We start from the raw sequence: 65,965 nt of genomic DNA, 5'->3' as shown, positions 1-65,965 counted from the left end.
CTTTATACAAAACTTTGATCTTGAAGAAAGTATCCAGAATATGTCAGAATTAAAATTCTACTCAAATTGAGATTGAAATTATTTTTGAAATTGATCTCAAATTGAAAATTGTTCTGCCTTTTAACACATATTTTTGGGCTATGGACTGTTCTTCATTTTTATGTACAAGTATTTGTGAATAATTTCAGCTCATATCTCAACAGGCCTGGCCACCTATAACACGACAAGAGATGAATGTCTCTTGTTTGGTAGGCTTGCAATGCCACACATACTCACAGAAGGCAAGAAAATATTAATGTATGCTCTTTCCAAAAAGACTTTAAACCCATAATTTCAATGGAAAAATCTCAATCAACATGGCTGTTGAAACTTATGGAGCATCATATTATCATATCTGCCATTATGAAATGTTAGGAAAACATTATTCATACGAAGGCATTTGTTTTATTATGCCAATAAAAATAATACTATGTGAATATTCGAATTCATCAAAATATAATATAAAAAAAAGTTCAATTCAATTCTATATAGCAACAGATTTATTCAACTTTATTATTAATAAAAACATAAATCCACACGTGTTATTCATGGTTTGTTCCTCAGCATTTTTTCTATTCATTACTTTTTCATTGGAATTGTGAATGACTCAGATGACATTCATGATTATTTCTATTAGGAAAAATATGATTTTATAAACATGATACCATATAGAATTCTTAGTTTGGGGGGAATGACAATAAATTTTAATCAGATATCTTATGGAATTTAATTTCATATTTCTTTGTTGAAAATACAATCATACAAAAAATACACATGCATGAAGAGTCCTTTATGAAAGAATAAAGTGGAATTTAAGAAACATAATGTATTAAATTTAGCTAATGAAATCAAGTTCAAAATGTAATTACTATCAATTTGTGGGCCATCATCAACTTTGGGAACGATACTCTGATTGAACTCATGTATGAGAAGCCCTTTACTTTCATGTACTATATAACTACTAATATTTTAATTGACAGTCAAAATAACTAGATAAAGTTTTTAAACACATTCAAATTTAAAAGTATTCATGGAATGATCATGGTGTTTGAGGATATATGCTGAAATTAAATATTATTTAATTTACAGAAGGGTGCTTTCACTTATTTAGACATAATTCCTTTCATAAATACAAGTAAAAATTTTCATAACAATTAACAACTAACAAGGGGGCTCAATATATGAAGAAACATTCCGGATAGTCAAGAAAACATCGCAAACTAATCAAATGAAACAACCCTTTACACCTACCTTACCCTTCCCCCTTCCACCGAGTCATTCACAGCCACACAAGCTATAAAAGACTACAAACAATATTCTAATCTCCATAAATGGTAACATAAAATTACTTAAATAAATATACTCACACTATGTTAAATAATTCTAACATAAAACATTATATTTATAAGTATTTGTGTATTTTCATCTATATGATGCATAATCATGTTGAAAACAACTAACCATCTCATTATAAACACTATATTTTTTTTCAAGTCTAGGCCTAGTATAGTTTCAGATCTATGGCCTTGATTCTAATCCTATATGGGCCATCATTTCATTATTAAAGGGGAAAATGTCTAGTGTAAGACTGGACATAAAAGGTATGTTAACATCTGACTGCTTCTTGCTCAATTTTTTGCAGAACTCATACCAAAGGAGTAATCCTGATAGAATTTATATATAAAAAAACCCTTTGATAAAAGTATAATTAATGTCAAGCTAGAAAATATCATAAACACTGAAATAGTGAGAAAAGTTAGATAGCAGTTGTCATAAACACTGGTAACAAAGCCTCAAAAAATATTTTTTCTCTTGACAATAATATTCAAAATTTTTTATAAACTCTTATTGCATATAGACATTCATTGTAATCTTTTTACTTATTAATTTAATCATTACTAAATACTGACATTGTCATTTCTAGTTTCATCATAACGGATATTTACTTTATCATTGTCCAAGTTCTAGATCTGGGACCACATATTATTCTTGATATTGGATATTTTACATTCAAATAACGAGATTACATATCTTTAAAATATTAAATGCATTAGGGGGCATTTTATTCAAATTTATTTATGAATCATTAAAGCTAACCAACCTTTATGTATCAATTATTTATGAAACGATTATTAATGTGATATTAAATAACTTAACCCACTGGAGTTGTTATTTACATATTTTAATGGAGTTTTTTTGAGTGAGTTAACATAAATAAATTATAAAAGAACAGAACGACCATGCTTTTATGAGAATTTTTAGTTCTGTTCTTTTGGTGCGAATTTGTGCGAATTTTTAGTTCTGTTCGGTTTTCTTAATAGAACAAAAACGAATTCGAACAGAACATCCCATAGACTCGTGTGCGGTTCTTTTGTTCGCTTTGTGCGAATTTTAGTCTAATTTTTTACGAATGTGCGAATATGTGCGAAAAAGAAAAAGAACAGAGCAAAGAACAAGGCCTTGTCAGTTCTTTTATGCGAATTTTTTGTTCGTTTCAAACGAACAGAACAGAACGACCATGTCTAAATGGAGCCACTGTATTGAGAAGGATAAGTCTATATTTTGGACAATACCAGATGGGAAGACCCATTATCAAAGCTAGGGCAGGCGCTTATGGCAAAATCAAATGGCTCAGCCTTTTTAGATCTTGCCTAAATTCCATTAATTGGTGTCCATGCCTTGGTATAAAGACCATGTTTTGTAGTTCAGTCCTAAGTTTGAATGTTATGTATATTTGCCAAGTCTGGACCACTAAAAGACAATGACCAGTGGAGAAGATTGATGCTTCCTAAACGTCCACCATTAAGATAGATCATTATAAAATATACCTCTATTGTTTGTAAAAATTTATTTTCAATCATCACCACAGAATTGGCTAGCTGAGTGGAGGAGTGATTTGTAGGTCCCATTATTGTGAATGTTCCTGCAAAGAGTGAAATGGATAAAGTCTTCAATTTCACAAGAGGCTTACTTTTGAAACAACCCAGTCTACTATAGGCATTCATTGGTGACTTTGCACCTTGTTCTCTTGAGAAAAAATCCAGCTTTATCGATTAGTAGTTTGGAAGTGATGTATATTATCAGAAGCATATTACCACCATTTCTAGTCACTTTCTGCTGCTGTCCACCACATATTTTTTTCTATCTGCATCTAAAATTCTATATCTGATTTTCTCCCCCATTGTTGTCATGAAGACTCTTCAATTACTGCACACAACAGCCACATGCCCTATACTGCCTGACACAAACCAATTGCTTCTCAATGTGCACCCATTGTGCAACTGCAACTCACCAGCTACACGAATACCTTCACATCACTAGTGACACATCCCGCTGTAATATCTTCAATTAATTTATAATGTATTTAATTTTATTCAATCCATAATGTGTTAAATTAATTTATTTTATTCAATTAATACATTCATCAACCAAATTACAATATTATTAATCTACCTTATATTTCTGTACTTCATATATTAAAATGAAATGAACTAAAAATGAATGAATTATGTTTTCTATAAATCATCTGTATGCTATCTTATAATATGCCCCTCATCATTTTCTTTTCACTACGCACTATATTTCGTTAGCACTATTCCTTTTGGAGACTTCCCTTTCTCATTATGTGTAGCCCTTTCTTTTTACTCGAAGTCAATCATTATTTGTGATGACATTCAATAGTTATTCTCAGTTAATAGTCATCAATTACTTGAGTATATAAGAAAGTTAAAATAAAATTACAGCATATTTTCTTCATCTTAAGACAATGAACATTAATTTGGATAAAATGAAATTTTTTTATTTGGATACAACTGGGATCTTAGGGATCTTATCCCTGGTTTCTTCACAAAATGGTGTTGTACATATGAATAAAATCAACATTACATATGGTGTGAGGGGACGGTAGTATGTTGAAGCAGATGGCTAAAAAACGTGAGGTCACATGAGCTCTCAAGGTTGTGTGGAAAAATGAGGAAATAAGAGTATAGCCAAGAAAGAAAGATGCAAAGAAACAAACTAGGAATATGGTTGAAATGGTTATTGCCCCTGTTCTGGATATCACCACCTTATGACATGGCACTAGGAAGAACTGTTGATAGCTCACAGTATAAGAGAACTCAACATTTGGAGACCTGAATTTGGGAAAAGCTGGAATGAAGCCCAAGTTCAGAAATGGAACTAAATAACAATCTGGTTCAGGATGAAAGCCGATGAGAGGAGGAGGTCCATCCTCAATCACATCTAAGCAAAATGCCACCAAAGTCGGTATATGATGCCACCAAAGTGGGTATATGGAAGTAAACATGTTCTATAGAACCAACCTATTACCCATATGAGAGGTCAGACAAAAATTATACCAATAATAGAAGACATTTCCTATCCTGGTCATGTAATTCTCTATGCCAGTTCACAATGCATGAATCACCATCGGAAGAATGATGCAATGGTGAGGAGCACACGATGTCCAAAAATATCACCCCAAAACTGTTGGGGAAATGTTCTCCAAAATTGTACCAATAATAACCACAAGAGAAGTACTCACATTTGACAATATCTTGATTTTATATTGCTTAAAATTTTGTAATAGTATTCATAATTTTATTAACTTTTGATGATTTGTTAAATATTTCTCGGCACTATAGTTGAATGTAATCAGGTCCTTTTGCCTCACAATTTTCACTAAGGCAAGATGGCATCTAAATAAAAAACAATTATGTCTGGTGCATGACAGACATGTGTGTTCTGTTCTTTCTGTGCGATTGTGTGAATTGTGCGTTCTGTTCGGTTTTCCGAACATAACAAAATTGAATTCGCACAGAACATCACACAGACCGGTTCGGATTGTGCGACTTTTTTTTAATTTTTAAAAAAACCCCATTCAATTCTTCCCTCTCTCTCAATCTCTTGTCGGCCGTTGCTACCCAATTCGTCAGTTTTGCTTCGGTCTTCGATTTCTCTATGTAGAAGGCAGATCAAGCGTCCACAGGGAAGAACAGGGCGACCAAAGTCGCCTTTAATGCTGATTGCTGAGATCCGAACTATGGCGAGGAGAACACGGATGCCAGGGTTGTTTTCGGCTAAGTCCTTGGCCGTGAACGCCGCCGGAGCAGCCAGAAATGAAGAGGGCGATCCGGCGGGTCGCCGGTTCAGATCTAGAGCTTGTGCGAGGAAGACATCGCCGCCAGGGAAGCGGGCCTCGCCGGAGGAGACGTATACCAGGTGCGTGATTTGGGAGGCCGGGCGCGCCCATTGGGCTAGGCAGTCTTGCACCGCCGCGGTCGCCATCTGGGTCACCACAGCCTGGGCTAGCCCGAGCTGATGAGCCACCATTGGCTTGGTCTCGGTCAGTAGCGATGAGTTCTTGCTCAAGATCTCCTCATTCATCACAACGTACCTCATCTTCACCATTGTCAACTTGCATGGTATGTCGGTTGTGTATCTGTTGAGTGAAGAGATCTTCAGTTTTTGCTTGTTTTTTCAGAATTAGCAATCTTTGGTTTTTTGCTTGTAAATTGTTATAATTGTGCGAATTTTGTTCGGATTGTGCAAATTTGTGCAATTTTTACAACATGTGCAATTTTGTGCGAATTGTGCGAATTTTGTCCAGATTGAGCGAATTGTTCGAAAATCTGTTCTAATTTTCGCACAAAAAGAGAACAGAACAACGAACAGGGCCCTGTGCAATTCTTTTGTGCGAATTGCTTGTTTTAAATGAACAGAATAGAACACCCATGTCTAGTGCATGATCACAGGATCTGGATTACTGAAAAGTGTGGTGTTATTATGTTTATCGTCCCATCAAAGGAAACATTACAAAATCCTCTGATGATTTATTTAGTAAAAACCTTGCGCAATCCAACCATGACGTGATAAATGAAAATGTTGGCTGAAATATGTAAAAAAACAATGCAAAATGGCTAAAGTGGAATGAAGGAAAAAATGAGGATACGAGGGAAAACAGGAGATTGGATAAAACAGTTGAACTTAAGCCCATATGTTGCACCTGGGTTTACCATAGGTAGATTTAAATAATGCACGTGTCTACAACTTAAACTTTGTGTTTTGAATTGAAATCAAATTTTATTTTTGTGTTTCATCACTATACAGAGAAATGGTCGAGATTTATTCCACTTAAAATGATTCTCAGCAAGGAGTTATCTTTTGCTATAATACGAGCATTGGATGCACTCAGTACAAGGAAATTAAAGCCACCAGAGAAGTGAATAGTATCAAATCCTAGCTCAAAGGAAGGAAACTTTTGAGTAGATGCGACCTCCCTGTCATCCTAGTGGGGTAACCATTATATTTATTCTAGAAAGAGAGACAGAACCATCCAGTTAAGAGTTTAACTAGATAACTGTTTTCTCTTTTCATCCTTCCAGTAACCGATGAAGTCAAACTTCCCATCGTATCATATCTTTGTCCATTTCATATATTAAATTTGTAACTTTAACATTTCCATCAATATTCTTTCTAAGTCGTTTGATCTACAGGTACCACAGATTTCTAATCTCAACCAGAACAAGTTTGAGGAGATAAATCATAGTTTAATTCACATTTTTTATCCATTCAAGGTATTTAATTATTTACTATCTTACATAAAAAGATGAAACACAGAGTGATTTGAGCCTTACGAATTTCAGTGCATATAATTTGGGAACCCAATATCTCAAACCAATAAGACCCATCTAAGAACAAATGATCTTAAGAATGCAGCATCATCTCACAAAAGGGGCAAACAACCCAGTAATAACAAAAACCTCTCTATATCTCCCTCCTTGTCCGCACCTACACTGCCATGACCACTGATTCTTCTCATTCGTTTAGATTTGGTGAGGGCCCAAAGGGTCCAGAATACTCTAATCTTGATTCTGTCAATTAGAGTGAACATATCTCTAGACATGAATACATGCAGTTTCAGTACACAGATGCACAAATATGTATTAGCATTGCATTTATATGCACAAAATTTACTCAAACAAAACATATTACAATTTCTCCAACCTCTTATTGATTCTCAGAAATATAGGAATCAAGCATAAAATATTAGAAGCTTAAACAAAAATAATGCGTAAAAGTAAAGATACAGATTCAAGATTCAAGAATTAAGGAAGAAATTGGGTACCATGATATCTAGGAGGCCGTTTGGATTGTCCACGTGGACCCAGTGGCCAGACTTGGGTAGGACGTGAACTCTGGTCTTCCCTTTCACGATGCCATCACTTTGCCACCTATTGGCCAGGCTATCCAGCCTAGCAGCTACCTGGGGCGTCCACCTGTCACTATTCTCTGCACAAACTATCTCTACCCTGAGCCCTGCCGGCGGATGCTCTAGCAGGTCCCAGTAACACTTCTCCCTGCAAATTTTGGAAAATTTCAAGGGTGGATGATTCCATGATTCTACTCGTGAGAGGAACAGAAAACAATCTTGAAAGGATCAAATAATTAATAATTTCCATTCTAATAATAATAGATGTAGAGGAATGGTTTTGAAAATGAAAATGAAAGACAAATAGAGAGAGAGCAGAGGGAGCAAGACAGAGACAGAGAAAAAGAGAGAAATTAAGAGACTGACAGACAGCCACGAAATTAAATATAGAAAAAGAAACAAAGAGCAAGACAGACAGATAAAGAGAGAGACAGAGACGGAGAAATAGAAGACAACCACGTGGATGCCCAAACCCAATGGCTCCTCTCTAGAGAAACATATTGATTAACACTTGTAGATCAAATTCTTACTTGTAGGAATTGAACATGTCGATAGCAGCTGGTAGATCAAACGCCCAGGTTAAGTGCTCTCCTTCTTTCTTCAAATTGCTGGCAATCCACTCAGACAGAGACTTGGAAAACCCATGATGGACCATGTGATCCACAACCCACCTACAAAATCATTCTCTTCAAGTTCCATCAAATAAGATACTGCGCAAACTAAATCAAAGGACTCATCAGGCACAACCAAAGAGGCCTCCCTTTGCATACACCACTTCATGACGTAATTTCCTTTTCTAGGAAAGAAAGAGCATACTTTCTTGAAGGAAGCCATGGTGGGAGACTGCGCAGAATCTTCAGGACACCTTCAACTTCACCATCAATATTCTCGGTAACTACCTCTCCAGGAACAGAATCCAGGACCCACAACTGCTCTGCATCGATTGGAGAAATGAGAAAGATACTCTGAACCAAATATACAAGCTTCAACCAGTGATATGAGAAGATGATTGATCATGCGATAGGGTCCAAGGGAGCTGGCTGAAGATCCGGTTAGATAGCGAAGATCGCTGAGGACTGAAAGGAAGAGATAAAGAGACAAAGAGAGGAACCAATCCTACTTCATTTCACAATTCTTGGCTGCTCTTCTAAGTGGGAAAATACCCCGTGTAGGATGCAAAGACAGAAATAAAGTTTGCTTATCAACCATCTAGCCTCTGGAATCAGGCAACAGTTGAATGCTCGAATTTTGGAAAAAAAAACTTAAAGTCATTTGGAGTTGGTTATCCAAGAATGGTATGCCTGTTTGGTTCAAAAAGAAAGAATGGTATACCTGTTTGGGCAGCGCTACGGACACTCCATAATCACCACCAGCACAGCTCTTGGCAAATTCTAAGGCAACTTTTCCGCCCATGGAATGACCAATCACGACATCAGGCCAAGTCCATTTCTGAGATTTTACCAGATTGGCCAAGTCCATGGCGGTATTGACCATATCATGTGGAGGATCCAGGCCACTGGCACCGGCTGATCTTCCATGGTTGCGCAAGTCAACAAGAACCATCCGCCATCCTGTCGATTCAAAGGAAGGAAATCATCAAAACCGGAGATTTTGCTACAAATAACAGTAATATCGGTTGATTGTGTCAACCATTAAACACGTCGATTATCAAATTAATAATTAAAGTGGCATGAAATTTGCCTTTGTTACATACCATCTCGGCGTTTTCATCCCATAATCGTCCGTCCCCCTGGCCCAAAACAGAAGAAGAAAGAGACAAATAAACCCAATCTACGAGGACTTCCGACAACTTCACCGCGAAGGAGTGAAATAATCATCCACGAACATCAAAATCCAACCAAAACGTAATGCAATCAGCATTGAGCTGAAAAGGCGGGGCAGCATCGGATATTCTAAGGTCATTTCCACCAGCAGTTCCGAGAATCCTTCTCTTCAGTCTCGCTCATGAAAACCACGCGTTCTATTTCGTTGCAGACTTAAAAAAAAAAAAACACGCGGAAGCAGAAACAACAAATGAATCTTTAAATCGGTACCAAATCGAGAGGAGAAAGAAAGAGGACGGACCTGAAGGGGAGGCATCGGCGAGGCTGGAGGCGAGTTTACGGGCAAAAGACCGCCAATTACGAGCGGATCCCAGCAGACCGTGAAGGATGAAAGCAGTACCGACCGGCGAATTTCCTTCAACAACACTGATCTCTTCATAGGCCAGAGTTGCCACAGCTCTTGAGAAATCCCCCTTTCCTCCTCCACCGGGAAACCCCAACGCTGCAGATTCACCGATGCGAAACCCTAGAACTGGACGAAGAGCGATGGAGAAGGAGAACAGGCACCTGTGACCGAGCGCCGCTAGCCTCCGCTGCCCCGCCATCGCCGGCACTCTAACCGATCTCGCCAAACGACTCTTTATATATAATAATCATTCCCAGTATGTGATACTTGAAAACTGCTGACATATTTTCTCATCTTTAACCCCCTGTTTTTTTTTAATTATTTCTCATAAATAAAAATAGAGATCACTGCCAGCTATAGTTCAGGGACACGGACGGGACGGTTTTTTCATCCCAGAATGAAAAGATCGTACCGTCCACGAGGTTGGATGAAAACCGCGACCGAAATTCATCCCGAGATGAACGGACAGGATGGTTTTCGTCCACTCGGACGAAAAAACCGTCCCGTCCGCATCCCTGCACTGATTCCGGACGTCGGACGGGACGATCTTTGTCCCGTCCTGTCCATCGACCACGTCCCGGACGATCCGGAACTATACTGCCAGCAGCTATATGTTCTCTGTCCCCTATGACAATGACGAGAAGGTGTAGATGTCCCCGGGGTGGCGAGTACAAACAGGAATTATCTGAGGAGAGGTGAGGTAGACATGATCACGAAGGATGGGGATCCCAAATCGAGAGAGGGGACTAAGACACGTAGAATAGTTGACAAGTGACTTTACTTCATTCTTCTTGGCTGCCCCTTTAAAGGGAGGGCCGCCCATTTAAACGAAATACATGAATGTCAATTAACTTAAATGCCCTTGTGGGCTAATATGACGAGACTGTCCCTAGATTAGATGAGGATCATATCAGGTTGTCATGGTCTGTGTCATTTGTTCATGCCAAGATGACAATCTTGATGACAAAGTGACCTTGGAGCTAGGGTAGGGATGATCCGATCACAGGCAGAAGGCACTTGCATGGCCCTCACGTGCAGTGGTTTGAATTTTTGAACTGCCCTTCATACAGCCCATTGAGAATTTTTGAACCTCAATTTTGATCAGTTCTTTATAAAAAATCAAAAACAATATAAATGTCTCATGCAGGTGATTGGTAAACAGAATCAGCTTTTGTTGAGGTCAGGATTTCAGAGCTGTTCAAATTGTAATTTTTGGCATCAAATTTATTGATTTTTTTTGGTCTTATAGAGGCCTTCCACACAGGCTACAAGTTGTTCTGTTCTGTTCATTTTAAACGAACAAAAAATTTGCACAAAAGAACCGCACACGGCCTTGTTCTTTGTTCTGTTCTTTTTTTTTTCAAAAACAAACAAAATTCGCACAACTGCACAGAACTAGAACAAATTCCCACAAAGCGAACAAAATAACCACACACGGGTCTGTGCGATGTTCTGTTCGAATTTGTTTTCGTTCTGTTCGTAAAACCGAACAGGACTTACAATTCGCACAAAAAGGACCGAATGACCATGTCTAGCTACAAGCGAACGACTGAAGTACTGTGGTGTGGCAGTTTCGGGCAGTTAGCCACTGCGGATCGCCACCCGCTCACTGCCCAAGGGGTATCTGGCACCCCTGACTGCCGCTAAGCTCAGGATGGTCTCAAAGCTGCCATAGCAGTGAGATTGCCACCACTGAATCCACACTTACAAATACTACTTGCAGAAAAAAATAAAACATACATTTTATAAATGGTGTCTACAGTACTTCCACAGGGATGAATGTAGTCATGATCTGTTTGAATTCCTGTCACTTGGGAATAATTTTTGCCTTGAACTGCATATCATTTCCCTTCGTTTAGATGGGAGTGATGATGAAGTCGTCATCAACATTTGTCTGCAGGTCTATGGCAATGAGGTCTCTCGTCATCGTCTTCACTCAAATGGGAGAATGAGAAAACATCATTCGTCATCGGCATATAGCTTCTGCAGCTTGATTAGCTAATATGAATAGAAAATTTCCAATTAATGAGAGAATTCCAATATAAAAACACCCTGAAAGTTAACAATATCAACAAGTGGGGGCGAGCAGCATCAGTGCCATCAATCGAATGGTTCTATCCGGGGATCATGCTCGCTGGCCATGATCATTCCCGTACATAGGCATGTTGGGCACATGACCTGACCACAGGAAAAGAAGAAGATCACCAATATATACAGGGCACTGAAACAGGGTTCGGATATATTGATGTAAAGTTCATTGATCCACTCACGAAGGAGAAAAAGAGCGTATATTGGAACCTCGCATTTCATCTAAAAGTGATGGTTTTGGTGCAGATATAATGCACAGATACATATCACGCGGAATAATTACTGACTTAAGATTAAATTTGTGAATCATCAGTTCATCGAAATATTATCATTTTGTGGTGTTTCTATTAGAAATCCGTATATAACAGATACAATTTGATGATTTTACTTTCAGCCCCGATTCTTCAGTGCACTTTCAAGGTCTCAATTCAATTACAGTAACGACATTAAATTGATTTCATTAGTTTCTCTTTCTCTCCAATTCCTTCCATATATCAGTAAACTCGATTTTTTCTTATTCCCAATTCTCTTAATAAATGTTGACTCAGTTCTCTCAAACCAAACAGACCTCTATTCTTCTAATTAGCTCATATATCACTTTACTTCTCCGGTTAGGTTTCTTCATTAAGTTTTTCTTTAACGGAAGCTTTCTTCATCAAGTTTGTAATGGTATGGAGCAAAAAAGCCATACCTTTCCAGACCCAGAACAGTTGAGGCAGCGCCGAGTTGTGGGCACCCGAAGAGGGAGTTTAGCGGAATCACCATTGATAGCAATGGGCTCGATCGTGAGGCACGTTCCACCCCCAGAGCATCTGGCACAAGTCAGATAACCTAATTTTCATGCAGAAAAAACGTGATTAGGCTAAACTGCAGTAGATTAAGACCACATAGTTGCACCTGGGCGAAAATAAAAAGTATCTGTTAAGGGTAGGTTCCAACACATCTTGACGACGTTCTCATTGGTTGATGGTTTGCTGATGATGTCATCAGGCAATATTGTCGTCACCGTTGACCATCCATACTAGCCCGTCAACATCACAACGATGTTGATGATGGTGTTGACGGGCTTTAAACTAGAATTTTACTTCGTTGATGACTGATGTCAATGGATGCCGCCAACCGCCACTGATACACTGTTGTATTGAGCATCGACTGCCATCCAGTGACCTCATCAAGGTCATAGTCATCCTCAAGAAACTAAAATTAGTCAACATCATTCTGCCAGTCCTATCAGGGGAAGAAATGCACCGGTTCCATTGCAATATTTGCATCTCTTCTTTTCCTGTTGCTCGACATTGTTGACCTCGATCAGCATCAGTGCTGAGATCACACCCACTGCACCGCCGGAGAAAGAAGCCACAATCGGATCGACCTGACTGAATCAACAAGAAATAACAAGTGGGTTAAGCTAAGTCAGATGGGAATTTTATCAAGTTTTTTGGATAGACCTTAGTTGCAGCGGGAGATGCAAGCTCCTAATGAAATCTTCGTACGATGTGCCGCCAATGCCTAGCTTGAGTTCTAGCTGTAGTGGGGACCATAAAAAAGAGCACTAAGTCTCATAATTCAACTGGATGATTCGTTGTTCCAAACTGAAGATGAATTTAAATGGATAAACATTTTTTTAAATTTTCTCGGATAGAAGAAAAGGTCCCAGTTTTAGAGCCAAAGATTTGGTGGACTTATAGCAAAGAGAAAAAAAATCATTGAGTACGAACTCTGGATGAAGAGCAGATCTTCAGTCATTTCGTAGGCATTTTGTTTCTTTTTAATTTCTTTCAGGTGAGTTTTTTGTCAGAGAAAAAAGATCAGGGGTGATAAGAGATCCAGTGGGAGCGCAAAATTAATAATGCAAAAAATAGTCCTCGCTGGAATGAGAAAGAAAATTGAATAAGAGGAGCCGGGTGATTCCATAGGAAACCGATGGAAAATAAAAAGAAGATTGGAAAGACGAAATGGAAAGAAGAGAAAACAAGAACTCACTGTTGGTGCAAGTAGACCGCCGAAGACGATGATTCCAGAAATGGTGGAGAATGCTGTCAGATAGAGCTGTTTCAGGGTCTTCGTCGTCTGATTTCACAATAGTACAAAAAAGTTACGATCAGGGGAGAAAAGTTTGGATTTTTAGAGCTGAACTGACCAATCGAGGGACGAAAGGAATGGTTGAAGGGATGTCAGGCATCTCAATCTCTTCGTTGTCCATTTCATCCAAGTCTACACTCTTTATTCGCTGCTGTACCCGCAACCTCCTCACCTAAGATTGAAAATTACTGTCAGTGCAAGAGAAATAAGTAAAACGTCGCACTTCACCACTAAAATATATCCTACCTCTTCCATAAGAAGGAATATTTTGTTCCGCCGGCTCTTAATATTATCCCTAATTTCCTGAAGCTGCATCTGTACAAAATCCTGCACCGTTTCCGGCCCTTCTATGATGCAAAAACTGAAACGATTCACACCCATAAACCCCCAATCTTCAAAAAATCATTACAATATCTTAAACGCAAGTTTCTCTTCTATTATAAACGCCAACATGCCCAGAGTAAGATATCACAAAAATAAACCTACAATGATGAAATCGAAATTCGAGAAAAGCAGGTTGGAAACGAAAATTGAGCCGGACCTCGAAGGGATATCTGCATTAGGAGCCGAATCACCATCTTCACTCAGAGAACAGCATGCAGGCCGCCGGGGCCACTGTTCTACTTCACGGCGACGAATCCTCCAAATCGGTCTTCTACCGCGGGCAGCCAACTGAGGCTGCAGATCTCCACCAAAACAACAAGAAGGAATTCCCGATCTATTACCGCAGGTCGAAGAAGGAATTAACAACGATAATCTTGGCGATAATCCGGCCGCCGCCGCAGCAGCCACGACCATCGTCGTCTTGTTCTTCTTCTTCCTCGAGAACTCTGAACTGAAGATATACTTCTCATTTCATAAGCCGATTAATGCCTGAAATGACTAAAAGCCCCTGAAAAGATGGATCTATCCACTTTCACAAAATAGGTATTTCAGTCATTTATTAAACTACGAATAATATCTGGTTTATTAATCGAAAAGACTAAAGTCGCTGACCTGGCAGTGCTTTCCACGTGGGAGCTACACGGACGGACGACGGAAAAGTTCCCGTCCCAACTCTCATCCACGTGTCGTGATTTCTCTGAACACTCGTCTATTTCCGGATAATTTAAATTAAAGGAGGCAGGTTCAGAAAGTACGAAACTCTTCAGGGGTGTTTCGCGAAAAATGCCATCGTCCTTCGACCTGCCTTCGTCTCTATCCCACGTCTCCACTCCCCCCTTTTCCCCTTTCCCTCTCTTTCTCCCCTCCTCTCCTCTCATGGCGGTGGGAAGCGGCGACGGAGACGATCGTGGAGAAATCTAGGCAGCGGAGTTCGAGAAATCGCGGCAATGGAAGGGATTCATCATCAGAGATCTTCTCCCTCGGAGCGATTCATCGGATTCTTCTCCTCTCCGCCGGGAACCCTAACCGCTTCCAACTCCGGCGCCGGCGTCGAGCTCGACGAGGACGACGTTCTCTGGACAGGAGGAGATTCCTCCTCGGCTTCTCCCGATCGGCAGCCGAGCAAGGCAGGGATGATGATCCCGAACTCGCCGAGGACATTCCGTCGATTCGCCGAGAAGAATTTCGGCATTCTCGCCGCCCTGCCGGAGGAAGACCCGACGGTTCTGCGGCGCACCGGATCTTCTCTCTCCGCCGTTTCGTCCGCGTCGTCGTCTCCGTCGTCATTCGCGCGGATGATCCCCGTGGCGCCTCCTAGACCGTCGATGATGGACGCGATGGCGACGACCCAGCCGCAGTCGGCGCCGGTGAACGTGCCCGCGGCGCGAGCCAAGCAGAGGCGGGGGTTTTGGGGCCGGCCGGATGACGATGACGGCGGCAGCGGCGACGGCGGGACGCTTCCTCCCCACGAAATGGTCGCCAGGAAGGACTCCCCGATGACGACTTTCTCCGTGCTCGAGGGCGCCGGTAGGACGCTCAAGGGCAGAGATCTCCGACAAGTCCGTAACGCCGTCTGGCGCCAGACAGGTTTCATCGACTGACGTTTTTCGTCATCATCATCGATTGTCCGGTAGGAAGACGATGACGATGGATGCGTCATCTTCACCAGGACGACGGATGCCCTACATTACTTTTTTTACTTGTATCGCGCGATGTAGGTTAAGAACGGCATTCGGAAGAGAGGGGGGGTGGGGATTTTAATGTTATTACAAGAGGTTAGTGTGTTTGTGTGTGTGTGTTGGATGGTTTTTGTTACCAATCGTCTTCGAGGGTGACGTGGTGGAAGCAGAGGACGGTGCAGACGAGGATGAAGAAGGAGACAAACTCGATCCACATCGCGCCGGCCTCGATCAGGTTGGCGTGCCGCAGGATCGTCGGAATTGCGACGCTCCCCACTGCCGACGCGCCTGTCAGAAACTTGGCCGCGCTTATCCACCTGGTCAACTCCAATTCAACTCAAAGTCAACCCTTGATCCATGCTGGAAACAGTATGATGCAAATTCAGATGGTTAAATCCGCCAGAAGTATCAAGAACAAGGGGAAATCCGGCGATCAACCCTTGATCCATGCTGTAATAAAAAGCACGATGCGAACTCAGATGGTTAAATCCGCCAGAAGTATCAAGAACAAGGGGAAATCCGGCGGTCAACTCATGGTTAACAATTGATTCATACTATAAATAGTTTGATGCAAGCCCAGATGGTTAAATCTGCCAGAAGTATCAAGAACAAGGGGAAATCCGGCGGTCAAAGCATTGATTCATACTAGAAATAGTTTGATGCAAGCCCAGATGCTTAAATCCGCCAGAAAGGTCAAGAACAAGGGAAAATACGGCGGTCAACTCATGGTCAACACTTGATTCGTATATTAAATAGTTTTGATGCATGCCCAGATGCTTAAATCTGCCAGAAAGGTCAAGAACAAGGGAAAACGGGAGGTCAACTCATGGTCAACCCTTGATCCATACTAAAAATAGTTGGCTTAATATCACGGTACACAGCCCAAACCAGGTCAAAAGTTTGCGATCTAACCTTAGCTTTTTTTTGGTAGGGTATATCCCAAACTCACTAAGTCGTCTGCGATATATCCTGGTGATGACGTGGAGTCCATCGTGGCTGCCAGGTGCATCTCCGGCCAGATTTTGACTTGACGGAACCCACCTGGCAGCCACGCTGGATTCCACGTCATCACCGGGATATGTCGACCTGCCAAGGGTTTTCCGATAAGAGAGAGAGAGAGGCTTTCTAGAGAGAGAGAGAGAAGCGGCCTAGAGAGAGAGAGAAGGAGAGAGAGGTTCTAGAGAGAGGTGTTCTAGAGAGAGAGGCCTTTTGTAGAGAGAGAAAGGGAGAGAGAGGCGCTCTAGAGAGACCCGACCTCTCTCTCTAGAAAGAGAGGTGTTCTTGAGAGAAAGGCGTTTTGTAGAGAGAGAAAGGGAGAGAGAGGCGCTCTAGAGAGACCCGACCTCTCTCTCTCTAGAAAGAGAGGTGTTCTAGAGAGAGAGGCGTTCTGCCGGACTTCAGTCGGGTCTCTCTCCCTTTCTCTCTCTAAAAAATGCCTCTCTCTCTAGAACACCTCTCTTTCTCTCTCTAGAACCTCTCTCTCCTTCCCTCTCTCTCTAGGTCGCTTCTCTCTCTCTCTCTAGAAAGCCTCTCTCTCTCTTATCTGAAAACCCTTGGCAGGTCGACATATCCCGGTGATGACATGGAATCCAGCGTGGCTGCCAGGTGGGTTCCGCCAGGTCAAAATCTGGCCAGATCCACCTGGCAGTCACGATGGACTCCACGTCATCACCAGGATATATCGCAGACAACTTAGTGAGTTTGGGATATACCGTACCAAAAAAAAAAGCTAAGGTTAGATCGCAGACTTTCGACCTGGTTTGGGCTGTACCGTGATATTAACCCAAAATAGTTTGATGCAAGCCCAGATGGTTGAATCCGACAGAAGGGTCAAGAACAAGGGAAAATCCAGCGGTCAACCATCTATAAATAGTAAATAATAAATAGAATGACCCTAGTTCAGAAACCCATATGGTTTAATCCACCGGAAAAAGGTCCAGAATAAGGGGAAAACCCAAGGTCAACTCTCTATCACGAACATGATCATAAGGAGAAACCCATCAGGCAGTATCTAGAACATGGCAATTAAATGAGGACATCACTCCAGTGGTGGGATCTAAGCGCATAAAAACCCAGAAGGTTTGATTTAAAAGATGAGGTAAAAAACAGAAGAAAAACTAGAGGCAACTCAAGATCAACCTTCCATGATCACTATACTAAGATGACGGCAGACCAACAAGATTGAACCCACTAGCCATGACTAGGACCATGGAGAACGATCAGTTCTCCATTATTAGAACGATTTGAGTCTGACTTGAGGCGAATCGCTGGGTACATATTATAAGAAGCCTGGCAGAAAGTCAGTCCCATAAAGTTTAAGATAAGAGATCAATGCAATCAACGATGGAAATTTGAATGAACATACCAAAGTTCTATTACATGACTTACCCTCCCCCTTCACTGCTGGTCAGGAAATGTGTGGATCCTCCGCCAAAGAATAAGCACGGCATCGGCACAAGCACGTACATTAGAGCTGCAATGGAAGCAGTCTTCATTTATGCGTTTGAAAGAGATAGAAATCAGCCCCTGTGCAGCGACTTACCTGACAGCATTGGCCACCAGTTGTTGTACAGAGCGCAAGCCTGAAGGAGTCAAGAACAGAATTGAGACAATGAAGATTGAGACAATGAATTGAGACAAGAACAGAATTGATTCAATGCATAGCATGTTTTTTATTTAATAACCGTACCTTTTACGAAAATTTGAGAATGAAAGAATGAATCATCATCGTCTTCGAAGATAGAAGATGAAGGATCATATTAATGGAGACACCAAATAGAACAGACAGTGATAAAGGTAGTGATCACCACCCCGGATGATGAGGTCGAGAGGGCAAAGACAAGTCGTCATCGTCCTGCCATGCGTCCCCGTGAAGTTAACAATGGGTTTGATGACGCTTGGTCTCTTCACAGCCCTAGTCCACGTCCATTTATTTACTCGCTCAGATGACAAGAGATGATGACTAGATTGTTATTGTCATCGGTCTAGCAGGATGACAATGACGATGAAGAAATCATCATTGTCACTCAAGCTGCAGACAACGAAGATGAAAGGATTTTGGATGACAATTTTCATCATCGTCCACAAACTCTGACATGGCCAAGCAGACAGAAATAATGGGAAGTTGACAAAGCTCTACAACCTAGATCAGGGATCAAAAGCAAACAAGAAAAAAAACTTCCCAAAGGCCACATCTAACAATTATGTATGGGTATTACAGTGTTGATGCTATTTAGACTGATCATCGTAATTAACACACTTAATGTCCAAAATTGGTTCTTCTGATTTTACTTCCACGGAATTATTGTCGTCCCAAGTTTGATCAGGCACGCTCTGTTAGTTTTCCGGTATGAACCTTGATGTAGGCTCGTATCGGGGAGGGGGCTAGATGAGAATGGTAGATGTTCCCGGGGTTGGAGATTATTAGGGGAATCCGAGGAGAGATCGAACAGAGGAGGCAGGGATTGACTGGGGATGAGCCGGCTGAAGATGCAGTAAGGTACAGATGACCACGAGGGACCGGGATCACAGAGGGAGAGAAGGGTTGTAGACATCGAGAATAGAGACAAGTGACCTCACTTCATTAATGGCTGCTCTCCTAAAGGGAGGCTGCCCTCTTGAAAGGAAATACATGTCTAAAATGCCCTTGTGGGCTAACATGACAAGACTACTTCCAGATAGGATGAGGATCGAATCATTTTCTCACCTGTCATCAAGGTCCTGGTGGAATGCATGTTTCGTACACTAAATTCTTCTCACACTAAGCTCTTTTCTTTTACGTAATTTTAAAGAGGGACTCTTTATTTTCCAAAAGATATAATGGACATCTATCGGGCATAGATTCACTTCCTGTCACCTACCAAGATCTGCAACAAGATGCTAGCAGAAAACATGAAGGCAAGTCCGGCAAGCCTGAAGTCAGAAGAAAGTAGCTAACATGAAGTTCACCCTCGGAAGTCAATAATAAAGAATGCAAGGACAAGTACTCTCACAAGTAAACTTACACTGCAAAAGATGAAAGGCAAATCGTCATTTCCAATTCAACGCAAGTTGACCCATTAAAAATTGCATCAAATCAAGGGTTAGTGAACAAGGCCAAAAAAAGGGGAGTAAGCGAAAAAAAGATAAACACTTTTAGTGAACAAGTTTCCATTTAAGGGCATAGAAAAGGCAGATTTTTGGTTCTTGAGAGTGCATTAGAAGCGAAATTCATGCGAAGCAGGAAGAGAGAACAATATAAAATTGACACTGATATTGTAATCAATGGACCATTCTCTATCAGTTCCGAACAGGGCAAATGAAGAAACCTCCATAACTCCAAGTAACTTCAGTGACTTCTACGCCTTAAAGAAAATAAGATTTGACTTGAAAAGATCGAGGCCAGGACAGAGTGTCAAATCCAGTAACCTCAAGAAAAACAGACTTACACCCCCAAAAGACGACAAGAGAGAGACACTTAACGTTCCATGAAACGAATGCCAAAGCAAACAGCAGGAAAAAATTCTCTCAACAAAGGAAATAACGACCATCTATTGGTAATTTCAACGACGAAAATAGAAGTAACGAATGATCAGAATGGGCCGGCAGAATAAAACATGATAGAGGTGACAAACCTACAACCATATCACGTCGGTAATTAGATGAAAAGTTACTTCAATGTTCAAATAAACACCAGTAGAAACGGGTTAACTTCTTTGATTTTTTTTCTACCGGAAAGCTTCAATCCTTTTACTAAATAGCTCTAGAAAAGAAAAAGTGCGCCTTAAAACATCGATTGAGTAAAACCGAATTTCAAAACTCTGTCTATTACAAGGAAAACGAGTACACTTCCCTCGACAATTTGTTGCATTTCACACGCCAAATTTTTCAGGAGACCAAAAAAAAGCGATCACGATGAAGAGTCGCATAGAAAATGAACACGGGCACAAATCCGGAGATACCACGAAAAACAACCCCCAAAACGACAAAAAGAATATCGAGACTTTCTTCGAGCAGCACTTTCCACCCGCTCCCGGCACCCCGAAAAACACGGAATTTTCAAAAGAATTTGCAAACTCACAACATCAAACACAAAATAGATTCAATCAAACATCAGGGGCCAAAAGATCACTTTGAAATCCTAGTCAAATCGTAAAACTCATCGGAGCGTGAGAAATATGAGTCGCGGAAGAAATCGCAAGAAGAACCACAGCAAAAAATTGGCTATCAAATCAAATGCAGCGAGACAAAATCCATTCCTCATAGCAAAAAGCTTCCATCAAAACTCTTACCTTCCACCGTTACCGCCATTCTCTCACCGTTCCCTGTTCCTGAGAAGAGAGAGAGAGAGAGAGAGAGAGAGAGAGAGAGAGAGAGAAAGTCCACCAAAGCTAATAATTACAGAAGTTTTAAAAAGCTTACTCATATTTATAGTCGCATCGAAAAATAGATTTCATGGGCCAACGAACGAGATATGGGCTTATTTGAGGCCCAATAAGCATACGTGAATAAATTGTGCCAGTTAATGGATCGTTTTCGCACGTGCCGCGGCATGCCACGTGTCAGGCGCACAGTTCATCCTACCCGTCCATCGGTGGGTTCTCTTCCTCTATAAATACAAACGCCCTCTCTCCTCTCTCCGCTCGGTGATCGTCTCGAAAGCTCATCTTGGCTACGTTGCAGTGGAGAACTCTTGAAGGAAAAGAGAGAACAGATGGCAGCCCCCCTCAGAATACCGTAGGTTTATTCTCCAACGACGCGGAAATTTTTTCTTGAAATCTACTGGGGTTTATTTTCTGATTTTTTTGAGATTTTTTGAAATTTTTTTCGCGTTTTCTTGGGGATTTGCGGTGTAGGTTTTCCGGCGAGGAGATTTTTGAGAGTTCCTGAGAGATTCCATTGGTCTCTGGTCTGCGGCAACGTGAAGATCGATTCAATAATTTGCGAGATCAGGGTTTCTGGTCTCATGAGAATTTCCGCTGGGATGCGCGTATTTGTTCCAAGAGTACGGAGCGCGCTGGACTGGAAGGAATCGTTCAGCCAGGTGATCGGCGTGACGGCGCCAAAGGTCAGGACGCGCGACAAAGGCGTTCTTTGGTCCGTTCTACTGTGATTTCTTAGGTTAAAAGGGATCAATCGCCGATAAAAGATTGGCTTGATTCTTTCTCCAAAGATGACAAGGATACTGGTACAGCGTGGATCAGGAGGCTCGTCCTCGGGGTCTACCCGCAATTCCCAGCTCTCTTCAAATCAATCGACGTCCAGTTCGAGAGAGGAAGAACAGACGGCTGTCAGTTTGAACGATTCTCCGCCGGAGATTGATGATTCCTTTGCGGAAAGCGGCCCTGGCGTCATTGTTGATGAGATAGGAAGGGAAACGGCTCCTGGGGAAGAGAAATCTTCCATTGAAGAGCCAATTAATGAACTTGCAATTCAAGAACATGGTCCATTTCTTGTTGTTTCAGGCGCTTCTTGCCCTCCGCCTCCTCCTGTTCCCCCTCCAAAGCCCTCCAAGTCTGGGCTTACCCCAAGAAGAACTTCTCCTAGGTCATTCAATGAGGCAGAAGGATATAATAGCGCCGACGAGCAGAATCCTTGTTTTGGGCCTTCATTCGACGACGCTGTAAGATCTGCAACCGAGTTACTATTTTTAATTTCTCTTTTTATCTTCGTAGTTTCTACCTTCTCTGAGTAGTGGGTGTTCAAAAACAGGAGAGGGAGCGGCATTTTGAGCTTGATATTAGGCGATCCAAGGGGTATGAAGTGAAGAGAATGCTAGAAGATGGGAATTGCTTGTTTCGAGCTGTTGCTGACCAAGTTTATGGAGACCCTGAAGCGTTTGATATGGTTCGGCAGATGTGCATCGACTACATGGTATTCTTTTGTTTCTGTCCATGCAAAGTTTTGAAATGTCCTGTAATTTGGAATTTCTGTCTACGCAGACAAATATTTTCTAGTTAAGAAATGTAATTAATTCCTCCGTTTTTCTAACATCAGGAGAGAGAAAGAGACCATTTCTCACAGTTTGTTACCGAAAGTTTCATGTCCTACTGCAAGAGGAAGAGGAGAGACAAGGTAAAGGTTTCTTTTTATTATTTTTTGGTGATGTTCATATCCTTAAAAAGTCTAATAATTTTCAGGTTTATGGAAATAACTTGGAAATCCAAGCGCTATCCGAAATGTATAATCGGCCGATCCACATATACTCTTACAGCACAGGTAGCACGCCTTAAAAGAAATTCTTTCTTTTAAAATAATTTCTTTCTTTTTTTCTATAAATTCTCTCTCGACTCCGCTTATTTTGAAATAAATTATTTTGGATAGAGCCGATAAATATTTTTCATGGAGGATACGGCACCGATACGCCACCAATTAGACTCAGCTACCACCGCGGCAACCATTATAATTCCCTCATTGACCCTCGGATCTTGACTGTTGGTGCGGGTCTCGGATTCAGCAGTCTTCGAGGGGTATGTCCCTCAAATAAAAAACTTCTCTTAGTCTTCCTTTTTTGTAACTGGCGCCCTGTTAATTCTCATAGTTTTACATGTTTTCAAAATGAAGGATGAAAAGAACCGTTTGGTAATGTACACCTCTATGTTCTTGAATCTGGTTCTTGTACGAGTAATATTTTGAATGTTTCTAATACAAATCCCTGTTTTACCTAATTGGTAAAAAGATGAAAGCAACGGATTTATACTGCACACCTTTATGGCCTAGAAACTGGTTCAGATGCGGGTAGTATTTTTATTTCTTTTCAAAAAAAAAAAAAATCCCTGTTTTTCCTGACTGGTTGCATGAATCAGATGAACATCGACAAAGATAAAGTTAAGGCCGCCATCAAAGCACAGCAGGATCAGCAGATCGACAGCGTAAGTTTACAGAATTCACCCTGATAGATGCAAGTTTACAGAATTTACAAGATAAAGTTTAGGAATGAAAACTGAGGTCGAGCTCGGATTTGACATTTTTTATGAAAAAAACTCACAGGCGCTGCTGGCGGAGGGGCGGTTCTACTCAGATTTAGAGCTGACGGAGAAGGAGATCGAACGAACGGTAATGGAGGCTTCGCGAGCTGAGTACCTCTCCAAAGACACCAAACTCAAGAAGCAAATGGGTTTCTGTGGAACCACCCCAGGCGCCGAGCCATCCTCCTCTGCAACGACCAGTGAGTGATCTCGCCATTAATCCTAGAACCTTGCAATTGACCTCTTCATCAAAGGCCTTATTGTTTTTTAATTTGGGCATTTGGAAAGAAAAAGAAATAGCAGGGACCGATATTGTCAGCAACAACTGCGTGAGGACGCTGCTGTCGATGGGATTCGGGTATCTCCAGGTGATGGATGCTTATAGCATCTTTGGTGATGATGTGGATTCCATCCTGTGCTACCTCCTTGAGACGGATGGCGCCGGCGGGACGTCCATCGGCAAGGGAAAGGCTGCAGAGTGAAGAGGTATAAATGTTCTCTTCTTTTCTCTGATACGCAAAACCTTTTAAAGCTCATCAGTTGCATAATTCTCTACCCAGTGCTCAGCATCCATGGGTATTAGGTTATCCTAGTGTTAGGATTCATCATAGTTTAGTGATGTTATAGGCCTGAGCGGGATATGACAATATCCCACCGGAGGAAAATTCTCTTCCCAGTCCTAAATTTGGCGACGTTAAAAGGTTTGAGAGATAAGAAATAAGAAAGTTGGATAGATAAGAAAGACTATATCCTACTGGAGAAAATTCCCCCCCCAGTCCGAAATGAAGAAAAAGATGATGAATATAAATGTTTATGATTACTATGATAAATATTGATAAATATGTTGATTAAACCACAGACTGGGGCGTCATCATTGAGGGGTGGTGTCTCAATGGAGTTGTGTAGACACAAGCAAGATAATACAACACCTTACTCGAGGAAAATCTCTACTGTTAATAAGTCAAATCTAGGTTATACAGGCATGTGTAGTGTTCGCACTTTGATCGTCCATTTTATTCTTTTCTGTCCTTTTTCGTCATCCCTCCAGGCCTCTGGACGAAGGGTGGTCCAAATTCAACAAATGATCATGGATGATGACAGAAGACTCGGATGACTAGAGAAGGTCGGGCGGTCCGTTCCGATTTTTTCGGCCCGCGTGCGATTTTTTTGATCGCACAAAAGCACTGATCGATGTGGGGTCCGAATTTGTGCGACGAAATCGGACTGCACATCGCACAAAATCAGCGGGAGGGAAGAATGAGAGAACGAGAGAGGACCGAGCTGGAGAGAGAATCGATGGATGCTCTACATTCTTTTTTCAAACTGTTTATTTCTAGAGCCCATAATATCGAGAAAAAGACCATTGGATTAACTTTGACTGGTAGATGGATCAAACGGTGGAGCCCTTCCAGGATACTGCTGTAGCTGCGTACTCGAGAGGGAGGGAAGAATGAGAGAGAGAGAGAGAGAGATAAAGAGGGAGAGAGAGAGATAAAGAGGGAGAGAGAGAGAGAGAGAGGGAGAGAGAGAGAGAGAGAGGGAGAGAGAGAGAGAGAGGAGAGAGAGAGGAGAGAGAGAGAGGAGAGAGAGAGAGAGGAGAGAGAGAGAGAGGAGTCTTGCTTGGATGAGTATTTATTCATAAACAATAACTAATTACCGTAGAGGTTCCATAAGAGAGCTGACATACTCTTGTGTATCTTCGAAGGCACAAGGTTTAGCTTGGGACCCCATGACTTGGTGACGTAATCAATTGATTAGCTTAAAATGATACTTGACTAATAAATCAATATGTGATCTATTTCATTAATCAGGTCAGCCCAATACTTGACTAATAAATCAATGTAGAGAGAGAGAGGAGAACGACCCAGAGAGAGATGAGCACGAGAGAGAGGAGCGTGGTCCGACTGTCTCAAATGATGAAACAGAGAGGAACGAGAGAGAGAAGAGCTAGAGAGAGAATCAGAGAAAGAGGGAGAGAGAGGAACAAGAGAGTGAGAGAAGAATGCCAGAGTGCGATAGAAAGAGAAGAGTGATGGAGTGAGTAACGAGAAAGAGAAGTGTGTGTGAGAGAGAGAGAGGAACAGGAGAGCGAGAGAAGAGCGCCAGAGAGAAAGGGAAGAGTGATAGAGAGAGGAACGAGAGAGAGAGAGAAGAGCAACAGAGAGAAAGAGAAGAACGATAGAGTGAGTACCGAGAGAGAGAGAAGAGCGTGAGAGAGAAAGAGGGAGAGAGAAGAACGACAGAGAGAGAAAGAGTAACGACAAAGAAAGAAGAGCGCGCCAGAGAAAGAGGGAGAGAGAGGAACGAGAGCGAGAGAGAGGAGAGCAAGGAACAAGAGAAAAGATCACGAGGGAGAGGAAATACCGATGTGAGAGACAAGAGAACGAGGAACAACAGAAAAAATGGGACCAAAACCACACAATGGCACCGCACAGGACCTTGGCCAATGTGCGGTGCAATTTAATATTACACTGTCTGATGTGCGGTCCAAAAATTCGAACCGGATCGCACATCGGCCTAAAATCGCGCCGGTTGCACCAGAGGACCATCCCTACGGATGACTGAGGATTGATGACTAGTGGCTGTCACCATGAACCTCAGTGTAATCTTGGAATGTGGACAAGTTTTTTTTATAATGTTGTGTTGGATAAGGTACGCCCTTGTTAGAGCGTAAGTAGTTTTTGTTCAACAAAAATCTTGAGTTTGGTTTATAAATTCATTTGATGCTCAGGAATTATATTATCATTGAATTTATAGTGACATTGGACGTCAGCAACAAAAAAATTATTTCTTGTGTGAGGTGATTGATAGCGTGATTCTGTTTTTTTTAGACACAACTTAGTGAGACATGAATAAAAGAAATTCCTGGATATAACAATCTTCATGGGACTAAATATTTTCATGATCGAATTAGTTTTAAGTTAATGGTGTATTTCTAATTTATTATCTGTGTGATTGAATTATGAGCTAAATAGTAAAAATAATTTCATGATCAAGTTCCCATTAGGGTTTATTAATCAATGGTATAAAATACATGCCTCGCTAAGAAGGAAAAAAAGTATGCCGAAATCTCATCCTCTAAGAGAATCACCCTCATCAATCACCAAGGGTATAAAATACTTTTGAGGAAGATACGCCAAACTTCATCAACACCCTCGTTCTGACAACCATAATACAGCGATAAACTCATCTGCTCCATCGTGAAATCATGAAACCTGGGAGATTAATTTGTAATTTCAAATTAAAGAATAATTCAACTATTCTATTTTGAGAAAACTTCTCTAAGAATGAGTGCATTCATAAAATAGATCATTATTTGAATTTTAAAGAATAATTCAACCATTTTACATTGAGAAATACTTTCTTAATTTGTTAACGAGACGAAGATCTTACAAATTAAATAGTTGCAGATTCATTCTCCCTGAAAGAGTTATATCCATATTTTTTTGACATAAAAACTTCTCTTAGATGGATGCATTCGTAACTATAGGTCATTACTGAATTTTAAAGAATAACTCAACTATTTTATATTTGGAAATACTTTCTTAATTTGTTAAAGAGACAAAGATCTTACAAATTTAACAGTTGTAGATTCATTCTCCCTGCAAGAGTTATATCATGATTTTTTGACATGAAATTCTGATTTTTTTGTAAGGGGGATCTTATTGCATCTTGAAAGATATTCTAAGCATTCGTGTTCTGTATAAGTTGGTATTAAATTATAGGAAATATAAATTCAAACTATGAATTTCTTCCTGCTAATTCAAAAAGATATTTTGTTTTTGCTTCTTGATGCATCATCATTTGGCAGTAAGCATACCTACAATGGAAATCATGTAAAATTTTTTACCTTCAAGTGGTTTTCCGTTGTGGAGAAACACAATATTAACCTTTGACCCCAGGCCAAGTTCCTCTGTTATGTCAATGAGGATTCTAGCCATAAAGTTCCATTAATACTTCCCATGAACTCATGAATGATGAGGGCACATGAGATATTTTAACAACCATCTATCTAGTGAACAGATACGCCTAATAGGCCACAACCATTCCCTACCATCCACCCACCAGTTGTGACTGATACAAGATCAAGGTGTATATCATTCGCTTATGAATGATATCCACCTTGATTATGTCAAACAACTTCACTGCCCACCCCCTAGATGACTTGCGCGCTAGGAAGGTCCACCCCAATTTGCATCACATATCACCAAATATCTTTCCCTGAATCGGTTTCAATTGAACAAAATGACAAGTTAGTGCAGTAATAAGTAGGCTGATGACATCCTTTGTCTCCTCTGGTGTTTGAACCTTTAAGGGGCATTTTCCGCCCAAGAAACTTGGTGTTCATCATCCATAAGCTCCTCTATGCAGCGTTATGTACTGGCATTCTCCCTCCATGCCTCTTTATGATGAACCAATCTGAAGTAGTACCATAAGATGCTTGTAGTGCCATCGTCTGGTCACTTCACTTGGACAACCTTTGTCGCCTTCTAGTCACAACAATTTCACATGCATATGTGAAATCTCCAACCAGTATTAGGGACATTTTGACTCCTTTGCACTGCTCTGACATGTTCCATGAATCATCTCATGCTAATTTCTGTTATGCCAATTCCTCCACCATTTGGGGTAATGTGCTCTCCACCATTGACATGGAAACTGCTACGGTGAAGAATAAACCCTATGCAATAGAGTGAAGAATAATTATATACAGAAAGCATGTAAATCATGAAAAATGATATTATTTTCTGGATAAATGTACAATCCAAGTGGCTAATTCTTCTACCTCTTGCAGATTAACAAATCTTGTCAATATTTTAGAGGATATTGCAAAATAAAAAGGTCACTTATTATTCTTAAACATCAACACTTTCCCAAAAAATAATCCACTAATGCTAAGTAATCTCAAATATTTCAACTAAACTAAATTGAAGTAAAAATATTGATTTTTTCTGAAATTTCATCTATGTTGTCGTATATGGACCATAAATTTGCTCAAGTGTATGTATTATAGTATGTCACTGATGATAATGACCAAGTCATCTTTTAGGATGACAATCTTCTCAGCAATCGTAATTTTGTTTCATGATTGTCATTTGTTTATCTACTTATGTGAACCATACCCAAATTCCCTGACAATATTTATCATTATCCAATACAAGTTTCTGTTATTGGATACTAAAACATGAAATTCTACAACATTGTTGAACGTCAATGGATAACATACACAAAATTTTCCAACATTTTGTACATATCTATAATGAATATCATATATTGATAACTAATTTCCAGATTGCGAACCAAATTGGAAAAAATCCCTTAATGATGTCATTATTGAATAGTTTAGTATCCCTGATCTGAACGGTACCACTCTATTGCTAAGCCTTTCACTTATCTCAAGGGTGAAAATAAGTAATAATTTTAAATTACTAAATCTCAGCTCAATAATAATAATCCTCAAGACTGTAAGTCAAACTTCAGTACTTCAGTCATGTCTGCTGGGAAATATCCCTCCCTATTTTTGTTTTTCTACATTATCATATATCATTTTACTGTTATTTCCATTTGTGTATTTCCTTTTCTAGACTAATGTGCCCAACTATGAGCCCATCACATGCAAACCACAACCTGGTATCTAAACCAGACTTGCTTAGTTAAATGTATAAGTCTCTATTCAATATGAGTGCTTCTCTCAGATTTCCCTAAGGGAGAAGAAGTCTACAATAGGGAGCTGAAGGTGCATATCCATTAGAAGATATTGTATTATAGCTATCACATGTGTCATAGTGAAAATGTGTGTTCCAATGATATTACTGTAGTCAACCATACATTGATTCATGAAGTTATTTGGTTTGGTTGCAGTGTCTAGCAAGTACCCATTCCCAACACAAATAACGTGAGACTGAAATATGAGTATATGGTCCATCTTTGTGAATCTGAAATAGTGGCTTTGCTGGTTCTCGATGTCTGGAATCCATCAGCAGAAGTCTGTCAGTAGTTATCTCAAATTTATAGGTAAAAGTATGCTGCTTATCATCGTGAAACTGTCATATCACTGATTGCTACCCTCAACTGCCATAGTTTTCTTGTAGAAGTTTCTTTCCAACTGCTAATGTCATCCACACTTAGGGGGAAGATGACTAGGCATCATTTGATTCAGGATCGGGGATATGCATTGTGGAAGGCTATGGATGCCACAGTGAAAACCTGGATCCTTGGTAGTGTGTGATGAGATCTGATTCCTAAGTATCTTCTGCTTCCCATTACAAAACAGGTATAGGATAAGATACACCAAATTTGTTTTTCAACAAATCAGGATTGGCATATTTATGAGCTTGTCACTAATGCGGCACTAATAGAGGCAAAGTAAGACGTTAATTTTAGTGTCGTTGTACTTTTAGTTTGCCTAAATCAAATAAATTTGTTAAAATAGAAACTCACTCAAATGTATAGTAGGAGAGAGGTCGTCTCCACAGGGACTGGCCTTTAGAGGTGAATTTAATTTCTGAGTTATAATTAAAGAGATTTAAAATTATATCTAGTAATAACTACAAGTAAGTAGTGATAGAGAGAAGTTGTTAACAGAGGAGTTGAGATAGTGATAAGTTAAGATCACTATATGACCTCTTATTAGTTTGTTTCCATTATTTATTATCAAGTTAGAAAAAAAGTAAGAATATGAATTATATTAATATTTTTAGAATAAAGGATGATACTAAGATAGGTAGAGGTACATACGATGGGGATGATAGATAGAATAATAATATACTATTCTTATAGAATCTAAGAAGATTATTTATTTAATTAATAGTAAGTTGTATATAAGGTAGGAGATAGATATAGTAATGAGGGATATTAGGATTTAGTTAGATAGTGAACAAGATTTTACTTTAATAAGAGTTAAGATGAAGACGAAAGAAGAAGAGGGGAGTTATACTTATGTTATGGGAAATAAGACATTATATGTTAAGATGTAGATTAATGGATAACAGAAATGTATGTATATATAGATATGCTTAGAATTTAAGAGTAAGAGAAATATATAAGAGAATAGGGAATAGGGAATAGGGAATAGGGATTACAAGAATGTATTTATTTAGATATATAGGGGTAGGCTTAGAGAACTTAGATAGGATTAAGAAAATAGAGATATTAATTTTTATATTGTACAATAGTTAGTATTAGTCTATATTGCTGTATAAGTAATTTTTTAGGATTTTTAATTTGGTAGAATCGAGTAGGAAATTGGATAAATCGGGGAAATCCTTGAACACACTAGGTGCTTGATAAAATGCCACAACGAAACTGGGATGATTGATATCCAATGAAATCAATCTTGATAAGTGATTTGATCAAACAGAATCTAATATATCTTGTTTTGATATTGGTTCTCATCCAAATTGAGCAGGGGGAGGTACCAGATCTGCCCTGATTCACTGCCAATCACTGCCCCTAAATATCAATGTACGTCTATGCTCGTACTCCTCCATGCTGGTGCAGCTCCTCCTCTCCATGAACCTTCTCTGGTGCCTTTGCAATCCTGTTGAGCCATTGGGAAGTTGTAACAACCCCCAAATGGCTCAACACATTCGATCTCCAAAAGAATTGGTTGCAATTAAATTGCAGTCATGGACCCATTCATAAAAGGTGTATCCCCCCTTCCCACGTTAATGACCCCTTCAACATCCTCATCATCAACTAGTGCTCTGTTGAAATGCGTGGTATGTGTCAAGACTACAATATGAAAGGTCAACTGTGTAAGTTCCTTATGAGACTTAGCCATAGAGCTTGTTATTGAAGAAGAATTACATACACTACATCCATCCAATGTCTCTGCTAGTGAGATCTGATCCACACTTGTTTACACCACTAAGAATCATTCCATCAATCTTTATTCATATGAAGTTAATATCTAGAAACAGAAAAGGAGAAAGTGTATGTGGCAAGCTAGGGAGCTGTTTTTATGTTCACACTTCAAGCGGAAGGGCACAAGAGGGAGAACTATGGAGATCTCAATGTCAGACCACTCATACAAGCATGCACTCATGCGGCAAACACTCAAAACATACAATATTTCCAGGTAATCATTTAATAATGGGATGATGTCCCTGATCTAGCACTTCTTGACATATATGATCTTAAGGAGGAGCAAGAGAAATTGAAAAGGCATGCATGTCTGGAAAACACTTTAATGACCTGCACTAGTGAGTGCTCTACATTCCAAGGTATCAACAATTCATATCAGAGCACATACTGGATTATTGACTCTGGGAAATGGATCACATGGCACCTTTTGTTTCCAAATTTATGGAGTATTCTACATGTGATGGCGTCACCATGATTTGAATGCAGTTTTTGGTTTTGGAGTCATTAAAATAAAAAAATTGGCACTATCTAGATAGATAGAATAACACTATCTAACCTCACTCATATGATGAGTATGGCCGGTCCTGTAGCCATTAGTGTGGAGACACTAATGATAGATAGTGGGTGCTCTTTAGTGAAAAGAGTTCACTGAATTGATCCGAACGAATCCCTGAATGGTAGTATACCAAACTGTCAATCAGGTTGATTCACGTCACGGTTGTGTAAGTGGTTCTTAGACCTGAGACACCAAAGACGTCTTGTGGATGGAATTTGACTATGGCCAACAAGTCTCTAGTCATGGGATTCTAAATGGTCTTCGTTCGGGTACATCAAGAAGTTCACGAAAATGATTGAGTGGTCAAGATGGGATCCTCCACCCTAGGTATAAGAGGTGAAAGCTCAAGGAAGATAATGCGATGAACTCCTTGGCCAAGGCAGTGAAATATTGAAGATGAGTTCTCCAATGATTTCTTAATGCATCAGTACTAAGTCGGATGACCGATTAAGGTTTGAAAGTTGACCATACCCTAAGTCATCCAAGGAGTGTCAAGTGGATGAGGGATTATACGTACATGGTTATCGATGATGAACAGATTTCATGAGTGAGTTGATACACACTCTTTTGTATCTTCTAGAGCACGAGATGTAGCTTGGCACCCCACGTGTTGGAGACTCGACCTATCAATAGGGTTAAATCAATTCGACATTAGTTAATCTACATGTTGATATAATTAATTAATTTGGAAGGCCAATAAAGGTTATTGGGCCGCTCGAGTCTTAACTAAACTGATACATGGGCCTAGAGGGTCACATGAAAATGGTATTTTAAACTTCAAAAGATATTCTTAAGTTTTGGGGGTTTTTATGAAAAATACCAACTTAGTATAAATAGGGGAAGGCCCTGAATAAAATTCACCCAGGCCAAAATTGTTCAGAGCATTTCCTCTTCTTCTCCCTTCTCCCCACACCCCCTCTCCATTCCCGATGTGATTGGGATGATGTAACGATGAAGACAGAGATTGAACAGGGCTCGTCAACGAGAAAGAGGAGATTCGATGTGCCAAGGATCGTGTGGATACATCTAGAGGCTGCATATTTGAGTAGCTCTACTCGACTATCTCCAGGATCCAAAAAATCACGGATGCAATCTGTGTAAAGGTACTTCGTTTCATGGTTCTATCAATCCCCTATGATTTCACAAATGTCTTCCACTATGTATAATTTTGATTTGTTCATCCAGATCTAGGACTCTAAACCCAACAAAAATTACACATTCTGATTTTTCAGAAGACTTTCTTGTTTTCTCTGCCATCGGATCACATGCCGCTACCTGCCCTACACACTAAAGACAAGGCAATCAAAGCTTGTTAAATGAAAAGGAGAATATACATGTTGGACAGATGAAAGCATGCCACGTCGCCCGATCTGCGTCAGCACTGCCTTGTAATAAAAAAAGTACTTCGCATTTCTTTAATGTATACACACAGATCGATTCGTCGAGTGCATTTATTGCACAACAAAGACAACGATTTCTCTCGGGCCACATATTGTTATCATTGTGTTTATTTATTTATTTATGAAAAAATCAAAGTCAATCTCGACCTCTGCGCCACGAGTGTAAAAGAAAAGAGCTAATTGGATAATTATGGCAAAGCGAATCGCGATACCATAGTTATCCTATGGCGAATGATTGGTTGTACCGATCATTGGCCGAGCAATTAACAAACTTTTATATGTACATGGCGTACATTTAAAATCCCTAAAAAAATATGAAAATTTCCAGAAAAATTAGTGAATGCCTTAACAACTTGTAACCAAGTATTTTATGCCCTGTAAAAATTAATTCTTCAACGCATTAAGGTCAAGATGTCATAAAATACTTTAAAATAATTAAAAAATCATGAAACCATAGTAAAGGCTTTTTAGGTCCATTATGGACATTAGAATGCATACATTTATGTGATATGCATGAAGTTTGAAAGTTAATTTGCAAGTTATCACTCTTCTGGGTATTTTTTATATCACAAGAAGCTGAACCAAAATAGTGGACAAATTGAAGAAGGTGAATGCTTGCTTAGTTGAGAAGATGGTGCAACTATAGTGATGATGGTGAAAGGGGGATGCCCTATTGAAGAGGACACTCTCCCTCTAATAGAAAGGTTAAACTGTTTCATTCTCATTAGAGACATCCACCATTCAGTTTTTTAGGGAAATGTCCCTGATTTTTCTCATAACAAGGACTTATTTATGTTCTTATATCATTATCATCACTCCCTTATCATTCTCTCTTGTTCGTGTTATATCATCATTATCACGATCTACTATAATCATTTTAATTTTATTAATCAATATCACCTACTCACATTACATTTTCCTCTACTGATCCCATATTTTACATGTACATCCCCTCATAACTTTCATTGTTATTTAAATAATACTAAATCCTTAATTACCGCTTCTTGTAGAGATGATACGTACTCATCAAAAGGTAGATTGATTTAATTGAGTGCAAGGTTATGTTTTTATTAATTGAACTAAAAATTACCAAAGACAAATTAAAAACCTAATTTTGAGTTTATCAATTAACCACATTATATTTTACATTCCTTGTGATAGCCTAATAACCTGGAGAAATCTTATGGATCAAAGGTATCCTACCAGACCCCATAGTAACATAATATTGTATTTTGACTACTAGTCGGATATTGGCATTGCTCATAGCCCAGTCCAACCTGAAAGAACAAAGCATGTAGAGATTGACCAGCACTTTATTTGGGAGAAGATCGGCACCAAAATGATTCAGATGTAGTAAATTGTCGAGGTGGTAAATCTACTTACCATGTGAGTTTGAGAAGTATTTCACTGGCTATAATTAAAGATGGGAATGTAGAACATCTACTTACCATCTTGATGAGGGTTTAAGATAAGATACATCCTTCATATTTCTGTTTATCTTTATTTTCATATTTTCTATTCATTTTATTTCATTTTTTTTCTATTTACTTTTCTACACTAATGGGCCTAACTATTAGCCCCTTGAATAAATCACAAATTGGTATTCATAGCAGACTTCATTAGTGGAATTTGTATTTTATGTTCAAGAAAAGTGTGTCTTCAGGATTTTCCTAAGGGAGAAGAAGTATGTGGTGAGGAACTAAAGACCTCATAGAAGACAAACCTCACCCTTCAATAAAATATCACTTATCAAATGAATCAAATTCTGAACTCAATAAAAAAATTCAATTCATTTAGATATGCCTATTAAAATCTCTAGTCAACGTAGATTCAGATTATGAAAAAAAATTCATTTAAATATTTGGATAAGCATCTCTAAAGTAATTAATTATCCCCAATTACCCTTTATCAAATTGTATCTTAATATGATGGTGGCTTGCATGCCGAATAGTATTAATATGGGCAAACAATGAATTGAATAAAATCATCCGAGACATTTGTGCCCAAGGGGTTACTCAGCCAGCACAAAATTAGCATGTCAGTTTTTTTATCCTCATCAAGAAGAAAGATAAGGTCTAATACTTGTATGTTAATTCACATGCCATGATTAAGATGATATCATCTAATCACTTCCACATTCCACTAGTTCATGAGCTATTTGATGGGATTAATGACATGTAGATCTTCTCAAAGCTCAAACTTGATATCTGGGTACCACCAGATTCATATGGAGGAAGATGTCGAACACAACATATGGGTTTAATAACACTCTCGATGTGTTTCAAGTACTAATGAAACACATTATCCAGTCATGCCTGCACTTGAATTTTGTGTTCTCCTATTTGGGCGAGTAACTCCTACACATCATCCCAAGAAGTTCTATTTCATTCAGCCCAACCCTAAGAAGGCTGCACCTGTTTTTGTGTGGCCAGTTCACAGGGCAATCAAGAACATTCCACAAGTCGACGACATCCATTGACACAATGTCAGAAGAAGGACACTTTCACTTGATTTGTAGGGGCACAACTGGCATTTATACTGCTAATAAGGTAATGACGACCACAAGGATATTGACCATTCCAAACCTTGAACATCCATTTATGGAGGATACTGAAGCATCAAGGATAAGTCTGGGTCCATGTGATAATCATAAATATGATGCTATTTTTAGGAATTCTTTCATGAAGTTATGTGCCTATTCTCATTTAAATGATCATAAATACATGTTTCTAATGCCTAAAATAATTTATTGCACTTTTAGAATGAATTTCCAATATTTCATTATTTTATGGTATTTTAACATAATTTTCTGACATTAATTTCATGAATAATATAATTTTCACAGTCATTAATACTTTTACAATTTTATTTAAATATTTTAAGGGTTTACAGTATTTTTAAAATAATAATATTATTTTATGTATTTTCTAGTATTTCAATGGAATTTTATGACATTAAATTAGAAAGAAAATAATATGACAAGTCAGGTAATATAAACTAAATTTATTTAAATATTTTTTTACTTTTTTGCTCCTAGAAGTGTGTGCCACACTGGCAATCCGCCACACATGGAGGGGAGACAAAATTGAATGGCTCAGATCGCTCCAAATTGAAGCAACGATATCTCAAAATTGAGGAGTTTTGGGCTGAAAACTTGAGGGTAGTTCCATCTTGCTCTCCTCCATCCATCCACCATCTTGGATAAATAAAAATATACCCCTATCATTGTAAAAAATACCCTTCTATCTTATTCCTTATTAGGATTAGTGGAGTTATTTGCTCATCCAAAATCTGATTTGGGTCCTTTCTTGTACTCCAAGTATTGCAGGAATGAGGTTTAGATCAAGACACAAGAAGATAAATCACCATTGGACCCGTTGGGTACATGATGAGAAGGTTAGTGCGATCTTTGTCTTTTTCCTACTCACATCTTTGTTCTTTTTCCTAGGCAATCATCACTGATAGAGTAGGATTTCACTATCACACATACCACTTGTGACTCTACTTGTTGGTGTATATCTGCCTCCTTTTCAATCTCCACCAGCAACATAAAATTTGTCATCGCTGGCATCGTTCTGCCACTCGTCAGTGTGTATCCGCCACCCTCCCCAGTCACAATCAACGGTGGTATCCTGTTCATCCATTACAACCCCCTCATTCCATTGTCATTAACCAGATAAGATATCTTAATTATAATTAACTAGTACTCTCAACTATAAATTTCTAAAATTATTTTATAAATTATGAAGAAATTAGGATAATTAGGACATTTATTTTATAATTATTTACAATTAATTTTCACTAGTTTGATTTTATTAACTTATTTTAAAATACTAAGATAAATATATAAAAACCAAAAAGATAAATTAAAGCTAAAATTCACTTATTCAATACTTGCACTCTATGGATTTGACCCTATCTCAACATATGCTCAGAAAGAAACTTATAAATATGGTTGTATAAATCATAAGCCATAAATAAAAATTTTAACCCTAATTTTTTTTTCATTAACTATTTTCTTCTTTAACACTTAATTGCATTGGGGAGTGTTTGTGGATGAGGATTCATACACAATACCTTATTATTTAAAACATTTGGATAGAGTATCATTTAATAATTGTGGGGCATTTTCCTTTCATAATCACAAGGAAAAATTGAATGAATTGTGCCACCTCTTACTCCAATTAGTTTGATCAATTGTGTATGAATCCAATATCCATTCGTTTTCAACACAAGTATATAAGTGACTCCCCATATTTCTTCATGAACATGGAGCTGATACACATCCACAATTTTTGGGCCTCCTTTAAAATGTGAAATATTCCTCTCTAGCCCCGTGTTAAAATTGCATTTAATCCATTGCCTCAATTTCTAGCTCTCCTTCTCTAGCCCCTTTATTATTTTATTTTTTTGAATTGGCAAAATCATGGTGCCGGGTATGTCCAACTATGTGGTTGTGCCTGTAGACCGATCTAGTCATGCCCTAGATGCCACCCATGGGGTATTCTATAGATGAAATAGAGTGTTCACAAGAGTTTGTAGGCATGGAGTGAGCATAAATATCCCAATTACGGTCGGATCCCACTCATCCACGACCATGTGCGGGAAAGGGAAAAGATACATAAGTGAGACATGGTAGGTGCTCAGAGAAGGTCGCTCGTGCCTGCGTCTTTTCGGATCTCCCCGTAGCGGTGCTGGTGAATGGAGTGTGGGGGACCCTCCCTGTCGTCAACAAGTGGCGTCGATGAGGTGTGTGGTGGGGACATTAATCAGGCGAGAGAGCGAGTGCATCCTCCTCCCGCACTACATGCACGACGCCAATCATGGGGCCAATCTCAGGGAGATGTGCACGCAGGCCAGCAGGAGAATGGGGAACAGACGTAGCAGATGCAATGCATGGAGTGCAGACTAATCTGCCGGCTGCAAATGTCAGCGTTGAGGTGCACAACAAATGGGACAATTAGGCGAGAGGGTGAGCTCGCCTGTCACCAACACTCCATGCAACCCACCACTCTCACGGCCTCTCCTTCGATAGTGTGCGACGCATGCGAAGAGCTGACAAGCCAAGGCGTTCAACGCGATAGCATCCACGAGCGACCGGAGGGAGATCCTGCCAAGAAAAGAAAAGGGAGGTAGGGGTTAGTATGTATACCACGTGGTTGGCAAGTGCATCTGTTGTCTGATTTCCCTCGCGTAGCTGGTGACGAACACTAGTTGTGCAAGGACGGCACCGCATGATGTCCTGCCATACGCCCTCAAGCTGCCATTGGGAGCATTTACTTGCACAAAGCAACTCAACTAATAGTTGTGAGTCCAATTCTACGACGATATTGTGAAGGTTTTGTTCCTCGCAGAGGAGTAAACCATCACGTATCACCATAGCCTCGGCTACTGTATTAAGCTGAATGCCATAAAAAGATGAAAATGCAAAGATAATACTCCCTACATGGTCACGGAGGATATCGCCTCCCCCGGCTAGTCCCGAGTTCCCTTTGGCCATACCATCCACATTTAGTTTGAGGGTACCGATTGGCACTGGATGCCAACAAACAACCTATAGCCGAATGCGAATGGAGGCGAGGGTCATTGAAATGCTCCAAAAGCAAAGGAGGTCGCATGCAAGGGCTGAGCTGTGGGCGTGAAGTGATAGAAGATGGGTGCGCCGTATCCATTGCTTGACTCATTGCATGATATCCAAGGCGCGCATGGGAGATCCTATAAAATAAGAAGAAATTTTCCCTTTCCATATCTCCCATAGTAAGTAAGCTATGATAACGTCGAGGAAGGGGTTCTGTTTAGAGTGTGTTGGCGAGAGATACATCTTGCCAAAACACTCTAACGGTGTCAGAGTAGAGGAGGTACCAAGGAGTGGACGCCAATGGTGTGTGATTTGGTGCCAACAGTCTAGGGCTGTCTCACAATGGAAGAAAAGGTTCTCCATAGTCTCAACTTGAGGAGATGCGGGGCAACAGTGGCAACACATTAGCTAGGAGCCTCCAAAGAAAGAAGGAGATGCGAGTAATGATTGTCGGATGCCAGATGCGGTGCCCCAGGGTTGGATGGGGGATTTGTCATGGAAATGCTCCCAAGAAGATCTACAAGAGTAAGACCCATCGAGGGTAAGCGTCTAAATAGCAAAGTCATGAGTGGTCCCAATGGGAGTACATTGAGCCTGGGATAACATATCTAATGGGAGGCTATGCTGCTCCCAAAGGTGGCGCTTGTTGCCAGTGAGCAACTGTGCCACGGTCAGTCGTAGGTGATGTGGTACAAAGTAGGGCTGATGGGCTAAAGGCTTGTTTGCGAGCCATGTGTCATACCAGGCGCTAACCGCACCTTGGCCGAGATTCCAACGTGTGACCTTAGTTATCTCTAGCCAATGTGGCTGCCAAGTCCACCTTATGCAAGGGCCCCGGATATCCATCTCTCTACGAGCCCACTCGCCATACTTGGTTGAGATGAAACTCCCCAATGGGAAGTGCGTGGTATGCATAGGCCACACGAGCTTCTTCTAAAGCATGTCTTGGACGTCCTAAAGGTGTTTGATCCCTAGACCCTCCTCTTCCGTCGGCCGACAAGCTTTCTCCCAAGAAACCCAATGGTGGTGACTCTCTCCCTCAAGGTGACCTGACCATAAGAAATGTGCACAAAGTCTCTCCACATAGCGGAGGACTATGAGCGATAGTGAATGGACCACTAGGGTGTGCAGCAGGATATTCCTAAGGACATGTCGAATAAGTTGGATGTGTCCTCTAGGGGATAGAAAACGAAGTTTCCATCCCTCCAGTTTCCTTCTCCTTTTGGCCAACAAGGCATCAAAATAATGGTGCCTAGCCTGTCCGAGAAAGATAGGACATCCAAGATAATCGAAAGGGAGGTATCCTCATGTGTATTAGGTATAGTGTTGGATAATCTGAGAGCGCTTTACACTGGTGGACGGGCTGACCATAAAGCTACTCTTTGAGGCATTGAGGAGATGGCCAGAAGCCCGCTCGTACGTAGTGAGAACACGCATGAGCTCCTTAATTGATTTTTTAGATCCATCAAGGAAAAGAATGACATCATCTGCAAATAAGGAGTGCGAGAGTATCGGGCATCCTCTTTTCATAAAATATGTTTGGATGAGACCGTGGGCGATCACTCGTGTGAGTGATCGGCTGAAGCCCTCCATCAATATGAAAAGGGTGGGTGAGATGGGATCACCTTACCGTAGACCCCTCGTGGCCATGAAGAAGCCAGTGGAGTTTTCGTTCACCAGGAGAGAGAAGTGATTCTCTCTAATGCAGGCATCGACGAGAGCAATGAATGCATCGGTGAATCCAAAGCGACATAAGACTTCAGAAAGAAAACTCCACTCGGCTCGATCAAAAGCCTTTTCCATAGCCAATTTGATGATGACATTCTTTAGCCCCTTACCAGCCCTAGGCACATAATACATTTTTCTTGTCTTTTTGTCTTCCTCGACATTTCTGGTCATTTTTTCACCCTGATGCTTCAAAAATATTGGACCTTCCCATCACCAGATTTATGTCCCTCAAGCTGAGTCTTTGTGTTTTTTTACTAGACCATAAGTCATAAGACTTTCTCTTCTGAAGAAGCTGAAGTCAATTATCTTCCTCAACCATAAGATGAATGGGTTCCTCAAGGCTACGTATTGTTCCATGATTCAAAACCTTGTTCCTCAGCACTTCATATTCTTTATGCGGTTCCATCATAAACTTGTACATCTAATATGTTAAATAATACTTCCACGCCATATAATCATGGTCAGGAACTGGTCGATAGTGATTGTTCCTACCATATGGCTTGATGTTTATTTTCATATTCCATTACAATCATATCACCCTGCACTTTCCTGTTAAACTCATACACTTCCTAGTTGTGATTTTGTTCATTTAATATTCTGATGTCAGTGATCCCAAATCCGCGTAGTCAACTTCAAAAGAAAAAAATCCAAAACTGTTACTTTGCCATTCTATCAGGCATTCAAGCATAAAGACTTGGATCCTGATGCTTCCCATCCTTATGTTGTTGGAGTCAACCACTTAGTAAGACTCTCACTCAACCCTTTGTTTTAAGGCTTAGCTGGACGGATTTTAACTCCAAATTAGGAGATTAACCCCAAAAAATTGACTTCATCTCTAAATGTTGGCAACAAAATCTGGATGGTAGTAGCCTGCTCTCTGCTCTAAGTCACATTAGTGCACAAATAGACTATACCTTACGAACATACATAGTGTGCCATATTGATGAAGGTAAATTGAGGTAGTTAATTTTTTGTCTTTGAATCAAATAAAAGTTTACAATTATTTAAACTAGCTCAGGATGTCTAGTGGTGACTGATTTCATCTCTGTGTGGACTGTACATATAGATAGATTTAATGTATGAACTACATTGAGGGACTATAAGAAGATGGTAAGATAATTGGGAATATAAGAGGTATTAATTATATAACAGTATAATCTGAGTTACATATTGTAAATTAAGATAGTAAGGATGTAAGGAGAATTTGCTAAAATAACTATGCTTTCTATTTAAGAGATGAGTGAGAATGGTTTAATGATGAATAATAGATTTAGATATTCAAGAGAGAAAGGATAATATTTGGCATAATATTTTAGGTGGGGTCGTGAAATATGTTTATTATTTATGTCATAAAAAGTGAAGATGTGTGAAGAGAGGGTGTATTTATAGTATTGTAAAAAGAATAGAGGTTTGTTGAGATAGTCAAAAGGTATAGTGTATTTTAATAAGATATAAGACAAAATGAATAGGGAAGAAAAGTGATAAGGGTGAGAGAGGTAATAAGAAGGGTTTGATGTATAATTATGTAAATAAAGTAAGACAAGGCATATTGTTTTATTAGAATGAGGTACAGATAAAATTATATGGTCAAGAATTTATAGTATTTATAATATAAATTGAAAAGAAAGTAAGAAAAAATCAATGGAACTTCAGAGTGATGCAAAGTGTTTGATAAAATACCTCAAAGAAACTATTCTAACAACTTTTATGTAAATTAATATTCAAAATTTTTTATCTAAATTTATGCAATGGTATAAGATTCAATGCAAAAATCTACGAGAAGAAGTGTAGAAGATAAACCACAATGCCTGATTGTAGCAATCTCAAGATGGGGACACTGATTGGTTCTCCATGATTCCAACATGTGTCCTTGGCATCTGTCCTCCATGTTGGCAGAATATGGTCTTTCTGGAGCTTCTTCAACATCTCCCCGAGTTGGCTGAGCTGTCAAGGAGCTGTTATGACTCTTGATCAAGCAGAACAAACCACAAGGGGGTTCCCACCACATTGGGAATTCACAATCAAAGATGATGGAATAAGGTGAGAAAACCCTTTTGAAAGTTGAGGAGAGGCCTCTCTAGACCGTGAATGTCATAAATCACCTTAGAGTGACCTTCTGAGCATTTTAGGATTATCCAGTGGCCTTCCATCACTGGAATAAAGCGTGTGGCCAATGAGAACGATGATCAGGCTTAAGAAGGCAAACTTTATCCTAGCCATCCAATCTATCTGATGAGATAGGTTCAATGGCTTTGATTAAATCAAATTTATGGACTCTCTCCTACATGGTGTCCTCTGCTCTTTTAGCTATGTTATCCATGTCACCAAATCAACTCCCAATCAGCTCATCACTTGTGTGGGCCTCAGCATCCTTCTTAGCAGTGGTTGACCAATTGCGAGCCTGTAAGAAGAAAATAAATAATTAAGCAATATCATTATCTATTGTCGTCCAACATTCTTTTAAAATGGGATGGTTGAGATTATATCATTGTTTAAAAAATGACATGTTATGATGCAATCTTTGGACTGAGTCAGTTTGAAGCGTGATCTTTGTCCATATTTGATTTTATTAAGCTTCAAACCAACCTTCTCATCTTCCTCGGCATGGCCCAAGCCAAAACTTAAAAAAACTGAGTTCATACAGGTAAGAAATTTTAGAATCTGCAGCGCCTATATGGATTCCAAACAAAGAGCATTTCATATCAAAAAAAAATTATCCATGCAGAATCAAGCACCACATTCTGATATGAGGCTCTCTGTAGGGCTGTTGGGCTCAATGGGCGTACTTGGTCACGTGTGTGCTGTGATTAAGTCATGGTGTGTCGAGCCGGCTTGAGTCACCAGCACTCACTGGCCATGGTTATTTAAGTGTGTTCACAACTGGCTTGAGTGCCACAGTCTTTGGATGTGGCTGCGGGCTCTCACTTCCCACTGTAGAGCCCTCCTTATGCTTCTTTTTCCTTCTTCTTTTCAATTAACCCCTGAAACATGATGAAAATCAAAGACGGACATGGCCACATTCATTCCCGCTGTTAAAATAATAATATCAAAGTACAAGTAAAACATGATATTATGTGTATCATATATCTGGAAAATAAAGCATGTAGAATTCATACTAAAAGTGTCAAAACAATGTAAAGTGTCAATCTATGCATGAAACATTTGCAATAACATAAATAAATATGAAGCATAATTATGTCAAAATGATCTTAAAGAGTGTATTATTGAATCTAATACTGAATTGGTCACATATCTACAGATTCCAATAATCATTTTACATTGGTCATCAATGGTGAAGATGTTGCCGTGCTGGGTGGTGAAATCATGACCAATGAAGTCTTGAGTATGGATTGACTTGAAGCTACCCTTGTGCTTATATGTTTCTTGATCAGGCACACAAGTCTCATATTCACCATGATTGACGAGAAATCTTTTCTATGGAGTAAACATCAAAAGATGGTACCTTCTCTAACGATACAGTGCTCTTCATATGCAATATCTATGTTTTGATGACACCGAACTCAGAACTCTACTCTGATGACTTCCGAACCATATATTCTCGTTACCCTCTTGAAACATTCTTGGTCATCCTACCTCAAAAAAAATATTTTTTACTATTCCTGGAACTGGTCCCAATGATATGTAAGATTATGATCTGATCTACAACCATTGACTGGACCTTATTGGGATTATTACAAGACCTCTATCATATGACCCTTATAATGACATTCACAGAAATTCATAAAACTCATGGAATATGAGTAAATAAATAAAAATATTCTTCAATGATTGACACCTAATAGTCTTTACAACGTACTTATAGAAAAACATCTCAAATTAGGGAGAGATTCGTGGATCATTAGGATGGACTGGTCCTAATAGTTATCAAGGACCATTCTGGTGGCGATGGGAATTCTCCATCGTTTTTTTTCTGATAACTCCTCCAAAGGATATTATTAATATCCCTATGTTATTTATTTTTCTCTTGCATTTATTCAAACTTTATTTGAATTCCATAAGATCCAAGAGAGACAAAAAGAAATATGTACAAGCTCAACAAGAAATTTTAAAAATTTATCAAGGATTATGATATTAAAAAATTACTTAAAATAAAATAATCTCATGAAACCTGAATTATGTCACTATCATAAATTCTGAATCTTCAGTCTCCCTAAATCAAATATGATCTAAATCTTGTGGATATGGAATAAATTTTCTTAAATTCTTTATTTTCAAAATAATATGGATACCAAATATTTATTTCTCTTGGTTGTCTACAGTATATATTTCAAAATGTGGCCTACCGAGACAGATTTGGCTTTAGTGCAGATTATAATGAACTAATTGTGTTAAGTCATAATGAACTAATTGTGTTCCCTGATTCATAAGGTTTCTTTTTTTGCAATGTAAAGGATTTCATCTCACAAAGTTTGATGGAACTACACATGTCATGCAAGCCACTTACACATTTCACATCTCCTTGACTATTTAATGATGTAACATGTCATTATAATTTATTTGTAATGCTTATAAATTAAGTTCATGAATACATGCAATGAATAAGTGAATTATGACAAGGTCATAATATGATTATTACTTGATGTTAAAAATGGATTATAAATTTTTCTATTCAAGGATACTCGAGAAGGACATTGAAATATCCAGAAATATTACAATCCAATTTCCACTTATATGATGAAATGTGGAGGCACTAAGAACATATAGTGGGTATTTATTGTAGAAAGAGATCATTGAATTTATTAATTACTTAGGTTGTTTTATGTCACAGTTTTGTAAGGGGTCCTTAGATCTGAGACATCAAAGACTCCTAGTGGATATGCAGTTTTGTTTACGAGTCTCTACACCTAGGATTCCAGACCATGTTTGCTCAAATGTGGTAAGAAGTCTACGATGGTGATTATGTTATCAAGATTGAGACTGTTGGCCCTCGGTATAAGAGGATATTGATTTAAAGAATAAGCTGTAGTAAAATCCATTACCTGGTTGGAAGAAATATAAAAGATGGCATTACTGATGATTTCCTCCATGAATTAGCACTAAATCAAATATCTGGTTTATGGTTAACATACCCTGAGTTATTAGAAGTCGTGTGCGAATGAAGGGCTATATGTACATGGTAACTGATGATGGTAAGAGTTCCATGAGATAGTTTGCATACTGCTTTGTATATTCTAGAGCATGAGGTGTAGCTTAACACCCCGCATGGTGGAAATTCAACCTTAACTGCTTATGCCTTTAGGGATTGAAATTTATAGTTTGACATGAAAACTGAAAACTTTTCAACCTTAAATAAAATGAGATAGAATCCCTATTTCAGAAAAGTTATACTGAAAGAAAAAAAATTATTTTAAAACTGCTTCGTGTTAATATTATGCTTGAAAAAATTTAAATTTTCACTAGATTTGAGTATAGTTAATTTGTTGCTAATATTTTTAACAGAAATATTTTTATGAATTAATTATGGAAGGAAAAGAAGTGATGAAATTCACATAAACACCCAAGAGACTAATTGGTGACTAAATGAGGTTAACTCAGCTCTCAGTTCCATATTATTAAGAAATAGAGGCAAATGAGATGAATCACCACGAAACTAGGGAAAAATATTTTTATTTTTGAGATTTTTTACACAGGTTTTGGAACAATAGGAAGTTTGGTATTTATTTAATGATAGATGAGATTAGAGGAATGTAATGAAACACTTGGGAGATTGAAAAAAAATCAAATTTATATTTATCTTTTTGGGAGAACCAGTATAGTGGAAAACTATGGTGTGTATAGCGATAAGATAAGAGAAAAAAATAAAAAAAGAATCAATGATATAAATTCTTACAATAAAAATAATAACTTCAAGAAACACAATGGAAGGGTTAGAGAAATAGACTTGAATAAAAAAAAGTTTTATGAAGAAAGAAACCCCATTCATATGTCAGAGGAAGAAAATGTAAAAGTTTCGAGATTTGAGAAGCTAGCGTTGGTAATGTGTACTTCTAGAAAACTAAGACATTTTTCTCCAATACGTTCAATCTTCAACTATCTGTATTGATCTGGGCTTTGGGATAGCTGTCTTGAAGCCATGGTCTTCTAGGGAAAAACCTAAAATTAAGGAAAGAGAGGAACAAGAATATGTATACATGGGGATTTTATCCAACTTATACCCCTCTATATTACCATACCTACCCTTCATATTGTTTCCATAATGTATTTAAATAATTGGATACCCCTCTTCTTCAATTTCGTGCTCTTTTCCCTTTACCTTACCCCTGTATGGTTCCCATGTGAATTTGCCTCTTTTCTGCCCAAACAGTTCCAACGTGAGTTTTTCTTGGCCCAAAAAAATCTCCAAATCTAGATTATTTTTGTAAGATATTTTTATGAATTCCTCACACATGAAACTTTGAAATTTTAGATCATAAATTTTTTTTCATGTTTTACATCAAGTCATGCTGGGATAGTCATGAAGTAAGTAAAAATATGGTTGTGTATGCAAAACATTGGGGTAAGATGCATTATTCATGATAAATAATGGTTTGTTTCCTTTAAAAAGGCATTATTTGTCATAAATTTATGCATAAAAAATTCATTCCAATAAAATATTATATTAAGACATTATATGATATTTATAATTTAGTGTTGATAACAAGATAATATAATAACTATATTGAATCAGTAACTATCATACTATCAGACAACACCAATAGAATGGAAATGTTATATATATGGAAAAATAAAATAAAGGGTATCATTAAAATAGTAAATGCCACAACCTTTCTTGGCCATTCTTACTTCCCTTAAATGTATTAAGTTGAGGTATGAAATGGAGGAAGTGGAAGGGGCGTTGTAGCATTTGAAGAAAGTAAGGTCATTGCATGAAAAATTGATTGCATATGATAAAGGAATATTTTGGAATAGAATCTCCAAACGGAAGACCTTATTTTACCTTGATTTCCTCTCTTTTGGATGCTTCCCCACCCGTGCCTGGCCGCATGAAGGAGCTTATAAGTTGCAACATATTGATATATGTAGTTGAAGATGGAGCATACGAAAATTGCTTCTCAATTTCAAAGAACTTCCTAGCTACATAACAACTTTTTGAACTGGTAAAAGTATGCAAACAAAAGGCTGATTTCTCAAATCATGAAATTTTTAGATTTTATTCCACAAACATCCTTATTAGATTGTTTTCATTCCTCAAAGACAATTCATTTCATTCAAATCCACTTCCTAGACTATTATCTTGTGGATCTCTAAGTTCTTGAGTTTCCTTGGAAGCTTTCGATATCCTTCGTTCCATTTTTGTTGTATTATCTGACTTCATAGTAATCCATACACCTTAGTTTTCAACCATCCACCTTCTCCCAAGTATATAAAAGCACTTTCTGTTTTTCTATATATACGTCCTTTCTTCTAAGTCCCTAATCTTGTATCTACCTTTATATCCTAAAAAGGTCATTAAATCATTAACTCCCTCCCATTTTTTAGAGATAAAATAAAAGTATTAAGTTCAAGTTTTCATAAATTCAAGTTAGATGGACTATAATAATCCACCATTTTAGTTTATTATTGTCTCAGATCACTTGTCTTAAGATTTATGATGTACCCATATCAGTTCAGTTTACTTCATCTCTTACTTTAATTTTGTATTAAAGTCAAATTATCCCTCTCAACCTATTTCATACCAACTTCCTAGGATACTATCTTTTATATCTGTAAATCTCTTACCCTCTCTTTTCTGCTTCATTTTTCTTCTTTCTTCTATGATAAATAAATAAAATTTAAATCCAAGAATATGCATAAAGGAAACAAAAGACACATTGGAAAACAAGTCATCTATGACTTGCGTCTTAACCTACTGTTCAGTTTTTTTCTCAAAAAATAATCGAATATTAAGTTAATTTGAAGAAGGTTTCCAGTGTGTCTACGTGATTATATCACCGGAGAATAAATATACATTTTGAGTGATTTGGGTTTTTTACATCTATCATCCCGTTCAAGATAAGAACGGATGATCTAGACATTCAATCAGCTCTCCAAATGTCAGGCAAAGCTTCCATAAAGGCAGACGAATGGAAGACAGAAAGGGAAAGAGATATCCAACTGGAAAGATCATGGTCCCTTGGATTTTTTCCCCTTTCCCTGCTCCCGTTTTACCGTTCCCTCGTATTGACTGATATATCTATTTGTCTGCCTACCTTTGCCTCTAGACACAGAGATAGATAGAGAGAGATAGAGAGAGAGAGAGAGAGAGAGAGAGAGAGAGAGAGAGAGAGAAGAGAGCCAGAGAGATCGATAGATGGATACATCATACATGGACACGTAGAAAGAGAGAGAGAGAGAGAGAGAGAGAGAGAGAGAGAGAGAGAGAGAGAGGGAGCGAGAAAGAGAGCGAGTAGTAAATGAGGGAGAGAGAAAAATAAAAAAGAAAGATATAAAGAGACAGAAAAAAAAAAGATAGGAAGAGAGAGAGAGAGAAATATTGATAGAGCGTGGGAGAGTGAAATAAGAAAGATTAAGAGAGCGATAGAAAAAAGAAAGATAGAAAGAGAGAAAACAAAAGAGAGGGAGAAAGAAAGAAAGATAGAAGGATAGAAAGAGAGAATGACAGAAAGAGAGAAAACAAAAGAGAGGGAGAAAGAAACAAAGATAGAAGGATAGAAGGATAGAAAGAGAGAGAGAATGACAGAAAGAGAGAAAAAGAGCGAGAGAGAGAGAGGGAGAAAGAAAGAAAGAAAGAGAGAGAGAGAGAGAGAGAGGAGAGAGAGAAACAAAGAAAGAAAGAGAGAGAGAGTTTGAGAGAGAGACAGAAAGAAAGAAAGACAGAGAGAGAGAGAGAGAAAGAAAAGAGAGAGAGAGAGCGAGAGAAAGAAAGAAAGAGGGAGAGCGAGACAGAGAGAGAAAGAAAGAGAGAGAGAGAAAGAAAGAAAGAAAGAGAGAGAGAGAGAGAGAGAGAGAGAGAGAGAGAGAAAGAAAGAAAGAAAGAGAGAGAGAAAGAAACAAAGAAAGAGAGACAGAGCGAGAAAGAAAGAAAGAAAAAAAGAAAGAGATAGAGAGAAAGAAAAAAAGAAAGAGAGAGAGAGAAAACAAATAAAAAGCGAGAAACAGAAAGAAAGAGAAAACAAAGAAAAGAGAGACAGACAGAACGAGAGACAGAAAACAAAGAAAAGAGAGAGAGACAGAAAGAGAGAGAAAACAAAGAGAAGAGAGAAAGACAGAACGAGAGAGAGAAAACAAAGAAAAGAGAGAGAGACAGAAAGAGAGAGAGAAAACAAAGAAAAGAGAGACAGGAAGAAAGAGAGAGAAAACAAAGAAAAGAGAGACCAGAAAGAGAGAGAAAACAAAGAAAAGAGAGACCAGAAAGAGAGAGAAAACAAAGAAAAGAGAGAGAGAGACAGAAAGAGAGAAAAGACAGAAAAGAGGGAGAGATAGAAAGAAGAAAGATAGAAAGAGAGAGAGCTATATAAAAAGTGAGAGAAAAAGAAAGAAGAAAGCGACAGACATAAAGAGAGAGAGAGAGAAAAAGAAAGAAGAAAGCGAGAGACATAAAGAGAGAGAGAGAGAGAGAGAAAAAGAAAGAAGAAAGCGAGAGAGAAAAAGAAAGAAGAAATATAGAGAGAGAGATTGAAAGTGAGAGAAAAAGATAGAAGAAAGCGAGAGACATAAAGATAGAGAAAAAGAAAGAAGAAAGCGAGAGACATAAAGAGAGAGAAAAAGAAGGAAGAAAGCGATAGACATAAAAAGAGAGAAAAAGAAAGGAGACATAGAGAGAGAGATAGAAAAAAGAAAGATAGTAATTTAGTAAGAGAGAGAGAGAGAAAGACAGAAAGAAAGAGCGAAAGAAAGAAGAAAGATAAAAAATTCAGAGAGAGAGAGACAGACAGACAGACAGAAAGAGAGGAAGATGAAAAAAAAAAGATAGGTAGACAGAGGGGGAGAGAGAGAGAAAACGACTGAGACAGAAGTAGGATAGTAAGAGAGAGAGAGAGTGAGATAGAAAGAAAGAAATGGAAAACGAAAGAAGAAAGATAGAAACAGAGAGAGAGAGAGAGAGTGAGAGAGGAAGACAGAAAGAGTCAAAGAGAGGAAAAGAGAAATAGTAAAATAGAAAGAAAGAGAGAAGGCGACTGCGACAGGCTGACATACAGAGAGAGACCGGGAGAGGAGTGAGGCTCAGATAAACACAGACAAACAGAGGGAAAAATCAAACGATCCACGAACAGACAGAGAAACGAACGAAAGAGACATCCCATCCCATCCCATCCCATCCCACGGAAATCTCACTGCCCGGTGACCCGATGCCACGTACAGTTACACCCTCTCCTTCCCCCCCCCCCCCCCACAAACTCTCTTCCTGCCGACCCACTTAACTCTCTCTCTTCTCCTTTCCGAGCCCGGGCGGCCCGCATTCAAAGCCGGACCCGCCCGCGGCGACCGGCGATGGCGACCGTCGGGGACGGATACCCGTCCCCTTTAACGCCATTACCCAACCAACCCCACCCCCTTATCTTACTCTCGCCACCGTCATCCGGATCCGTCATCCGTCCGCCAACCCCGTTATATCAGCTAGCCCCCTCCCAGCCCCCGTTCTCCTCTGCCGCCACATGGAAGACCTCCACCCCGACCTGCTCTCGCAGCTTCTCCGCCGCCTCGACGGACACAGCCTGGCCGCCGCCGCCTGCTCCGCCGCCTTCCTCCGCCGCCCCGCCGCCGAGCCGCAGCTCTGGGAAGCCGTCTGCGACCGCGCCTGGCCCTCCCTCCGCCGCCACCGCCGCCTGCTCCCCGCCTGCTTCCGCGCCTTCTTCTGCGACGCCAACGCCTACCCCTTCCTGCTCGCCCCCCCCGCGGCGGCGCCGCCGCCGCCCGGCCGCCTCCTCTGGGCCGTCGATCTCTTCCACGGCGTCGCCCCCGTCCTCTCCCTCGTCCTCGACCTGGGCACCGCCAAGCCCGGCTTCCTCGGTTCCCCCCTCCGCCTCAACCTCCCCGGCGGCGCCGCCGCCGCCGCCCCGCCGGAATCCGCCGAGCTCAGCTGGCTCGCCCTCGACCCGCACGGCCACCGCGCCGTCAACCTCTCGAGCCGCCGCCCCGTCTCCGTCAAGCAGGACTGGCACACCGGCGAGCTGCGCCTCCGCTTCGCCGTCGTGGTCGGCGGCGCCGCCGCCACGGCCACCGCGGCCTACGACGGCGGGCTGCTCAAGGAGGTCAGCTTGACGGTCGAGGACGAGGACGGCAAGTGCATGACCGGGCGCCAGAGCCTGGCGCTGCTCCACGCCGCCTTGCACGGCGGCCGGCGCGGCGGCGGCTCCGCCGAGGCGCGGCGGCGTTACGCCGAGTACCAGGCGAGGAAGAAGGAGAGGAAGGAGCGAAGGGCGAGGGCGGAGGCCAGGACGAATGTCTGCTGCGCTGCCTCCGGCTTTCTCCTCTTCCTCGCCGTTGTTCTCCTCCCCCTTCAGCTTAACCTGTTCCGCAGCCTCAGCTGACCGCACCCGGGTCAAAATATTAGATTTAAATGAAAGAAAAAGAGGGAAAATGTTTGTTTGTGTTAGAGGTCCCAGGTGGACGGCCCCCCGACGCCGACCGCCGGCTGGACTGGCGGCGCCGCCGTGATCGCTCCGCCATTGGAATTCCCCTTTCCCTTCTTCTTCTTCTTATTCTTGTTCTTCTTCTTGTTCTTCGGCTTCTTCGCGTGGTCGATGACGACGCCGCCGAGGAGTTTTTCGTCCGATCGAGCGCGGTCGTCGGCTGCAGCTTGTGGAGGGGCATCGGCAAGAACAAGATCCATGAAAGAGGATTCTCCGTCGTCGAAGGCCTGAGATTTTCCGTCTTTCTTCTTTTTCTTCTTCTTCTTCTTCGTCTTTTTGTTTCCTTCTGAGGGATCGCCGGCCGGTTTATCGGTTCTCAAGGAATTCTTTCTTTTTTTAGCGTCTGGCCCCTCCGGATGGATCTCCTCGCCGGGGTTCTTCCTCTTCTTCTGCCCCTCGGGTTCAGTTTCCGCGATGTCTTCACTCTTACCGTGTTTCTCCACTGGCTTGGCATTGAAAGTATGCAATTTCGGAACCAGCTTCCTAATCTGCGACAGGGAAAGAGTTTTTAATTTTTAATTTTTAATCTTTCCGTTTTTAATGTCTAATGGTCATTTGATTTTAGAGAAAGAGAGGGGACCTTTTTAACCGACTCGGGATTATCCGCAAGTGGGTTACCCAGTAGGTTGAGATTGTTCAGGTTGCGTAATTCAGAAATCACCTGAAATTATTGATGCAACAACAATTAAGTCAGATATGAGGTGTTTTATATCTGAAGAAATGAAAATTAATGCGGTGTATGCAAACCTTCAGGTCGGAGAGTCTTGTGATCAGGTTTTTTCCAAGATCAAGATTTTGGAGTCTGACGTTTTTTGATAGCTCGTTGGGAAGACTCTGCGACCAAATGGTGAAATAAAGTGGAAAATTATAATTTTAATCTGAAATGTAGCACAGAATCTTCGAGTGCCAAGAGAACATAAACCACTTCTTACAGTGATCTCGTTGTCAGCAAGCCTCAACTCCTTCAAATTAATCATGGACGTCAGCGACGATCGAAGCGTTTGGATCTTACAACTCGACAGCGACAACTGTGATAATAGCTCGAGCTTAGTCATCATAGAGCGAAATGATCAAAACTCGGACAAAGACGAAAGGTCGGAATTCACCTTGGTGACAGAATTCGACTTCTTCAAGCATGAACCAATGTCAAAAATCGGATTTCGAGATAAAACTGGCACGAGAAAAAAAAACCATCAAGTAAAATGGAAATATAACTTTCAAGAAATGACTATTCAAATAAAAAAATCAGCGGCTGTTTCACAGCCTAATCATAGGTCCTATTATTAGGATAACAGAAGAAGAATCACGCCAAACCCACCGATCGTGTTCAAGAACTTCAGCTGGCCAAGGTCGCAAATAGAGCTGATTTGATTGTCTACAACAGAAGCCAAGACAATCCTGATGAGAGACTGTACAACAAAATATAGATGTGTAAAGAAGAAAAACACTTAAATCATAAAAATCCTAGTTTTTTTAATCAAAAGAATCCTTCACCATTCAAAATCAGTGCGCGAATGTCTTTGAGGGCCTGCACTTCATCCATTGACCGTAGCATGTTCTTGCTGGCAATGAGGACCTACATCAAACACGAGAAATTCTTAATTGCGATGATGGTTAAAAAAAAACACTTAAGGTCCCTTTTAAGGGCTTATCATGAGACTAAGAGGAGGCAACTCTTACCACACGTGTCAAATTGAATAAGGCTGGCCAAGAGCTATCACTATAAATAGAGGAGGAGCTGTCTAGGGACATCACTTTCAAGATAGCTCCACAGGGCAGAAGTTGAACATTCTCCATCATCGCCACTAGACATGGTTGTTCTGTTCTGTTTGTTTAAAACGCACAAAAAATTTGCACAAAAGAACCGCACAGGTCCTTGTTCTTTGTTCTGTTCTTTTCTATTTTCAAAAACAAACAAAATTGGCACATTCGCACAAAATTCGCACAAAGTGAACTAAAGAACCGCACACGGGTCTGTGCAATGTTCTGTTCGAATTCGTTTATGTTCTCTTTGGAAAACTGAACAGAACGAACAATTCGCACAAAAAGAACCAAACGACCATGTCTAGTCGTCAGGAGGGAGTTCCAATTTGGTTCTCCTTCAATAACACAGAGGAGACCTCCATCATCTTCATTTATTGCATTCTCCTAGACCTATCCATCATGGTATTGTTCATGGGAGGATTTCTATTCTTGGAAACATGCTCAGATTTAGCTCTAATGAACGATTCTTAAAGTCTGAATCTAGTTCTGTTAAATATTGGGATGCACTCAAATTGAGAAAGGAGCCAAGAGGAACGAGAGCGTGGGTGAGTTAGAGATTCTCCTCTAGGCATTCTGTTCAATCAAATTACGACAATCTTTCCAATAACTGAACCATGGTAGGTTTATCACAGGACCCATGCTGAACCACAGGTCTAACGCCGTTTGGGCCACAGGCTTGACTGCACCTGGTCTATATCAGGTCTGAGTAGACCGGCACTTTGGCCCGCTGCTGAACATGGGGCATGGGGGTTTGTAAAAGAAGAAGAGAAGAAGAAAAGAAGACGATGGAGACGATAATGCCACTTCAGTGAAGGAGCATCCAGCGCATGAATAGTGGATGATCCTTTGCTGATAGCACCTCCATCACAGTAATACCATGGGAGAGCAGGCCCGCACCACAGTATGTGTGTGTGCAACTCAACAAAAACCAGAGGCGACCAATGCCTAGACTGCAGGTACACAACCAATGGCTACCTAGAAACTATGGTAACCTTCTGAATCAGGTAGTTTGCAGAACGGTTGCATGATGCCTGGTGCCTGTCAGCTTTGTGATGCTGCAGTGGCGAATGGGGGTGACAGGAGGGGAGCAACAAAGAATAAATTAAATGTGAAATCGGATCCCCTAGAATTCTTGTTAGCATAGTCTATTACAACAATACCCCCAATCAAAGTCTAGTACGCTGTTGTGCCTACCCAAGGTGAAGTCCATCCAACTGATATTCTGATACATTCCCAACTGGGCTACGTCATAATAACAAAGATCCAAGAACTGAAAATTGATTACTCCCCACCCCCCACTTCAGTACATCTGGTCTTGATGAATAACAGATAGCTTCCCTGCTTATTTTGGCATCAGCAGTAAGCTTTTCCATTGACGCAGCTCTTGACGGCATAATCCATCCCCCACTAATGCGGTTTCTTCAATCATGGAACTCTTCTGCTGACGCAGTTTCTCTGTTGACACAGCTTCACCAGATGAAATAGATGATCAGAAACCTGACAGGCCTGATCAGATACATTCTGCAGACGTTTGGACCTGTAGAACCTGTGTGAAGATTATGTGTAGCTCAAGAAAATTTTAACGGGACAACAGAAGATCTCCGTCTCTAAAAATGTGTGCCAGAGATATTCTGCAGATTCTGGTAGAAGAAGAATATATCATACTGACTTTTTGGTCTGTAGGCAATTTTTTTGCATAACTGGTCAGCTTCTGGAAGATTCTCCAGTTTGGCCCATCACCTGATAATGGGCCTCGCGAAATAGGCTTCTGGGCTACATCAAACAAGTACAAGCCAGTTTTCAAAAGGGGAATATTGATAAGAACCCTAGCATATAAGGGTATTTCTGTCATTTCAGCCAACTAGGGACATTCTGGGCATTTTTCCCTTAGGTTAGTTTTCCCCTTAAAATACATGCAATCCTCCCTTGGAGGGAAAGGGGAAAAAAATTGGAAGTGAAATATGGTTCACTAAATTGAAGGCGAAGCACATTACACTACTATCCCACTTCTTGGGTAGTCCATTCTGCTATTATCCCTTCCCTTATCGAATTTTATCCAACCAATTTCCAATCACCTCAGCGATGACCATATCGCCGGAATCTCCATGTCTTAATGTTCCCTCTTGTTAAGAACACCATGTTCTATTGTTCTCATCCTTGCAGAAAAGGTAGATGAAAACATGAAGAACCCTATAATATAACTTGTGCGATCTAGCCTGCATATGTGACCATGGATTTAAATGAGGCAGGAGAAACAGTTAGCCAAAAGAGAGGAGTTCGTCCACTCTGGTTAGTCCAACGAAGATGATCTCTCTTCTTTCCCTTGGCTATACCGATCAGGCTTAATCAAATATTCTTTACTGTTCTTGATTAAAGTTATGACGGATTTCTCTCGATCTGCTCCAGTGGATGCGGATATCACGCTCAAGGATCAAATTCAACTACAAGTCAACAGGTCCTTACCACACCTGCATCTCATTCTTTCCAGTCAATTGAGATAAATTTACTTTGTCGAATGCGTTATGGACTAGACTCTCAAACCTGGACCGGTTAGTAGAAATATATGTACAACTAATAGAAAACAACAAATGGGTCGTTCGATATGGACGATACACAAAAGGCACATGTAAAAAAATTATAAAATCAGAGAGAAATATTTCCCGGAGTGATACACCTCATCCCCAAAAGAAAACTGTTGGCCCCGAAGGAAACTATTATGGAGCAAGGTTCATGTAGCAATTAGAAAGGACGGGCAACGACATGTCGTCACCACGTCGTCTTTTCTACTGAGGTAAAATTGGTTTGCAATCCAAAATCAGATAGATAACAGCGAAAGGATTCCCAACCGTGAGTTTCGAAAGACTCTCAATTCCCTTCAAGCTTTGCAGTTTATTTTGTGCAACGGATAACCACTTCAAATTGATGCACGACTTAAGCCCCTGAAATTCGAGAACAAAAACAAGAGTTCATCGACAATAAACAGCCTCAATATATAAATCGAATAAAATCCCAACACATACCAATCTAATAAAATCCTACAAAGCTCAGGAACTCATGTGCGGCAGCAAAAGGGTCGGAAAATCCCAAGAAAACGAATTTTATAAAAAAAAAACCTCGAGAGAAGTGAGATTATTGCAGCTGGCGTCGACCCTTGCTAAGTTTTGAAAGTTCCCCAAGCACGAGACCTGCACCAATCAACGGAGCGTCTGACAACATTCTACGGAGAAACAGGGGGGAGGAAGGAGGATTCATGGCTTATCTTACGTCCGATAAACCACGGAAGGGTAGGCTGAGAGAGGAGATGCATGAAGGGTCGCCGCCATTCTCCTCTAGCACCTGTTCAGAGCTCAGCTGTGTCATCTCCAAACCCCAGCACAAAAGGGAGATGGAGGGAAAGCATTAGTCTACATACCCTAAAGAGTTTTAAGAGTGGAGACGAGGGTCCCTCCTTAATGGGCCAAGACTTCGAGTCCGGCCCATTACATCATGGATGAAGGATAATACTCTAAATGGAATAAGGTTTAGGGAATGATGGTTTCGGTCTCGGTTCGTGGACAATACCTATACCTATACCTAAACTTCAGCATGGTCTCGGTTCAGTTTCGGTTTCGGTATAACTTATAAGTTTGATGACATACCTCTGAGAAAAATGATATTGAAAGCTTAATAATTTAGGTAGAATACTTGTAAAAAGAGTTAAATAAACAATTGTACTACGTAAAAATTCCATTATTTCCATGGATTCACGACGGAATCAAAGGCAGAACTGCATTTGTGGCACATTATTAGATATTTATTTTTGAACTTTTGTAATTAAATTGTCATAGATTTACTTATTTACATATTTATATATTTAAATATTTAGGTATTTACACAATTTCATATCTAGGTGTTTACATTTTTGTGTAGTTATGTATTTGCATTTGAATCTATTCACGTTATTTGTGTATTCTTTGTATCTACTGTTATTTGTGTATTTGTATATTTATTTTATTTTCATATTTACATTATTTTTGTACGTACATTATTTTTGTACTTACATTATTGTTATATTTATATTATTTTTGTATTTATGTCATTTTTATTTATGTTATATTCTTATCTATTGTATTCATGTCTTTACCTGATTTGCACATTTATGTATTTTTTGTATATATTATTTTCATATTTATGTATTTTTCGTATATGTTATTTGTGTATCTATCTTATTTTCATATTTATGTATTTTTCGTATACGTTATTTGTTTATCTATCTTATTTTCATATTTATGTATTTTTCGTATATGTTATTTGTGTATCTATCTTATTTTCATATTTATGTATTGTTCGTATATGTATTATTCCCTATTTATGTTTAATATTATTGCTCTGTGCGGGCGATCGATCCAGGTTCTAATCTTACTGTCAAAATATTATTTAGTAATTTTTCTCATAGAATATTCGGTCCGGTTTTCAGTTCGGTTTTCTTGTGAAATCAAACCCAGTACCATAGTTTTGGCAAACCATATATTCCTGAACCAACGGTATTGGTTCAGTTTAGTTTTACCATTGTCTTTATGAGGAGATGACTCTTGATTTGAATATAATCAACCATCGTGTCCTTAACAAATAAAACTCAAATTCTTCATTCATGATTTGGCATAGCCATTAATTCTAGTATATTGAATTGTTTTGTGATAAGCTAACTGGGTGGGACTCATTATATAACAGATTTGTGATGACGATGCGTGCAAATTTTTTAAATTTTATCTATTAACTTCCATCCTAATTGCCTTAGAACCATTGTGTTCTTACACAAGTCTCATATATTTGATATTCACATTCCAACAATACATTTTATGATGGAGGACCATCCAGTCGAGCACGTCCAAACTCGTCATCAGCCATGTCGTGGAGCCCGAGGCGATGTGAAGAACCTGAATTTTCGCTACCAGGTTTGAGAAACTGCATTCGCGTCGTTTTGCTACGTGTAGTGTCTATTTGTGGTTTTATGGCGGGCCATTCGTCATGCACGGGGCCTATCTTCACATTGTTTTGGTATTATCTCGTCATCTTCTGACTGTAGGGAGGCCCTCTCCTGCCTGTGTACGAGTCTCCCCCATATTTGCTTTGTTTGTTTGATTTAGTTTGTACCTCTGGCGCGGGGGTTGGGGTTCCATCCTTGGCTTCTTTCCCCCACCTAAAGGATCCTTTTAGGTGGAAGCCCAATAAGCTTCCCCCTTAAAAGGGGTCCATTAGGGCGCCCATAACTCCCCCTTATTTTTACTATAAGAGGAGAAGGGGGGGAACGTGGGAAGTTGTTTTGAGAAACAAAAAAAGTTCTGTTTTAGGATTTCAGTGAGGAAGAAAATGAAGATGATCGAGTCCCGCCAGTGAAGGTCCATACTATCCCTTCCCCGGGGAAGGGAAGATTGCCAACGTTACTCCCTGTAGGATTGACTGCAGAGGGACCTCGTTGGTCGTTATCGCCATGAACCGCCGCCGACAAAACCACCGAGGCGCTGTCCGTTCAGCTACGAGCCTCTGCCGCCGAACGAGTTTGCACTCGTCCAGTTGCACCATAAACTCGCCTCCGGTGTCAGGGTACTATCACAACCGGCCTCCCACGATTCCTACGTAGACGACTGCCAGCTTAGGGCAACTCAAGAATCTCCGACCAACGAGTTGCATTGTTCGAGTCCGGTGTGCATTGACCTGCCTCGCCAATATTCGCCGGTTGGGCACCGCTTGAAAACCTACGATCGCCCCACTGATTTGAGTCGCGGACAACACATCCGACCGGTGTCCCGATCGCCATAGCGTCCCGGTTCTTAATCAGGCGACTAACACCTGTATCACCCGCCGTGATCACCGTAGACCCTACGATTTCCAATCCAGATCCCCAGCCCTCTCAGGTTCCATATTTCTGTCTAATTGGTAGTGGCTCTATCGCGCCTGCTCGGAGCTGCCAACCCCTGATGATATCTCTCGAGGTGTTGCACCCCCGTGCTTTGGAGAAGGTCAACCACTACCCGAGGTCGGACCTAGCTTCCCGCGCCCGCATGTCACATTCCCCTCTCTTTGTTACATTATTATTACCTTCGTTGGTACAGATTTCCAGACTGCTCCTCTGCCTCGGAAGAATTTACTCTTGTTAGGGAATTTCCTTTGATGGTGTGGGATCTGCTCGTTCACGTCGATGGTGCGGACATTCTTGGACGAAGATCATCTTGCCACTCCGTCGACCCTCGAGCTGATCACGCGAGTCATTGGGAGCTTGGCCGTGTAACCACCCTTTTCTGTGTCACCAACTGGGTTGCGCCACAGATCAGCCAGATTCCGACATACTTCTCGTTAATTTTCTCAATCGTATGCATCATTTCACCTCATTGCATCGTATTTTGTGTTTGTTTCCCTGTTGTGTAGCACGAGCTGCTCGAACCTGGCCATCATGTTACAGCATTTTATATAGTATAATTATGAAATATATTTATAATTAATTTGATTTGTATTATTCATCAATGATTTGGTCCATATTCATATTAATACGATTCATCATTTTATATAGACATGAAACAGGTTGCTACTCAACATTCAAAATGATAAACTGAAGTTGGTACAAAGCTACTTATGTTATACTGTTACCGTATATGTGATGATAAAGAGGAAAATATATCATAGTCTCATTATTATAATAATAAAATAAATCACATTGTGACACCTATGTGGATCTTTTCTCTGATAAATGAACACAAGAGTTTAATTTGTTAAATTCCAGAATAATATATTACACCTTTGAAAAATATTGGATCAATGAAATTATATATTTTTCATCAAATTCAAAAAATTCCATTTCATAATTATAGTAAAAATGCATTTTATTGACAAACTAATAAAAGTATAAACACAATAAAAATTTCTGTCATAAAAATGATGACTTTCTTACCAAAAGAAGATAATTAAACTATTCATGATCTCGTCAAATAACAAAAAATGGAGCATAGAATCATAGATATATTTATATATCACAAATTAACCTCTCTAAAAATGAGAATAATAAATTATTGTAATCATAAATACCAGGGCTTATTTATCAAACTACGCTTCAGCACTTTTATTAAGATTCTAAATGGGTAATATTAGGCTCATTTTCATCATAGTTAAGCCAAAGCTATTTTACTTTCAGAAACAAAAAAATCTATATAATAATGTGAAAAACAATAAGGATATTGGTACAATTTATTGATATCACCAATAATTAAATGGTAAATTATCCACAAATACCAAAGAATGATATGAGGTCATCTAATCTAACTGTCAACTATTATTAAATAACGAGTGCATTTATGGATGAAAGTAAAAATAATTATGAGGATATGCAATAAAATTATTAAAAATAAATAACCATTTAAAAATATTCATAGGCAATGACTTAAAGGAGTTACATGAGAATTTATGGAGGAAAAAGGGTGCATGGTGACTAGCAGAAATTTGAATAGAGTTTTAGTGAGTATTCACTTGAGTGTACTGCAGAGATGATGAGAATATCCATGGTGAAAAAGGTTCCTGGACTTAATGGAATAGATAAGTCAATTTGACCTTCATATTTTTAGTTAAATAGATTGTAACTATACTCGAAATACTTCAAGTGACTTCTTGACCTTTACAAGTTTCTTCAAACATACATTGTGACAAGTTAACCTTAGACCGTCAATTCATTTTTAAATTTTTAATGGAGAATTTGGCACGTCAACACGTGAATAAGTTCTCAAAAGTTACAATAAATCCAAAACGAAATTATTCTTTGGGGTCTCTATTAGTGGGCCTCTTATTTAGTGTTTGACAAGCTTATTAAATATGTTGATGCTTAGTTTATGTTATAATCTTACCTGTTGTATTATTGTTTTGGCTTTTAAGCTGCACACTCCCAATTAGAGCTGATTCTAAACAATACCAAGAAAAAAAACTAAGTCAGCTTGAATCGTGCAAATTGTACACTTCATTATTAACTCCTACCAGCCGAGGGATGGGAGAGAAAGTTTCATTTGTCGTTGAACATACAAATGAACACGAAAAAACACGAACGCAAATGATCAAAATCAGACACAAACATGTTCGCAAATGGTTCACGAATAGACAAACTGTTTGCAAACATGTTATGTTATTGACGCATGTCCTTCCCCACTCTTTCCCCCTTCTCCCCCTAGTTCCCTCCAGCTCCATTCTCCCCCCTCGTTCCCACCTTGATCTCCTTCTCCTGTGATCTCCCTCTCCGGCGATATCCCTCTCCAACGGTCTCCCTCTCCAGCAATCTCCCTCTCTGGCTTCTTCTTCTCCTTTTCCCCTCCTTCCCATTTCCTGCAAGCCCCCATTCCCCCTTCTTCTCTCCCACCATTCCCCTCATGCTCCCTTCTCCCTCTCTATCCAGCTCCCTTCTCCATCTCCCATTGTTCCTCTCCTGCCCCCTTCTCCCTCTCTCTCCAGCTTCCTTCATGTCCTTCCCCTCCAGCTCCCTTCTCCCTCTCCAATCATTCCCCTCTTGTCCCCTTCTCCCTCTCCTTCTGCCCCCTTTCCCTCGTTGATATTTTTCCCCCTCATTGATCCCGTCTCTGGCATGGCCCTCCTCTTCCTTCATTCTCTCATTCTTGCCTCCGACAAGCCCCTATTGTCAACTCTTCATCCTCATTCCCACCCTTCAGCAAGGCATCCCCTCTAGCTAACTACAAGAAGGTACTTGATTACCAACATTGTTTTGATTATAATGCATCGTATGAGTCATGTATTTCTTTGTTTTTTTTCTATGTGTTTGTCATTACTCTTATATAACATATATTCCAAATGATAGTCTTATTTATCGATTGGTAGCCCGTAATGAATGATCATATGAAGCAACATTTATGTGTTTGATCTTTCAGTTACATAATGAAAATTGCTTTTAGCTATGTTTCTATCTATCAATGTATCTATCTATGACATGTGGTATTTGATACTGAGAAGTGATATAACACACAACCAGTTGCATTATTCTTACATGAGACGTCTTGGAAAGGCTTTCTAAGATGTCTAAAGAAGTAGAATCATTATCTTGGGTCAGTATTTCCGCAGATCCATGTCTACATGTGATTTCTCCAATAGATCCAACAACAGGGTTATCTAGTCATCCTCTATGAGCATTGATGAAGGTGAGACCGGAAATTATTCAAACCCGATGGATTAAAATGATGTAAGGGCACAAGGTCATACCCGTAGATGAGAGACCTGCACAAATATGACTACTCTGGTAACCTCACATAGAGGCCATGCAGTATTTTGAAGAGTTTGACCCAAACTAGTATGAATGTGATGTGCAAGGAGAAAACCCCCCCAATCATTACAACTATTGAGAGAAACAAAGACTAGATGACAAATATGTTTCAAAGGCACTTACAGAAGAGCCATAATGAGCTGCATGATTGGCTAAAAGGTAAACAAGTCCAAGGGATAGAGGAGGAGCCAAGTTCTGGTGGTCAAAGATCTATTGTTGAAATTTTGGGCTTGCCAGTAGGGCAAAATACCTTCTTGTTGGATATCACATTTGAGAGAACAAAGCAGATGCTTACCCTATTTATATGTCTCACTGACCAAGCGTGGACCATCGTTGACGAAAAAAGTTTCAGAGAAGTATTGCTTTATTGTGCACAACATAAGATGAGAATACCATGCTCGAAGACCATTCGTGCGTATACTAGGGTCTTCTTTGGTTGAGAGAAGCAAAAGTTGGTAGAATGTCTATCAAATGTTAGAAATGTTTTCCTAACAATAGACACATGGACAACTGAAAATATGATTCCTTTATTGGGAATCACTGTGCATTGGGTCACAGAGAACTAGAGGCTTAAAGATCGTGTCTTGGCGGTAAAGAAAATTGATGGACCACATAGCAGGAGTTAACTCGCAAAACTGCTGATAGAGGTGTTGGTGGACTTTGCATTGGGAAGGAAAGTAATTGTTATTACGACAAACAATGCAAGTAACAATAGATCAATGATAACATTGTTGAAAAAAATAGTAAGAAAAGTGAACCCCAACTTTGATCAAACTTGCCACAAGCCTTGTATTGCTCATGTCATAAATCTTGTAGTGGAAGATGGTTTGAAGACACCGGGAATTCCACCACCACTTACCCTCAATGAGGCAATTGAGCTAGTGGATGGAGAGTTCAAAGAAGCACGAACACAATGGATAGGGCGATCTACCTCATTGGGAGACTTGGTTACAATAGTGCATCAAATTGGTGTAGCTATTCATGCATTAGATGATAGACGGAGGAGCTATGTCCAATGGTGTGCGCAATTAAAGATGTCTAATAGAAAAGAGTTGTTGTTGGATGTGAAAACTAGATGGAACTCCACACATGAAATGTTGTAGTTAGCATATCAGAAGATAAAAATGTTGTACAAGATGGCTCTTTTTGAGCTCGAGAGCACGGCGTAGAAAAAAATTGTGATTGATGAGCATGAGTGGCAATTGGTGGAAAATTTTGCTCAAATTTCAAAGGCATTCCATAAAGTATCAGATATTGTTTGTAGTTCCAAACATGTGACAATGACAACAGTTTTATCATTGCTCCAAGTCCTTGATGAACACCTTCTCGAACATAAATATGCCATAGACCAAGGGTGCCTTTTCCTCAATAGTGTTTTCCTCATATTGGAACAGCACACAGCCATCCAAATTACATATTGAGTCATGAGAGCAAAACTTTCAAGTACAAGGCTCGTGTTCGGGGAAATACTGCTTTTTAGTTGCATGAGGTGTAGCTCCACATATTAAATTAGATTCCATTGCATCTGAGGATTGTGACAGCCTGATGGCACATGTTTGAGGACTATTGAACGACGTCAACGAGGAGGAAGTCCCAAATTTAAGGGATGACCACAACTTAGGAGGCGATAGAGGGAGTCAACACCAATGCATGGGTGATGACAAGGATGTAGGGATGGATGAGAGCTACGCACCATCCATCAAGTAGAGGCTTGCACATGTGTTCCCATGTAAAGATCATTTCACTCCATCAGTGGAAGATGAGTTACAGAGTTACCTACAAATGACCCATGTGTTGAATGATGCTCTCTTATGGTGGCAAGGCGAAGGATGCAATATATTCCCTAAGCTTTCTATTTCGACGCGAGACTTTCTTCTTATTTGTGCATCTAGTGCACCAATTGAACTCTTATTCTCCGCTGGCTGTGGAATTTTCACATAACAACGTTCAAGGCTTTTGGCTGGGAACATGTCCATACAGATGACATTAAAATTTTGGTTGAGGCAACAATATCCAGAAAGCAACTTAGCTGAGTCATTTTTTGAGATTGAAGAGGTTGAATTGGTGGACGGGGACTCTGATGAAGAAACTCCAAAAGAAGGATGGTAGACAAAAATCTCCAAGTATATCTCATTTTTATAATGCATCTATTTTATTTCTTCATACTACAATAATGCACATATTGATTACTTTCCGTCCATTGTGTTACCGAGTACCACAGGGGTTAATAGTGTAAAACATCAATATCCACTAACGTGGGCTTTTGAAAACATTTGGTATACATGACGTTTGGATGTCTTCATTTTAATATAAAATTTTTATTTTGAATATTTTTTGAATTACTTGGAACATTATATCGTTCATACATAGAATATACATTACGGAAAAACAGGTGGCATGTATTATGTTGCATTTAGTATTCAGGGCTCGCCCAATGTTGATGCTGTCATCGAAATGGAGGAGGAAGTGGGAGCCCAACCGAGACGCATACCACATCAGAGTGTACGACTTCCCCAACTGAGACTAGCAAAGCAACCTTGAGACTCTATTGGTATCGTCATCAGCTCGGAGTCTGAAT

The 65,965-nt window shown here is 39.7% G+C and overlaps 7 protein-coding genes across 10 annotated transcripts; 3 read left to right on the top strand and 4 right to left on the bottom strand.

The window, feature by feature from the left end:
• Positions 1–5,282: 5,282 nt before the first annotated feature.
• Positions 5,283–9,672, bottom strand: LOC144711082 (alpha/beta-Hydrolases superfamily protein). Its single transcript, XM_078585007.1, has 6 exons — positions 9,335–9,672; positions 8,582–8,820; positions 8,066–8,178; positions 7,780–7,920; positions 7,166–7,397; positions 5,283–5,479 (listed from the first exon to the last, which is right to left on the bottom strand). Exons 1-6 carry the CDS (start codon positions 9,636–9,638, stop codon positions 5,417–5,419), a joined length of 1,092 nt encoding a protein of 363 aa, XP_078441133.1. The 5' UTR covers positions 9,639–9,672; the 3' UTR covers positions 5,283–5,416.
• A 1,761-nt stretch (positions 9,673–11,433) lies between these two features.
• LOC144711326 (protein ORANGE-LIKE, chloroplastic-like) lies at positions 11,434–14,445 on the bottom strand. The gene is made up of 8 exons (XM_078585276.1): positions 14,151–14,445; positions 13,856–13,970; positions 13,668–13,781; positions 13,511–13,597; positions 12,976–13,052; positions 12,776–12,903; positions 12,219–12,358; positions 11,434–11,617 (listed from the first exon to the last, which is right to left on the bottom strand). The coding sequence occupies exons 1-8, from the start codon at positions 14,405–14,407 to the stop codon at positions 11,540–11,542; spliced, it is 996 nt and encodes a 331-aa protein (XP_078441402.1). The 5' UTR covers positions 14,408–14,445; the 3' UTR covers positions 11,434–11,539.
• A 376-nt stretch (positions 14,446–14,821) lies between these two features.
• Positions 14,822–15,781, top strand: LOC144711434 (senescence regulator (Protein of unknown function, DUF584)). The gene has a single exon (XM_078585441.1). It carries the CDS (start codon positions 14,941–14,943, stop codon positions 15,592–15,594), a length of 654 nt encoding a protein of 217 aa, XP_078441567.1. The 5' UTR covers positions 14,822–14,940; the 3' UTR covers positions 15,595–15,781.
• Positions 15,709–21,031, bottom strand: LOC144711436 (Vacuolar protein sorting 55 (VPS55) family protein). Of its 2 annotated transcripts, none has more exons than XM_078585443.1 (5): positions 20,943–21,031; positions 19,533–19,584; positions 18,215–18,254; positions 18,061–18,145; positions 15,709–15,989 (listed from the first exon to the last, which is right to left on the bottom strand). In XM_078585443.1, the coding sequence occupies exons 2-5, from the start codon at positions 19,563–19,565 to the stop codon at positions 15,806–15,808; spliced, it is 342 nt and encodes a 113-aa protein (XP_078441569.1). In that variant the 5' UTR covers positions 19,566–19,584; positions 20,943–21,031; the 3' UTR covers positions 15,709–15,805. The 2 variants fall into 2 exon arrangements, with proteins under 2 accessions (XP_078441569.1, XP_078441568.1); XM_078585442.1 differs by lacking the exon at positions 20,943–21,031 and adding an exon at positions 19,677–20,922.
• A 239-nt stretch (positions 21,032–21,270) lies between these two features.
• On the top strand, positions 21,271–24,990 carry OTLD1 (OTU-like cysteine protease family protein). Of its 3 annotated transcripts, none has more exons than XM_078585440.1 (10): positions 21,271–21,387; positions 21,507–22,273; positions 22,363–22,524; positions 22,648–22,725; positions 22,791–22,869; positions 22,975–23,120; positions 23,457–23,522; positions 23,641–23,818; positions 23,913–24,104; positions 24,667–24,990. In XM_078585440.1, the coding sequence occupies exons 2-9, from the start codon at positions 21,824–21,826 to the stop codon at positions 24,098–24,100; spliced, it is 1,347 nt and encodes a 448-aa protein (XP_078441566.1). In that variant the 5' UTR covers positions 21,271–21,387; positions 21,507–21,823; the 3' UTR covers positions 24,101–24,104; positions 24,667–24,990. The 3 variants fall into 3 exon arrangements, with proteins under 3 accessions (XP_078441566.1, XP_078441564.1, XP_078441565.1); XM_078585438.1 differs by having other exon boundaries at positions 23,907–24,104; XM_078585439.1 differs by having other exon boundaries at positions 21,293–21,391; positions 23,907–24,104.
• A 26,152-nt stretch (positions 24,991–51,142) lies between these two features.
• LOC144710932 (F-box protein At2g27310-like) lies at positions 51,143–52,866 on the top strand. The gene has a single exon (XM_078584782.1). It carries the CDS (start codon positions 51,363–51,365, stop codon positions 52,236–52,238), a length of 876 nt encoding a protein of 291 aa, XP_078440908.1. The 5' UTR covers positions 51,143–51,362; the 3' UTR covers positions 52,239–52,866.
• Positions 52,231–57,518, bottom strand: LOC144710931 (Leucine-rich repeat (LRR) family protein). Its single transcript, XM_078584781.1, has 10 exons — positions 57,369–57,518; positions 57,218–57,289; positions 56,951–57,043; positions 53,835–53,916; positions 53,659–53,715; positions 53,447–53,511; positions 53,273–53,368; positions 53,088–53,174; positions 52,921–53,001; positions 52,231–52,828 (listed from the first exon to the last, which is right to left on the bottom strand). The coding sequence occupies exons 1-10, from the start codon at positions 57,462–57,464 to the stop codon at positions 52,301–52,303; spliced, it is 1,257 nt and encodes a 418-aa protein (XP_078440907.1). The 5' UTR covers positions 57,465–57,518; the 3' UTR covers positions 52,231–52,300.
• Between the last annotated feature and the right edge of the window lie 8,447 nt (positions 57,519–65,965).

The sequence above is a fragment of the Wolffia australiana genome, chromosome 13 (genome assembly GCF_029677425.1).
Source record: "Wolffia australiana isolate 7733 chromosome 13, ASM2967742v1".
NCBI classification, from domain to species: domain Eukaryota; kingdom Viridiplantae; phylum Streptophyta; class Magnoliopsida; order Alismatales; family Araceae; genus Wolffia; species Wolffia australiana.
This window is presented reverse-complemented; position numbering and strand designations above follow the sequence as displayed.

Coding starts and splice junctions, on each gene's coding strand:
- OTLD1 (XM_078585438.1), top strand. CDS start 21,824: ATGACAAGGATACTGGTACAGCGTGGATCAGGAGGCTCGTCCTCGGGG. Junction 22,525..22,647: donor AGATGTGCATCGACTACATG/GTATTCTTTTGT, acceptor TTCTAACATCAG/GAGAGAGAAAGAGACCATTT. Junction 22,870..22,974: donor CATATACTCTTACAGCACAG/GTAGCACGCCTT, acceptor TATTTTGGATAG/AGCCGATAAATATTTTTCAT.
- LOC144710931 (XM_078584781.1), bottom strand. CDS start 57,464: ATGACACAGCTGAGCTCTGAACAGGTGCTAGAGGAGAATGGCGGCGAC. Junction 53,369..53,446: donor AGTCGAATTCTGTCACCAAG/GTGAATTCCGAC, acceptor CTATTATCACAG/TTGTCGCTGTCGAGTTGTAA. Junction 53,175..53,272: donor TTGCTGACAACGAGATCACT/GTAAGAAGTGGT, acceptor ATTTGGTCGCAG/AGTCTTCCCAACGAGCTATC.
- LOC144711434 (XM_078585441.1), top strand. CDS start 14,941: ATGGAAGGGATTCATCATCAGAGATCTTCTCCCTCGGAGCGATTCATC.
- LOC144711436 (XM_078585442.1), bottom strand. CDS start 19,705: ATGACGATTTGCCTTTCATCTTTTGCAGT. Junction 19,585..19,676: donor TGCCTTTCATCTTTTGCAGT/GTAAGTTTACTT, acceptor TTCTGACTTCAG/GCTTGCCGGACTTGCCTTCA. Junction 18,146..18,214: donor CTGGTGGCCAATGCTGTCAG/GTAAGTCGCTGC, acceptor CTTCCATTGCAG/CTCTAATGTACGTGCTTGTG.
- LOC144711326 (XM_078585276.1), bottom strand. CDS start 14,407: ATGGTCGTGGCTGCTGCGGCGGCGGCCGGATTATCGCCAAGATTATCG. Junction 13,782..13,855: donor TATTCCTTCTTATGGAAGAG/GTAGGATATATT, acceptor TTTCAATCTTAG/GTGAGGAGGTTGCGGGTACA. Junction 12,359..12,775: donor CAAATATTGCAATGGAACCG/GTGCATTTCTTC, acceptor CATGAAAATTAG/GTTATCTGACTTGTGCCAGA.
- LOC144710932 (XM_078584782.1), top strand. CDS start 51,363: ATGGAAGACCTCCACCCCGACCTGCTCTCGCAGCTTCTCCGCCGCCTC.
- LOC144711082 (XM_078585007.1), bottom strand. CDS start 9,638: ATGGCGGGGCAGCGGAGGCTAGCGGCGCTCGGTCACAGGTGCCTGTTC. Junction 7,921..8,065: donor CCATGGCTTCCTTCAAGAAA/GTATGCTCTTTC, acceptor ATGATTTTGTAG/GTGGGTTGTGGATCACATGG. Junction 5,480..7,165: donor ACGGCCTCCTAGATATCATG/GTACCCAATTTC, acceptor TTCACTCAACAG/ATACACAACCGACATACCAT.